The sequence below is a fragment of the Emys orbicularis genome, chromosome 1 (assembly GCF_028017835.1).
Source record: "Emys orbicularis isolate rEmyOrb1 chromosome 1, rEmyOrb1.hap1, whole genome shotgun sequence".
Classification (NCBI taxonomy): domain Eukaryota; kingdom Metazoa; phylum Chordata; order Testudines; family Emydidae; genus Emys; species Emys orbicularis.
This window is the reverse complement of record NC_088683.1, coordinates 349,901,125-349,972,812: the sequence shown is the minus strand read 5'-3', so window position 1 is coordinate 349,972,812 and position 71,688 is coordinate 349,901,125. Positions and strand designations below refer to the sequence as shown.

General features: G+C 43.3%; 2 protein-coding genes across 3 annotated transcripts in view; both read left to right on the top strand.

Annotated features, from left to right (window-relative positions):
* The window catches only part of PCF11 (PCF11 cleavage and polyadenylation factor subunit), a 28,476-nt gene extending 3,899 nt beyond the window's left edge, over window positions 1-24,577 (top strand). Inside the window, exons 2-16 of the mRNA XM_065406677.1 lie at window positions 1,050-1,175; window positions 3,711-3,899; window positions 4,376-4,570; window positions 5,549-6,654; window positions 7,043-7,232; window positions 11,134-11,773; window positions 11,852-13,437; window positions 15,613-15,718; window positions 16,723-16,845; window positions 17,498-17,612; window positions 18,444-18,627; window positions 19,397-19,552; window positions 20,473-20,565; window positions 22,494-22,529; window positions 23,464-24,577. Of these exons, the coding sequence (XP_065262749.1) occupies window positions 1,050-1,175; window positions 3,711-3,899; window positions 4,376-4,570; window positions 5,549-6,654; window positions 7,043-7,232; window positions 11,134-11,773; window positions 11,852-13,437; window positions 15,613-15,718; window positions 16,723-16,845; window positions 17,498-17,612; window positions 18,444-18,627; window positions 19,397-19,552; window positions 20,473-20,565; window positions 22,494-22,529; window positions 23,464-23,679 (5,061 nt within the window). The 3' untranslated portion in view covers window positions 23,680-24,577. The remainder of the gene's footprint in view (window positions 1-1,049; window positions 1,176-3,710; window positions 3,900-4,375; window positions 4,571-5,548; window positions 6,655-7,042; window positions 7,233-11,133; window positions 11,774-11,851; window positions 13,438-15,612; window positions 15,719-16,722; window positions 16,846-17,497; window positions 17,613-18,443; window positions 18,628-19,396; window positions 19,553-20,472; window positions 20,566-22,493; window positions 22,530-23,463) is intronic.
* A 16,004-nt stretch (window positions 24,578-40,581) lies between these two features.
* On the top strand, window positions 40,582-71,297 carry ANKRD42 (ankyrin repeat domain 42). Of its 2 annotated transcripts, none has more exons than XM_065423221.1 (12): window positions 40,582-40,621; window positions 43,997-44,160; window positions 45,936-46,043; window positions 47,047-47,166; window positions 47,876-48,011; window positions 51,478-51,678; window positions 52,720-52,845; window positions 58,797-58,902; window positions 60,229-60,398; window positions 60,837-60,963; window positions 66,906-67,050; window positions 71,202-71,297. In XM_065423221.1, exons 1-12 carry the CDS (start codon window positions 40,582-40,584, stop codon window positions 71,295-71,297), a joined length of 1,539 nt encoding a protein of 512 aa, XP_065279293.1. The 2 variants fall into 2 exon arrangements, with proteins under 2 accessions (XP_065279293.1, XP_065279292.1); XM_065423220.1 differs by having other exon boundaries at window positions 66,906-67,068.
* Window positions 71,298-71,688: the final 391 nt, after the last annotated feature.

Below are 71,688 nucleotides of genomic sequence, written 5' to 3'. Positions count from 1 at the left end.
TGTCAATGGATGTTCCTGTGGAAGAGGAGCACAGTTAACACAACATGTGCCTTTTATGTTGTCCTTTCAACAAGTCTGTGTACCTGCTGATGCTTTCTGGAAGTTTGCTGTGCCTTCTGCTTGTGAAAGCCAATGGTAGACATTAAAATTAATTTTGGGGGGTTAGGCCAACAAGGCTTCATTTGCTTTGGAAGTTGCTGTACCAATCTCAACACCACCACACTAGTCCTACTGCACAAAGTCGGTACCAATCTTGTGTATGAACTTAAAAATAAAATTCCTGCTCCTTTGACAATGGAGAGTCCAGAGTTTGAAGACTACCTTCAGTGAAAATCTTGGTTTCCAGACAAGCTCATCCGTACTCCCATGACCAGCCTCATAGTTGAATTTTGTTTGGGTTTAGAACTTCTTGTTTTAGCTGCATGTTTTGCATACAGCTCGAAAAGCCGACTGAATAACTACAACTGCTATAGAAGGCTGAGACTCCTCATGTTCGTTTGGATTGCAGTGAAGTAACTTTAGTCTATTCCAAATGTAGGTTACAAAAAGACTGTCGTATTCAACATATAATCTACATCTACAGAGTTAAATTTTTGGGGCCTTTCTGCTACAAGTCTGAATTCCGTTAACGTGAAATCTAGATAAAGAGCTTTAAGTTGATACAAGTCATAATTATTAGAAGTTCCAGCACTAGCTAATAGTGGTTTCATGTTAATTTAAAATCTATCAAATGTACCTGAAACAGTTACATTCAAAACACTTAATAGTAGCACTGTCTGGTGTGCTAATTTTTTTTTTTTGCCCAAGTCATTTCATACACAAACTTAAAACAAATAACTAAACTGTTTGGGTTTTTGTTTGGTAGACACACAGCATGGTACTTGTTGATAATAAACTTTCCAAGTTCAGTGTGTACAAAATAATCCTTTTATTTGTAGTGTCAGCCAGAAATAGAGACCTGTATTTTTGGGATTGGTTATCCTTTAATCTTAAAAACGTTCAAATGTGTTTGTTATACTAAACTTCTCAGTTTCTTCTTATTACTTCAGGCTCCTTCTACAGAGAAGCTTCCTGTTATGTACCTTATGGATTCCATTGTCAAGAACGTTGGAAGAGAGTATCTTACTGCATTTACTAAAAACCTAGTTGCAACATTTATTTGTGTATTTGAAAAGGTACATATGCTTTCAGAAAAGTTCTGTAGTCTAATCAAAGTTGTCTCCTGTATAAATAAATATTTGCCTTTCAGTGTTGGGTTTTCTTGCATGGTGAAGTATAACAATGAATGTTTTTAAATTTGTCTTTTACTATACTGTTATGTATCATAAAAGAGAAGCTGTTAGAAGTACCTAAAATAGAGGTTATCAGCTCATGGTGATTATCAAGTGAAGTTTTGCTAAATTAACATACTTCTGTGGTATATCTCACTAGAGAAGTTCATATTAGCATTTTTTCTGTCATGTAATATAACATCTGGTAAGATCTATTGCTGTGGTACAAGCTGATTTGATTTTTTTGCTGTTTTTTGTTTTTTTAAAGATAGTGAATGCCCTTTATGCAAAGAAAGTACTTGGACAACATTATTCTCATTTTTTGTTTTTGTTTTTTTAAAAAGAGGGCGATTATTTTTGCCTTTTGTAGCTGAAGTTGACTTTATTGTTCATTTTAATTTTTTTGCACCTGGAGTGGCAAAAATGAGTGCTTAACTATGAAGAATGCAAGTCAGTGACACATTGACATTTTTTTAGTGGCCTATGGTGAAAGGCTTTCTAAGAAAGTAAAACTACTATGTTACAAATGAGTGTTTTGTTTCAGGCAATGTTGTGACCAAGTTATGGGTCCAATGCTGCAAACTCTTTGTTCATGTTTGTCATCCTTAATCACGAGAAATAATTGGGACTATTCTCCCAAGGAAGAAAGGCAAACCTGAGTAAAGTTTTTGAAGAACTGGGTCTTAATGGATTTAAATCGGACTGGAAATTAGGTGGTTACCTTATGTAATTTTTGGCATATCAAGATAAAATAGCATCCCATAAATTTAGCAGATAAAATTAAACATTTTGGTGGATATTTAGCATTTTCTGTTCAGGTTTTACATCCCATTGAGGATCTCAATGTTTCTTTTAACTCTTCAATTCATATGTATTTTTTTAAGTGTTAATTTTTACTTTGTGTGTGATTAGTTGAATAGATTGCATTGATGAATGTAGACTATTTAAAGGAACATTTCCAAGTTCTGTAAAGTCTTGTGAGTTAAACCATGATGATAGGTCACCAGTAAAAGCGCTGTCTATGCTTTTCCAGTGCAACAGAATCTAGAACTGTGGATTATAATTGACATTTCTGAGCTTCATAGGTTTACCATCCTTTACTTTGAACCACTCCCAACTATATTCTGTTTTAATGCTTATTTAATACCTAAATACTAAATGGATATCACATTTAATAGTTAAATTGGCATTAAAATGGATAGAAGCCAGTTGATACTGTCTTGGATTCCAGTGTTGACATTGTTATAAATCTAGCTTATTAGTAAGATGGTCACTAGCAAGAGAAGTCAGATTTTCAGTTCAGTCCTTGCAGCTATTTTTGCTGTGAATTTCAAACTATTGTATTGAATTAAAAATAGGTAGATCTTTCCTTTAAGGATTACAGAGTACACTATTGATGGGAATTCTTTGGAATGCTTCAATTTAGTTTGAAACTTAAAACAACCTTCCAAATTATGTCTTGTATCAATTTTTCTTGAAAAATTTAGCACTGCAGTAAAAATGGTCTAAAAAGCAAAAATGTATTGGCTTAAATAACATATGGACTATGGGACAGCTGTTGTGGTACATTGAGTTAAGGGTCTTCATATTATAAACATTTATTAATTAAGCAAATAACTTACCAGTTGAATATTTTTAATACAGATTTCTAATTCACCTCATGGTAGGATATTTGAAACTATTGAAAGAGCTTATAAAAAGATAGATACACTAGAGATTTAGCACTCTATAGTTTATGGATCCATGTCCTTATACAATTAAACAAAAACTTTAATTGACTTCTAGGTAATTTTATTTTTGCTACATTTATTCAAATAGTTTTCCAATGATATGTTGTTGAGCAAAAACAGTGTCAAAACATTGTGATGTAGAAGCCCAATGTCTAAATAATGACTTGAAAGCTCAGTAAATCAGAATATTTAGAAGGCTGTTCTCTGATTTGCTAGCAGTTTCCACTTTGTAAATATCTTTAGATTTATATATTGTATAGTTTTTTTTGGCTGTCAGTATTTACATTTTTTTTTACACAAATTGGGCAAAATTAAGAAATTTGAGCCTCTCGATATACAAAATGAAAAGCCTGTTAAGGAGGATGGTAATATGCTATGAAACCCTCAAATGCCTTTCAAGCAGCAAATCCACATACACATTTGTGCTATTTTAAGATTTTCATAGAATAACTGACATATGCTCTTCAGTTAAAACCTACATTGGACAGGTGCTGTACTTGGTCCTGTTGGTATATCTGTATGTTTCTTAGAACAGTTTGCCTAGTTCTAAATATTCAGCTGTGTTCATTAAAGATTTAATGAAAGGATAAAGTTTCCAAGTTAGTGCAGGTATAGAATAAAATATCTGAAATTATAATTTTTTTTATACATGTGCTAAAGTTGTTTTATATTAACTTAACAAGCCATAGAATTGTTCTGTTGTTTTTAGGTGGATGAAAATACTAGGAAAAGTTTATTTAAATTACGCTCCACATGGGATGAAATTTTCCCTTTGAAGAAACTGTATGCCCTTGATGTCAGAGTCAACTCATTAGATCCTGCTTGGCCAATTAAACCTCTACCCCCAAATGTGAATACTTCTAGCATCCATGTGAATCCTAAGTTTTTAAATAAATCGGTAAGTTTTAATATGATTTCTGCATGAGCAGATGGTGATGCACAGTTTTTATTGTTTACGTGTCCCATTTTGCTAACACTTTAAGCCATTATTAAAGAATTTTGAAGAAGTAGATGATCTGTATAGGCAGACAGGTAAGACAAAGTTCTCAATTATTTAAAGATTAATTGGGTTTATCTTTCACATGTCAAAATTGGAGTTTAACTAAAACGCTGAATATTCATTGCCTATTTATAAATGTATTAAATGATATTTTTTAAGCAATCACTGTTTGAAAATTTGAATTGTGCAACATTTTAAAATGTTCTAATGAATTTTTTCATGAAATTTAAGAACTAATTTATAGTCGGTAAATTGTAATACAAATGAAATAAAGTATCCAGCAGTTAAATGAGATTCGGTTACAATTTTGAACCTCTTCCACGTGTTTCTCCCACCAAGAGTTGTAATGTCCTTAAAATTATTTTTCTTTGTAGCCTGAGGAATCTCCTGCACCTGCTTCTACAGTCAGTTCATCTGGTACCTCAACTCCTCCAGCTGTTCCTGAAATACAAAAGAATTTGACCCAAGAGCAACTAATAAGACAACAACTGCTGGCAAAGCAAAAACAGTTGTTAGAACTTCAACAGAAAAAATTAGAGCTGGAGCTAGAACAGACTAAAGCACAGTTGGTGAGTAGGGAGTTATAGTTTTGTCATACATGGAGGATTTTATTTTGAACAAGACAAATGGAAATTTTTTGTTTTTTGAATTATTTATAAAACAGTATCTTGGCTGCACTGTTCGCTATATATGTGGTGGAGTATGGCAGTTTTCTCCCTTTTGGGAAATCCAAGTTGTCTTAGAATAAGGCCCTGCTCCTGCAGTGGTATTTTCCAACGTGGAGCTAATTGTAAAATTAGGGGCTTTAGGATTAAATATGTATTACTTCAAAATAGCTCAGTGTTTTTTTAATTCAAAACTGGAGTGATGAAAGGCTTTTTATTGCAATTTTACTTTTTATTACAATTTACAGCTTTTGTTGTTTTTGCTTTCCCAAAGTGATGTATGTCTAGCAACACAGCGCTAACCCTCCCATCTTTTGTAGTAATCACTATACTGTATACATGTTAAAAGCACAAACCATGCACTTTCAGCAATCTTTATTCCAGTCATTCTTTGAAAACAAAACATTTGTTTCTAACATAGAGAGACTGGAGCAGGAAGCCTATGTAAATATTTTCAAGTCATGTCAGCTTTGTTTCCCAAAACCCAAATGTGTCAGTATCACCATGCCTATCATGTGTTCGTATCCTGAATTTCTACTTTTTCATGATTTCTTGGGATCAGATGGAAAAACCCTGAAATACAATCATGAGAATCTTCGTTTTGAAAGATTATATATATATTTTAAGTAGTCTTTTATGTAGTATTGATATTGCATTGTTTTTCCACTTGATCTTCATTTCTGTTTTCTGTAATGCTACTGCATTTCAGAACAAGTGCTTAGAGGACTGGTCCTAGGCTTGATTATTTTGAATTAAACTAGTTTAATCATTAACTTTCAAAGCATTTTCTTCTGTAGTTGATTTTCAAGATGCAGTGCAGCTGAGTAACACTGGTGTAGAGCTTATGTTTTACATGCTAACTCTTTTCCCCTCCCATTTTAGGCAGTTTCTCTTAGTGTTCAACAAGGGGCAACCACCATGGGTTCAGTTCAAGCACCTTCCAAACAACATGTTTCACAGACTCCTCATATGACAGTCAAAGCTCCTCACCAGGCTTCTGTGCAATCTGAAAAAAACAGACCATCTCCATCTTCTCAGTTTCATGATGTCAAAGTAGTAAACCGAGATCCTCGTCTTAATAGGATGGCTCAACATTCTTCTCATGCTAAAGATCAAAGTCATAGGAAAGAATTTCTATCTTCCACAAGTCAATCTGATATCAGGGCAAACAAAACAGTGCAGGCTGAAAAACAAAATTTGTCAAAGCAAGAAAAGTTAAAATCAAGTGAGAAAACACAGAAGAAAGAACTTGATCAGTTAGATGCAAAATCTAAATCACCGTCCCCTTTGAAAAGCAAGTTATCCCATACTAAAGATGCTAAAAGCCAAGAATGTGAGAGTATGAAAGTATCTGAAATTAGTAAAAGAGATCCAAGATTAAAAAAGCATCTTCAGGAGAAGCCAGATGGTAAAGATGATGACACAAAAGAAAAGAGAAAAAGTATGGAGAGAAAAGAAAAAGAGGAACATAAGACATCTGAACACAGACCTGTTGGCAGCAGAAATAAAGTAATTAATGGCATTGTTCAAAAACAGGACTCTATTACAGAAGAGTCAGAAAAACAGAGTGGAAAACTTGGGAGGTCAAGTAATAGAAAAAGGTCCCGATCACGCTCTCCTAAGTCTCGATCGCCATCTACCCATTCACCAAAGAGAAGAGAGAGGAGATCACCCAAAAGAAGACTGAGGAGTTTGTCTCCTACTTCCTCAACTCCTAAAATTGGAAAGCTCCGCCAGTCAGGGCCTAAGCAATCTCATGTTGAAGAGTTTACACTAACTACAAGGGAAGAAAGAAATTCTAATAAGAGGAACCTTAAACAGGATGCACGAGATCCAAGAAGATTGAAAAAAACTCAGGAAGACAGACCACAGGAAACCGCAAATCAGCATTCTACAAAGTCCACTCCAGAACCAAAGGAGAATGTGGAAAATTGGCAAGGTTCCAAATCAAGCAAAAGATGGAAATCTGGTTGGGAGGAAAGTAAAAAGTAAGTTACTGATTTTGAGCTTGATCCTGCTGATGAAATCAATGGGAGTTTTGCTGTTGACTCTAGTAGGAGCAGGATTGGTGTGCAGTATTCAGATATCAAAGCAACAGGGGATTGTCCTTTAAACATTTTGACTGTCAAACTAGTGTAATGATGCATCCGAAGAAGTGAGGTTTTTATCCACGAAAGCTTATGCCCAAGTAAATCTGTTAGTCTTTAAGGTGCCACCAGACTCCTTGTTTTAGTGTAATCATTGATGCTCAGTTTCCATTATGGCAGCAGGACATCAGATCTAGATGGAATCAATTCTAATGTGAATGTAGTAAATAATGTTTCTTGTACAAAGAAACAATGTATATTTTAACTAACCTGATTTTATTATTTTCAGTCCACAACAGAATGACGAACATCAAGGACCTAGTAAATCTCCTCATCAGAGGCACAGGGAGATCTGGGCGGCCAGTAAAGGAATTTTGTCACCTCGAGCCCCAAAGCAACAGCATCGATTAAGTGTGGATGCCAATTTGCAGATTCCCAAAGAACTGACTTCTGCAAGCAAGCGAGAGCTACTTAAAAAGGTAATGTTATAATTAGTATCATATGTAGGGCTGGAAGGACCGTAACAGGTTAAGTCCAGCCCTCCATGCTGAGACAGAACCAAGTAAACTCATTTGTCCAATCAATTCTTGAAAATCTCCAATGATGGGGATTCCACAACCTCCCCTGGAGGCCTATTCTAGAGCTTAACTAACCTTAGTTAGAATTTTTTTCTGATACACCTCTACCCCAATATAATGCTGTCCTCGGGAGCCAAAAAATCTTACAGCGTTATAGGTGAAACCGCGTTATATCGAACTTGCTTTGATCCGCTGGAGCGCGCAGCCCCGCCCCCCCGGAGCGCTGCTTTACCGCATTATATCCAAATTCGTGTTATATCGGGTTGCATTGTATTGGGGTAGAGGTGTTTCTAATTTTCATTGCCGCAGATTAAGTCTATTACTTCTTGTCCTACCTTCAGTGAACATGGAGAACAATTGATCCTTGTACTCTTTGTAACAGTTATTTGAAGACTGTTTTCAGGTTCCTCCTTGGTCATCTTTTCTCAGGACTAAATTTTCTCTGTTTTTTAACATTTTCCTAATAGGTCAGGTTTTTCTAAACCTTTTATAATTTTTGTTACTCTCCTCTGGACTCTCTCCAGTTTGTTCATATCTTTCTTAAAATGCAGTGCCCCAAACTGGATTTGGTAATCTAACTGAGGCCTCGCCAGTGCCAAATAAAGATGGAACAGTTACTTCCCTTCTCTTTCATATAACACTCCTATTAATACATTCCAGATACTAGCCTTTTTTTGGAACTGCATCACATTGTTACTCCTTTTCAATTAGTGATCCAATATAATCCCCAAATCCTTTCCTGCAGTACTATAAGCTACTCAATTATTCCCCCTTTTGTAGTTTTGCATTTGATTTTTTTCCTTGCTAAGTGTTTTACTTTGCATTTGTCTTTATTGAATTTCATCTTGTTGATTTCAGACCAATTCTCCAATTTGTCAAGGTTGTTTTGAATTCTAATCCTGTCCTCCAAAGTGCTTTCAACCCCCTCCCAGCTTGTTATCATCTGCACGTTTTATAAGTATCCTCTCCACTCCATAATCCAAGTTATTAATGAAAATATTAAATAGTACCGGATCCAGGACTTATCCCTGTGCAACCCCACTTGATATACCCTCCCAGGTTGCCAGCGAGCCATTGATAACTACTCTTGGAGTATTGTCATTCAAGTAGTTGTACACCCACTTTATAGTAATTTCATTTAAGTTACGTGTCCCTAGTTGGTTTATGAGACTGTCATGTGGGACTGTTAAAAAAGCCTTACTAAAATCAAGATATAGCACATCTGCTGCTTCCCCCCCCCATCCACTAGCTAGGCCATTAGACCTGTCAGAGAAGGAAATTAGGCTGGTTTGGAATAATTTATTCTTGACAAAGCAATGCTGGCTTTTCTTTATAACCCTATTATCCTCTAGGTGCTTACAAATTGATTGTTTAATACTTTGTTCCAGTATTTTTCTAGGTATCTAAGTTAGGCTGACTGGTCTATAATTCCCAGGGTCCTGTCTGTTCCCCTTTTTAAAGCTAGATGCTATGTTTGCCTTTCTCTGGTAATTTGGGACCTCAACCATCTTCCATGAATTCTTGTTAATATTAATTGTGTTGAGTATCTGGTCACCATTAGCCTTTTCAGTGAACACTGAAGCAAAATAGGCATTAAACATCTCAGCCTTCTTGATGTCACCAGTTATTAGCTCTCCTTCCCCGCTAAGTAGAGGACCTGCACTTTCCTTCATCTTTCTCTTTCTTCTAATATATTTTAGGAACCTCTTAAAAACGGCCATACTGGGTCAGACCAAAGCTCCATCTAGCCCAGACGGCTCAGGACACCATCCCTGCCCATCCGGGCTAATAGCCATTGCTGGATCTATCCTCCAGGAACTTACCTAGTTTTTTTTTTTAAACCCTGTTATAGTCTTGGCCTTCACAACATCCCCTGGCAAGGAGTTCCACAGGTTGACTGTGTGTTGTGTGAAGAAATACTTCCTTTGGTTTGTTTTAAACCTGCTGCTTATTAATTTCATTGGGTAACCCCTGGTTCTATTATGAACAGGAGTAAATAACACTTCCTTATTTACTTTCTCCACACCAGTCATGATTTTATAGACCTCTATCATATCCCTCCTTAGTCATTATCTTTTCCAAACTGAAAACTCCCAGTCTTACTTATCTCTCCCCATATGGAAGCTGTTCCATACCCCAATAATTTTTGTTGCCCTTTTCTGTACCTTTTCAATTCCAGTATATCTTTTCTGAGATGGGGCAACCACATCTGCGTGCAGTATTCAAGATGTGGGCGTACCATGAATGTATATAGAAGCAATATGATATTTTCTGTCTTATTATCTAATCATTCCCAACTTCCGTAATGATTCCCAACTTTCTGTTAGCTTTTTTGACTGCTGCTGCGCATTGAGTGGATGTTTTCAGAGAACTATCCATAATGACTCCAAGATCTCTTTCTTGAGTGATAACAGCTAATTTAGACCCCATAATTTTATATGTATAGTTGGGATTGTTTTCCACTGTGTATTACTTCGTATTTATCAAAATTGAATTTCATCTGCTGTTTTGTTGCCGTCACCCAGTTTTGGAGGTCCCTTTGTAACTCTTCACAGTCTGCTTTGGACTTAACTATATTGAGTACTTTTGTATCATCTGCAAATTTTGCCATCTCCCTGTTAACCCCTTTTTCCAGATCATTTATGAATTTGTTGATTAGTACTGGTTCCAATACAGACCCCTGGGGGACACCACTATTTACGTCTGTCCATTCTGAAAATACCATTTATTCCTATCATTTGTTTCCTATCTTTTAACCAGTTACTGATCCATGAGGGACCTTCCCTCTTATCCCAGGACTGCTTACTTTGCTTTAGAGCCTTTGGTGAGAGAGCTTGTCAGAGGTCCTCTTCTTATTGTTTATTATGTCCCTTGCTAGATGTGACTCATTTTGTGACTTAGGACTGGTCTACACTACCGCGGTAAATTGATCTAAGTTACGCTATTTCAGTTACGTGAATAACATAACTGAAGTCGACGTAGCTAGAGCCACTTACCGTGGTGTCTACACTGTGCTGTGTTGATGGGAGACGCTCTCCCGCCGACTTCCCTTATGCTTCTCAGGGAGGTGAAGTGCACAAATTGATAGGAGAGCGCTCTCCCACTGATTGAGCATGTCTTCATCATACCCGCTAAATCGACACCACTGCATTGATTGAAGCAGTGCTGATTTAGCCAGTAGTGTATACATGGCCTTAGCCTTTCTGTTTTTGTCCTTACATGCCTGTGCTATTCTTTTGTATTCCTCCTTAGCAATTTGTCCGTGTGTCCACATTTTGTAGGATTCCTTTTGATTTTTAGATAATTAAAGAGCTCCAGATGGAGCCATATTGACTCCTTAATATTCTTCCTATCTTTTCTTCTCATTGGGATAGTTTGCTGTTGCACCTGTATTGTCTCTAAGAAACTTCCAGCTCTCCTGAACAACTTTTTCCCTTAGATTTTCTTCCCTTGGGACCTTATCTACCAGTTCTCTGAGTTTGTTAAAGTTTGATTTTTTTAAGTCCATTGTCCTTTTTCTGCTGCTCTCATGCCTTCTTTTCTCTGGATCTGTTATTTTATGATCACTTTCACACATATTGCCTACCACCTTCATATTCATATTCTGTTGGTCAGTATTAAGTGTAAAATGGCTGTCCCCTTGGTTACTTGCCTTACTTTCTGAAATTAATTCCAAGACATTCCAAACACTTATTGGAAATTTTGTGTTTGTCATATTTCTTTTCCCGCAGATGTCTGGGTATTACCAGGTGTTGAGTGTTGGATATCAATCTAAAATTTGTTTACATTTTTTGTACCATAGGCAAATGAACGTCTGACATCTGGGGAAATAACACAAGATGAGTTTCTTGTTGTGGCTCATCAGATTCGTCAACTGTTCCAATATCAGGAAGGAAAGCACAGATGCAATGTGTGGGATAGTCCTACAGAAGAAAAATGTGGTATGAAGAAGAAACCCCTTCTGTCTGATGCTGAATTAACGTATTATGAACATAAAGCTAAACTGAAAAGAACACAAGTTCAGCATTCATTTCCAAGACTTGATCTGTTAGATCCTGATGATATTTTAGGGTATGATTTGACTGATGCATTGCTTTCTGGAATAGAATGTGAGCAAACAAAAGGTAAACGTGGAGGACAATTTGACAGAAAAGAGCAATTTGGAGAAAGGTCAAGACGGCATTCTCCTATAAGTGGCAGTAGACCTTATGCTGATGATCTTTCACCACTCGAGAGCCGGCGAAGACATGATGAGCAAAATTCTTCCAAAGGAACAAGAAGTTCTAAAAACTTTGATCCTTATGATAGCTGGGGAGAATCAGATGAATTTAGAGATGCACTCAGGCAACAAGGGAAAAGTGCACCAGAGTTTCAAAAAATTGATGGAGATGGATTCTGCAAATTTGATAATCGTGAAGAAAGACAGATGGTTGGACAGAGTGGTACATATTTTATTTTTATATTCTTGAGGTTCGGTATCTTGCAGAATTTCAGTAAGTAACTATTTTTTTTAATTTTAGGTGTTCGAGAGGAACCGAGATCCCCATTCAGTGAACGTTTCAAGAGACCTAGATATGAAGATCCAGAGAAAACATCATTTATAGAGAGTCCAGGATCAAGATTTGGGGGCATTGACGTAAAGCAGAGATTAGGTGCACTCATGGAAGACAGACCGCTATTTGATGGCTCACCTAGACAGCCTGCTGCAAGGGGAGGGGGAGATGGACAAGCTGGTCATTTTGTTGATGGGCCTTCTAATAATTCAAGCCCTAGAATTGAAGGGCCACCTGTACAGGCTTCTATGAGGTTTGAGGGGCCACTAGGTCAGGTGGGAGGAGGAGCTACCTCTCAGTTTGATGGGCCACTAGGACAGGCAGGGGGAGGAGGTGCCCTGAGGTTTGATGGGCCACCAGGGCAGATAGGCACCCTCAGGTTTGAGGGGCCCCTTGGGCAAGTAGGTGCAGGGGGTGCACTAAGGTTTGAAAGCCCGCTGGGGCAAGTAGGGGGTGCTTTAAGGTTTGAGGGGCCTGTGGGTGGTCGCAGGTTAGAAGGGCCTGCAGGCCAGACTATGGGTGGTATCAGATTTGAGGGGCCTCATGGTCAGCCATCGGGTGGTCTCAGGTTTGAGGGACCCCATGGTCAACCTATGGGGCCTCATGGCCAACCGGGGGGTGGACTCAGATTTGAGGGACCCCATGGTCAGCCTATGGGACCTCGTGGTCAACCAGGGAGTGGTCTCAGGTTTGAGGGGCCACATATCCAGCCAATGGGGCCCCATGGTCAACCAGGGAGTGGTCTCCGTTTTGAGGGGCCACATGGTCAGCCTGTGGGGCCACATGGTCAACCGGGAGGAGGTCTGCGTTTTGAGGGGCCCCATGGTCAGTCTGTAGGGCCACATGTCCAGGGAGGGGGTGGTCTCAGGTTTGAAGGTCCACATGTCCAGCCAGGGCTTGGTCCTAGGTTTGAGGGTCCATCGGTCCAGACGGGGGGTGGACTTAGATTTGAAGGGCCTTTGGGTCAGACTGGTCCAAGATTCGATGGCTGTCATTCGTCCAGATTTGATAGTCAACCTGGTCAGCTATCCCTTTTGCAAAGATTTGATGGATTACATGGACAACCTGGCCCAAGATTTGAAAGGGCACCTGGTCAACAGACTCCTCCTCGGTTTGATGGACCACCTGGTCAGCAGCCACGATTTGATACACCAGTACCTCAAAGGTTTGATGGTCCTCAACACCAGCCAGGTACAAGGTTTGCAATGCCCCTTGGTCTTCAAGGTCCAAGGTTTGAAAATGTAGCTAACCCTCCTGCCTCAAGACTGGAAACAGTATCTTACGGGCAAACTGGTCCATACAGTGAACATCCCAATCAGACTTACAATGGACCATCCCATGGTATGCAGTTCCAGAGACCTGAAATGTTTGATACCTCTCAAGGACCAAATTTTAATGGGCCACCTGGCCCTGGAGCACAGAACTTTCCCAATCCACTTAACAGAGCATCTGGACATTATTTTGATGACAAGAATCTTCAGGGTCCTCAATATGGAAATTTCAATACCATGCCTAATTCTATGTCAGTAGGAAATACTCAGCAATCACAGCAGGTAAGATTGTTTAGTATTAAACTTGACTACATCTGTATAGCAAAATTTTATGACTTTATGAGGGCTTAGGACACAGCACCCCTACAGATGGTTTCAAATTTAAAAAGTCTTAATTTGAATATATCAGTAATTGTCTACAATCGTAATTTTAAAGGGACATAGTCTGAGAATTTTGGTTCTAAATTGTAGTTTTTTTTAGAGAAACATCCTAATATATTAAGAAAAATTTTAAGGTTTTTTTTTTTTATAGGTTCAGGTATTTCCAAGAATGTTTTAAAAGTTCCCCTGCAGTGTCTACACCTGAAAGTGTAACCTGATCAAAACAATAATGAAACTCGTCTATTTCCACTACCCACTTGAATGCAAAAATAGCTGTTATTGGAGTTCTAAATCATGTGCAGTATTTTAACTACCCTTTGCACAAAATGAATTCCATGGAAAACGTTAAACTTAGGTACATATAAACACTCCTGATCTTTCTGCAAGAGAAGTAAAGGCCGAATGCTACCTAACAAGTGTAGATAAGTAGGACAAAGCTGGTGTGGATATGTGTAGGGCATGTAGTGCACACAGGGTTATTTCCGCTAGCCCTGTTAGAGCTGTAAAATTTAGTGCCCTCATGAGGGAGGAAGGTTGTTAGGAAATAGGGGATTTTAGCACACTCAAACTATTTGTTGGACAAAAAAGTGCCTGTTTAGCAGACATCTTTCATCCATGGGTGAGGTCAGTTGGCTTCAGTATTGATGATTGTCTTGCAAAAATTCTCTTCAGTAGGTGGAGTTGGTGTCAAACTTCTATAACAAAGCCAGTTGATTAAAAAATTTGAATTCTACAAGCATTCTTCATTCTCAGGGTATAAGTTGAATGTGACATGAAGAATTACTAATTAAATGAATACAAGTAGTTAGGTGTCCTCATACCACTTACAGTGGTAAAATTTTAAAGAACACCACCAAAGCCAACAGGCATAAATCCAGAAATATATGCTGAAAGAACTTACTAATCAGTTCGCAGAAAGCAGTTATAGCAGAAGTAATTATAAAAATTACTTTCCCCTCTGAAATTCACTAGCATTTATTGCTTTTTTGGAGACATCCTGGATTCCATTATTTTTTGGTATAACTGGTACCATTTACATTTTCAGCTAAAAATCTGAGTATATTTACTTCATATTGGAAGTTTATTTGAAAATGAGATGGGTAGGCATACACCTGTATTTTAAAGTCCAATTTGGGTGAAAAGGAACAATTTAAAAGAAGCAATGGTGTGTCCGTATTGGAAAATGAATTTAAAATGTGCAGGCCTGATGGCTAAAAGAAACAAATATCCCTTATTAAATAAGTAAGCATGGAAGGACTTGTGCATTTCATTAGGAGGTCCTCCCCCACCCCCACCTCCAATGCTTGGCAATAAAAATATAGTTTGAAATACTGTGCTGTCAATTTATAAGGAGCCTTAAAAAATGTACGCGACATTCCCCCTTCATGGATATAAATAGGTAAATGCATAATGCAGAGGATCCCAAACTGTGGAGCAGAATGTTCGGGGGGGCGCAGCTGGGGTCTGGGCCAGCCCCCATGGGGTGCGGGGAGGGAGTGCCACTGAACTCCGCTCCTGGCCCTGGCTGCCAGCCCCACGCCCTGGCTACCAGCCCCGGCCCCGCCCCCAGCTGCGGCCTCAGCCTCAGCCCCCTTACCCCTGTCCGTGTCCCCCCCCCTCCTGGAGCCATGGTCTCGCTCCTGTCCCCAGCTCGGGGGGAGGGGGGGGCGGCGGCAAACAGGGGTAAGAGTGGGGCGTGAGGTAGAAAGTTTGGGGACCACTGGCCATAATGGGCTTAAATTGCAGCAAAGGAGATTTAAGTTGAAACATTATGAAAAACTTCCAAATTATCAGGGTAGTTGAACACTGGAACAAGTTATGTGGGGAGGTTGTGGAATCTCTGTCATTGGATGTTTTTAAGAACAGGTTAGACAAACACCTGTCAGGGATGGTCTAGATAATACTTAGTCCTTCCTCAGGGCAGGGAACTGGACTAGATGACCTCTCGAGGTTCTTTCCAGTCCTACATTTCTATGGCTCTATACTGGGGACACTTTAGGAGTTAATAGTAAAATGTAAGAAGATTTTGTAATTCAAATATCTATGAGATAAGTACATAACTTTTTACTTTTACAGGTTCCTGGTCTATCTGTATCTTCTCAACCTGGACCTTACAGTCAAGGACAAACGTATTTACCAGTACTTGCACAAAATCCTGGAAGCTTTGTTCAGAATCCAGCAGGTATATACACAAAGTTTGTGCTGGCTATTTTAAACTAGTGTTCAAACTTTGTTAATCAGAAACCACAGAATTTAGCTACTCAGGTAATCCACAGTACTTTCAACAGCATGTTGCCACTTAGCACTATTCTGTGGCCCTGATTCAGTACTAACCCAAGAAAGATTGCCATTTAATTGTTAATAAATACAATTTCTTTAATACTTGAATTTCTTTTGGAGGTCTCCCATTCAAGTATTAATCAGGCCTGGTCCTGATTAGTTTATGTAACCACATGTTTTTTGGTATGCTATGATGCTGAAAATGGTCTGCTTTTGTGTGGGTATGAGAAGACAAATGGAGACACAGTAGGACTGATTTGCATATGCCAAGTTATGCAATTCATCCCTGCACATCAGAGCCCAAAATTAAAGGCTTCCAGAATGTAATAAGTGAACAAAGTCAAATAATTAAGCGTAAATATTTACTAGATTCAGACTAAGAAAATAACACATTCCAAAAACCTGTAGAGCAAGTATGGCTGGTTATACCTTGGGTGGCAGACAGATCAGCACTTTGAAATCTTAATACTATGAGGGGAGGGAAGGGACTGCAAAGGGAAGCTGACTAACAAAAAAGACCAAGAAGGCACAAAACAAAAGGAGAAGAGACAGGGAAATAATTCGGTAAATGAAAAGCTGAAAAATGGGGGGAGCAGTGAGGGCAGGGAAAAAGATGAGATAAATGGCAAAATAGAGGTGCTTCTGTCTGAGGGCTACTCTTTTCTCTCAGCATGTGGCGTGGGTGATAAATATTCTTGGTGGTGATGTATAGAATGGAATATAGTTGAGTAAGAAATGAACAACCGAGAACTGTATTTAGCAACTTCTATTTTCTTTAAAGCATTGACTTTTCAAAAAAATTATTTTAAAGGAGTATCATTAAAATAAACAGGATGACCTATATTAAGGCTTGATTTTCTTGAATGCATCAGAAATATTGTATCATTGCTGTTTTTCTTCCCTTAGGGTCCCTTCCACTTTCATATCCTGATAATCACCTTGGCCAGCTTGATGTAAATGAGTTGTTCTCTAAACTGCTTTCAACAGGAATCCTCAAAGTGTCAAAAACTACTGATTCTACTTCAGCACGTATGTATAGCATTTATGCTCTTACTGTCCATTTTAACACAAGAGTGCAGTGAAAAACTCCCAGTAAAAATCTTGCTATATAAGTACTCTAATTTTCTATGTAATATGTGTTTTAATGATTTTCTTATGGCATATAAAACCAAGAACTTGCTTTTGTTTTTATATGATGTCCCATAATTTGGGAGTGACCATCTTGGTGCACATGATGAAGTGAGTTATGTTTGGTAACTTCCTTTTAAAACTTCCACTATTGAATAGTTTACTTTGTAGATTTTAGCTGACTAATATAGCCAGACTTGCAAATAAATCAGTCAGTCTATCATTGGTGCCATCCCCAAGTTGTTTGTTTTAATCAAAACAATTTTTTAAAAATGTGTCAGTGTTTGAAATTGCTTTAGCTTGTGTCTTTCATAGATTACTTTCCAAACCAAGGGTTTGGATGAGTTAGAGAAGTCAGTTAAAAACCACTTGCCCAAATTCAAATTGTTGACCTAGTTATTAAAATGTGTACCTTTGTTTTAAGCTGTTACAGCACCAGATTGAATTGGTTAATGCTGTATTTGGCGTTATGTTCATTTTATTGTTTGAATAAGTGGAACTGTTTCAGAATGACATCTTGGGAAACTGACAGTTTTCCATTTATGCTTTCTAGAAGTGAATGAAACTTCTACCCAGCCAGCTCCTGAGGAGGAGGAGGATGACCAAGAGCAGAGTGAGGATCAAGACATCCCAGACCTCACTAACTTTACAGTTGAAGAACTAAAACAGTACGTGTACTAATGTGGGCTCAGTGTGCACTATGGGTAATCATGACACTAATATATTGATAGTTTAATTGTCTTTGTTTCAAGACAACTTGAGAACTTAATTGTAGAAGATTGTGAGACACCACGATAGAGCAGGGGTCAGCAACTTTTCAGGAGTGGTGTGTCGAATCTTCATTTATTCACTCTAATTTAAGGTTTCCCGTGCCAGTAATACATTTTAATGTTTTTAGAAGGTTTCTTTCTATAAGTCTATAATATATAACTAAACTATTATTGAAGGTGAAGTAAATCAGGCTTTTAAAATGTTTAAGAAGCTTCATTTAAAATTGAAATGGAGAGCCCCTGGACTGGTGGCCAGGATCCAGGCAGTGTGAGTGCCACTGAAAATCAGCTCGAGTGCTGCCTTTGGCACGCGTGCCCTAGGTTGCCTACCCCTGCAATAGAGTAAGGAGGGAGAAGGGATACAACTGTCAGTTTCATCATTGTATTCATTAATGTCATATCATTTGCATAAAAACCTTTCCGTGTGAAATACATTTATAAACATTTAATTCTTAGACAAGATGCATATTTTTTTAATTGCACATCGAAGTCAATGGAACTGTCAGTGTGCACAAAGGTTTGCAGATTTGGGCCCAATATGTTTAGCATTCACATCAATTTGCTTTTAGCTCACTGGAGCCAGTAGATCTAAAACGGCTAACATTATGTGCTAGTGTGCTTTTCATGTATTGTTACCTAGAGATCATTGTTTTGCAATTTGAATCCATTTTAGGTCAGTCACAAACTTTCTGGTAAATGTTAAGACTTTACAATTTTTTTCTCTTGTAGGCGTTATGATAGTGTTATAAATCGATTGTACACTGGTATTCAGTGTTACTCCTGTGGAATGAGGTTTACAACTTCACAGACTGATGTATATGCAGATCATTTGGACTGGCATTACCGACAAAATCGCACTGAAAAGGACATTAGCAGAAAAGTTACTCACAGAAGGTGGTACTACAGTTTAACAGTAAGTAATGCAATATCATCTTTCTCTGTATGTGCCTGAATGAATAGAAGGCAAAATTATTCCCTGTGCAATTGCACTGAATTCAGTTCTGCTGCATGGAATGTAAATCAGCACAGAATTCAGCCTTTGGTAATTAATCCTCTCAGATTTCTCCCTCCTCTTTTTTTCTGACAGTGGCTATAAAAACATAAAAGAAAGGTATAGGGGGAACTAATATAGTCTAAGACCATTGACACCTTTTTTGATAGTCTCAGTAAAGAGCAATGATTAAAAATAAAATAAATAAATTAATGGAGATATCCCATCTCCTAGAACTGGAAGAGACCTTGCAAGGTCATCAAGTCCAGCCCCCTGCCTTCACTAGCAGGACCAAGTACTGATTTTGCCCCAGATCCCTAAGTGGCCCCCTCAAGGATTGAACTCACAACCCTGGGTTTAGCAGGCCAATGCTCAAACCACTGAGCTACCCCGCCCCCCTTTAAATTAAAATGGGGACGGATGTTACACTACATTGTCGCTCCGAAGAGTGGTCCCTTTAGAACAGGCTTGAAGCACAATGGAGCAGTGTTGGGAAACTTGCATTGCTACTTGTCATGCTGTATCTGTAATGAGAGAGCTTCAGTTTCCAGTCCAGTCAAACTGACATCTTTTATTAAAAATGCTCACACACCTTCTCAAATATCAAATTTGGGGAACTGTATTTTTAAATGCGTAAAAGTTATGATTTATGAAAAGATGGCTTGAATGTTATTTTTGTTAACTTCCTTAGGACTGGATAGAATTTGAAGAAATAGCTGATCTAGAGGAACGTGCAAAGAGCCAGTTCTTTGAAAAAGTACATGAAGAAGTTGTATTGAAGACACAAGAAGCTGCTAAAGAAAAAGAGTTTCAAAGTGTTCCTGCTGGACCAGCTGGAGTGGATGAGGTAAATTTACACATTTAATTAGCTTTGATTAGCTTACATAGGGGGAATGGTTTAATTTCTGAGCAATCTTACAGCTTTTTTTTTAATCCCTAAGTATTTTATGTAAACTGTAAAGTTTCATCCTTGTATCTAACAAATACAGGTTAGAAATGTACCTGTGTGGAAGCTGAAGCTTGTATTTAGCAGACTTGCTGTAGGAAAGATAATAGATGCAAACAAACTGAAAAAATTCTCAGTCGGCCAAATCACAAGCTCTCTAACTTGTGTTTTCGTTCAGGCCTTAGTCAGAGAAATTCCCATTGAGGCCAATAGAAATAGGCTTTATTAAGGGCTGAGTAAGAACTAAGTACCTAAGTGGTTAACCGAATAGCAACAAAATCATGACAGACATCTCTGAATTCTATTTAGGGAGGGAAATTATGTAATCAAATATGAGCTGTTTTTATTGGCAAAATAGCAAGATGGACAATAGTTTGTTACCTGGATTAGCTAATACTTTTGAATTTCATAACAGTTGGCTACCGGCTACATACAGGATTTGCAGAAAACTGTTGTGATGGCTGTCCCTTCCCTGAATGAAAGCCTCTCTAAACTTGGAGATTTCGTTTTTTAATTTAGAAAACGTAGTAACTGCATGCGATGCTAACAGTTAATCGAGAATGTGGAATCTAGTCCATTACAATTAATCCATAGTTCGCAAATTGCAATTAAATAAGTAATTAGTGTCCATTTATGTTACCCTTTTAACTCTACAGTGCATACATAGGAATGCAGGGTATTCCAGTATATTTACCTTGATTGTCAAAAAGTCCCCCTTTCTTAGTAAACTGTAGTTAGCTGCTTCTCTAGAAACTGGTAAGCACAAAAGTGTTATATAAATGTTTGTAAATTTACATAGCTGTGTCTTTTCCATCTTTCAGAGCTGTGAAATTTGCCAAGAGCAATTTGAACAATATTGGGACGAGGAAGAGGAAGAGTGGCATCTAAAGAATGCTATTAGAGTAGAGGAAAAGGTATTCTGAGCATATTACTTTTGTATGTGTGACATTTGGGGTTACTAAATGCCAGGGTAGATGAGGAAATAGCATGAATGTGCAAAGGGGCATGTGGTGGAGGGCAGCCCAGTCTGTCTTCACTCTTGAAGAGTTTACTCTGCTGCTTTTTAGGTTCCATGGTGCACCAAAACGTCAGCACCATAGGGGGTACCCTTAAAGGGCGGATATGTTAGCACAGATATACTTGACTTCAGCACACCATGCAGCAGCACCATAAATAAAATACATGTAGATATAAGTTCAGTAACTTATACATACAATTTTTAACCAGTTTACAATAACCACTAACATAGTTCAGCTCTTCATATAATTTTTCCTTAACATGAAAAAAATCCATAGTCAACATTTATATTTTGACACCATACCTCACTTACACCAGGATATAAATCCATGTCCAGAACTGTTCAACGTATTCATAAATGATCTGGAAAAAGGGGGTAAACAGTGAGGTGGCAAAATTTGCAGATGATACAAAACTATTCAAGATAGTTAAGTCCAAAGCAGACTGCGAAGAGTTACAAAGGGATCTCACAAAACTGGGTGACTGGGCAACAAAATGGCAGATTTATCAAATCCAATGTTGATAAATACAAAGTAATGCACATTGGAAAACATAATCCCAACTATACATATAAAATGATAGCACTCAAGAAAGATCTTGGGGTCATTGTGGATAGTTCTCTGAAAACATCCACTCAGTGTGGAGCGGCAGTCAAAAAAGCTAACAAAATGTTGGGAATCATTAGGAAAGAGATAGATAATAAGACAGAAAATCATATTGCCTCTATATAAATCCAATGTATGCCCACATCTGTAATACAAGGTGCAGATCTGCTCGCCCCATCTCAAAAAAGATATATTGGAATTGGAAAAGGAACAGAAAAGGGCAATAAAAATGATTGGGGGTATGGAACAGCTTCCATATGAGGAGAGATTAGTAAGACTGGGAGTTTTCAGCTTGGAATAGAGACGACTAAGAGAGTATAAAATCCTGACTGGTGTGGAGAAAGTAAATAATGAAGTGTTATTTACTCATAACACAAGAAATATAGGGGTCTCCAAATGAAATTAATAGGCAGCAGGTTTAAAACAAACAAAAGGAAGTATTTCTTCACACATTGCACAGTCAGCCTGTGGAACTCTTTGTCAAAGGATGTTGTGAAGGCCAAGACTATAACGGTTCAAAAAAGAACTAGATAAGTTCCTGGAGGATAGGTCCATCAATGGCTATTAGCCCGGATGGGCAGGGATGGTGTCCTGAGCCTGTTTGCCAGAAGCTGGGAATGGATGACAGGGAATCACTTGATGATTACCTGTTCGGTTCATTTCCTCTGAAGCACCTGGCATTGGCCACTGTTGGAAGACAGGATTCTGGGCTAGATGGACCTTTAGCATGACCCAGTATGGCCGTTCTTAAATTATATTTATATGTAGTTAGAACATATGAAAGTCACACCAACCCTATATTAATCATTGTAACTATCTGATGGGGGAAGGGAGATAATTGAGGTGGAGAAGTGGTGCTAATAAGTGAAGTTGGGGTCTTGAGAATTAACTGCTTAAACTGCATTCCTTGCCCTTTATGCCTTACGTTGGTGGAACATGCAGTCTAATAACTTTACCATTAAGTTTTGGTTGAAAAATTAGATTTATGGTCAGTATTAAGGACAAAATATATTTTGCTCAGATTACCTTTGGGCATTAGAAGCTAAGCATGGAAGACTTTAGTTCAAAAGTGAATGTTTAGGGAAGCTAGGGGATGAGACAATGAAGTGCATAATCAAAACTGTTCTGCAAACCTAATTTCATAACCTGTGCAACTGCTATAAAATATGCATTTGTGTATTCAAATATGTAGAGAAGTCACATGGTTTTTCTTTTTTTAGATTTACCATCCATCATGTTATGAAGATTACCAAAAGGCAAGTGCATCTCTGTTTTTATTTCTGCTCAAATATTTTATTGTGAGGTTGATTTTTGTGTTGAGAGATTTATAGTTTTGTACTAGAGGATGTATTCAGAGCATGCTACCCATTTCTGTCTCATGTGACTAGACAAGGAACTGCAAGCATTATGGTAATAGCAAATTTATAATTCAGAACTAACTGGGAAGCTTATTGCTTATCTCTGATGTTGTGACATAACATATCATCTTACATGTCAAACAGCAGTAAATAGAAGCCATAAGTAGAATATATAGGTCAAGTATATGGGGTTAAAGCTTTTAAATCTGAAGAATTTGCTGGAGTAAATTAATACTGATGTGTTTTTAGTTTCTAACTTCCATTAGCTGTTTACTGTGAATGAATATAGGAAATCAAATTGTTGTGTTGGGGTTAGTGAGGAGTATACTGTGCTTTATGGCAATATACTACATCAGTGGCTTTCAACCTTTTTTCGTTTGGAGTCCTGAAAAAAATTTCAAATGGATGTGCGAACCCCTTTGGAAATCTTAGACATAGTCTATGAACCCCAGAGATCTGCTTATTACAGGTTGAAAACCACTGTTATATGGTAATGACAATCTTTTTTAGACTCCTTAGACATAGTCTGCGGATCCCTGGTTGAAAACCACTGTACTACATATTTGTCCCTTATTTGTTTGACGTAATAATTTTAATTTAGGGAGCATTAGGTTTGTTTTTAAACTATATTTGCTAAGGTAAGAATGTTACAGAACAAACCAGCTCTCTAAGAATCTTGGTGAGGGGGGAAACTTGCATTTTCAATAACCAAATTAACACATCCTGTAAAGCAACATTTATAACTTTTCTCCCTCCCCTTTAGTCACAAAGGAAATAACTGTCTTAGTGATATGTTAAAACTGTATATTTATTGTTAATTTTCATTTGGCAGACATCATCATTTGATTGTACACCATCTCCCAGCAAGACCCCTGTGGAAAACCCACTAAATATTATGTTGAACATTGTCAAACAAGAAATACAGGAGCCCTGTAACAGTCCTAAAGTCAAAGAAGAACCTGTCGACACCCCTGCTACTTGTATGGAAGAGAGCACACCTGCGTCTACAGATATTAAAACAGAAACTGATAAGGGTGAACCAGTTTAACTAAACTGAGAGGTATGATTTTTTTACAGAACAGAAGAGCTGCTGTGTTGACTCTAGAAGGCAAATACTTTTTATATAAATAAAATGTTCTCATGGGGCAGGGCCCCAGCTATTATTTGGTTAATAAATACATTTTTGTATTTGAATTTCTTATTGCCTGCACAGTTTCAGGTGTCGATTGTGTGAAAGTTCTGTAGATGCGTGCAAATTTAACGGAATGGAATTGTATATGTAAAAAAAATGTACAATTTTCACTTGTGGAAATGTAAATTATAAATAAAAGATATTTTTGCTATATATGGAGTGTAATGTTTATGCACACCATCGAATGAAGAGTTTCTGTACCTTTTTCAGCTTAAGTGGAATTAAACAGAGACCTCAATTTAGACCTCTAGCTAAGTAGGATTCTGAAATATAACTGAAGGAAGTTATTTGGATTCATAGGAGGGTTATAAGGAAAACAAGGCAGGAACTTTCTCAAACAGCAAACCCTAAATTTCTTTTTTTATTAAACTTAGATGAACAAACTTGCATACATATCCAGATATAAAAATAAAAGTAACCAAAAAGACAGTTTTGGATAGAAGGGAAAATTAGTAAAACAACCCGTGGGCTTGATTGTGGTTACAACTGCCAACATACATTTGATTAACAAACCAGTATAATTGCTTGTTAAAGCAGATTTTTAATGCCTTTTTTCAAATAGTCAAACATAAGAATTTAGTACAGCTGAACAATTTTTTCTTTAAGTTACAGGGGAGAAAATGAATGTAAGAGTGCTCATTTTGAAACATGGTTAACATTTTTCTTTTGTTGGTTATGACTGGATTTAGATGATAAACCGGATACCATGAGATGTTAATATTTCTAACATGTAATAAATAGAAAGAATGAAGCATATTTGAGTTTGAATCTCTTTATTTCATGAGGGGCTTTGGGGTAGTCATAGAATCATAGGACTGGAAGGGACCTTGAGAGGTCATCTAGTCCAGTCCCCTGCACTTGTGGCAGGACTTAAGTATTATCTAGACCATCCCTGGCTGTGTTTGTCTAACCTGCTCTTAAAAATCTCCAATGACGAAGATTCCACAACCTTCCTGGGCAATTTATTCCAGTGCTTAACCACCCTGACAGGAAGTTTTTCCTAATGCCCAACCTAAACCTCCCTTGCTGCAATTTAAGCCCACTGCTTCTTGTCCTATCCTCAGAGGTTAAGAAAAAAATTTTTCTTCATTTTCCTTGTAACAACCTTTCACATATTTGAGAACTGTTATCATGTCCACTCTGTCTTCTCTTTTCCAGACTAAATAAACCCAATTTCTTCTTTGAGTGCTTGCTCATGTCCGTTCAACTTGGGTGTGCTCATCACATGCACCGGTGCTGGAAGTTTTTCCCACAGCAGTGTTCATAGGGGACCGGCTCCAGCGCCCCCTGGAGTGGTGCGCACATCCCACGGTATATAGGGCACCGCCAGCTCCCCCCACCCTCAGTTCCTTCTTGCGGCCAGTGACAGTGCTGGAACCGTTGCTGCTTCAGCTAGTGCTGTTGCTTGTTCGTACGAACTAGTTAATTCTTGTATTATAGTGTATATAGTTTTCTGTTAGTATTTGTAAATCCCTTAGCTATAGTTAGAGGCTTTATAGGTCCCGAACGGGGCATGCCCCGATCCTCAGGCTTTAAGCCCTGTGATTGCTGCAAGAGGCCCATGCCCATTAGTGATCCACACAGCAGTTGTCTGTGTTGCTTGGGCGAAGGGCACATTAGTGAAAAGTGCAAAATTTGCAAGTCCTTCAAACCAAGGACTAAGGAGCGCGATACTCGGAGCGCTACTTACGGAGTCAGCTCTCACCCTGGCACTGGAGCAGTGCTCCAACTTGGTGCCAAGCACCGTGACCTCGGTACGCAGTACCCCACCAGGACCATCCACTGGCCGGCACCAGTCCCCATCCGTGGCTCTGACCAAGAAGCCCCAAAAGATGGTGCTAGGTCAGTCTCCAACCTCCCACAAAGGAAAGGATAGGACTGGGTGCGAGGGAGGTCTGGGCAACTCTTCACCCCCGTCGGGATTGTGGAAGTAGAGCAAGGCCTGACAGGGATTGGAAGGGGATTTCAATGCAAACAGTCTCTTCTGTTAGCAAGAGTCAGGCTAACTGTAACCCTAATAACGCGAGATTTGTAGAAGCGAGGATTGTGAGGCGAATGGGAAAGAACTGTGTGAGAAGTTGTTGCGACCTTGTGTAGATAATATGGAATGTAGACTAGAGTCTAAATAAGTGAGAAAAATAAGATATCAGGATGACCTATGTATAAACAAAATGCAGCTGTTGCTCATTATTGTCTGGAACAAAGGTATAAATGCTTGCTGTAATTGTTTACCTGTAATTGTTGAGAGACCTGTTCAGCTCTCTCCTTCCATGCAATTGCTAGAGATAATAAAGTATCTGATTTGCTGCACCCAACCAAAAGAGTGAGAACTCTGTTTTTCTCCGACAGGATCTTGCACCCATCTTATAATAACCCCATCTGGGTTGCATTTCCCTAGTTTGTTTATGAAAAAGTCACACGAGACCGTATCAAAAGCTTTACTAAAGTCAAGATATACCACGTCTACCTAATTTGACTGAGTGGAAATTGAAATATTTTACATCTTAAGGAATTATTTATTAAGGAACTTATACTGCATGCTTTTAAAACTGTTAAGCTAGGCTTAAACACTAATGGCCAAATTCAGGTTCACTTTGCAAAATCCTAGTGAATTTGCCTTGCAAAAAGGATATTTCTGAGACTTGGGGGAGTACTAGTGCATTCCACTGGAGAAATGAAGCTTCTGCTATTCCAGAACCCAGTGTTGAAGCTTTTAGTCACAATTTCAGCGTCATTTGAAACATTTTTTGCGGGGGGAGAAGGGAATGTTTTGTTTTTAAGAGGGGGGGGGGTAACCTCTTTCACAACTTGAGGTCATGATCCTAGCCACAGTTGATTGGCACCACTTCCCCCTTAATCCATTTGAGTTTGAGGAGATGTTTTTCATTATTTAAAAGGAACCCTGGACATGGGGCTTTCCTAGCTACATAAGGATGTAAGTGACGTCAAAATTGTAGAAGTGCTTGGAATTTTTAAGTCTACAAATCACTGTTTGGCTTGTGAACATTTAAAAAAAAAAATTTCCCATGGTGACCAGTCTATTCATGGTCACTAGGGCCAAAATACACTACCAGCACATTACTATATCATAATATGAATTGATACAATTTCCCAAGGAAGTTGCAAATTACTAATGAAGGGCATCAATTCCAGATCTAGACAACCTTTCTGGACAAAAAACCTCTCTCAAAAACCTCTTGAACATCTGACATGCCTCTGTTACATAGTGGGTAATTGACCATGGATGTATTTAGGGTCTTGGGTAATTGTCCACCTGAATTCTAGCCCGAAATCCACACAATTGGATTATTTTGGCCAGAAGTGCCAGTTGGGGCCATACCAGTGCCCTTGCCCATCCCAATACCCCACCTGAAGGTATAAATGGAGTGGGCCCCACCATTGCTCAGTTCCTTTACCAATGCAGAATCCAGGTATTACAAGATTGCAGGAGCGGGGAAGGAGGTTGGATTGTGAAATACACGTGGCCAACACGTCTCGAAGAACCACAGTTATTGTTGGGTGGGTAACTAGTGCCTGTCCACATGTATTCCACTTCTGGTGACTAGCAAACAGTGACCTCATAATCAGGAGGTTGGGCCTGTTCAGTGATTGCTCTGCCAAAGCAGCTGTTAGATATGGAGGCTTTGTAGAGGGAATAGTGTTGGGTGAAAGTGTGGACTGATCCCTATATAGCTGTTCTGCAGATTTCTGCAATGGGTATGCCTCTTGCTACAGAGGCTGCCTGAGCCCTGGTGGAGTCGGCTCTAACCAGCTTGCGTGAATGCAATCTAGCATGATTTAATGCAACTAGAAACCCATTTAGATAGTCTTTGGGTAAATACTGCCTGGCCTTTTACTGTATCTTCAAATGCTACTAACAACATAGGGCAGTTTCCGAAGGACAATATGCTGTCAAGGTAACACAAAAGAGCTGTAACTACCTCAAGGATGTGCAGTTTCTCTCCTCTTCTCCGCCCCCCGCCCCCGCCCCCAGTTTGGAATGGGGCTAGGGAAAGACAACATGCAGGTGAATCATCTATTTAAATGAAAATTCAAAACAATCTTAGGTAAAAACTTAGGGTGAGACCTATGAGATCAACTTGTCCTTATGGAACACGATGTAAGATGAATCAGCCAGAAGTGCCTGTATTTCTTGTACCTTTTAGGTTGAAGTTCTAGCTACTAAAAAGGCTGTCTTCGTTGACAGATGTAGCAATGAGCACATTGGAAGGGGCTCAAGAAGAGGGCCCATTAACCTGGCTAAAAACTATATTAATATTCCAAGGAAGAGGGGACTCTTGAACTGGGGGAAACACATGAATGAGGCCCTTGAGAAAACTAGAAACTGTAGGGAGGGATCAGATGGTGTAATCCTGATGATGTACTGGTATTGCCGATAAAGTTACCCTTATAGAGCTGACTGATCACCCTGAATTCTTGAGGGATAGCAGATAGTCCAAAATAACAGGAATTTGGAGTCTCTAAGGGAGACAAGTGGTGATGTTTTGTCCAAACAGAGGACTTCTTCCATTTAGTTATATAGGACAGCCTAGTAGAGTCCTACCTATTGTGCACTAATATATAGTGGACTTCAGCTGAGCAGCTCCTATCAATAGTAGATAACTAGCCACTATCCATGTTGTTTGCAGTGTTGTAGTAGCCATGTTGCTATCCATGTTGTCAAATGCAACAATGCTGAGTCCAGATGAAGCATCTGATCTTCATTCTGGGAGATCACATTGGCTAAGGCAGGTAATGTGATATTGGGGGCTAAGTTGACAAGTAAATCAGGTCTGAGTACAAGAACTGCAGGACAAGCTGGTGCTAGCATGATCATTATTGATGAGTCCTGAGTCTCCTCAAGACCCTCAGTATAAACAGGGTTGGTAGACAAGCATGAGTTATCCCTGGAATCTACAAGATGAGGAAAACATCTGCCAGAGAATTTTGGCTCAGACACCACCCCTCTTCCCCCATTGAATGGAACATTTGGTGCTTCTTGTTCCAGTCTATAGTGAATTGGTTTACCGTGGGAAACCCATGTGCAGAATTGTAGCCTTGATGGTCCGTTCATGGTTACTTGTGAATTGCCTGCTGAGCTGGTCCATGTGGATTTGTGTGATTTGGTGATGACTGCACCAGTTCCAGAGACTAACAGCTTCTTGGCAAAAGGGGGGTGAACGTGCGCCTGTCTGTTGATATAAAACCTTGCTGTTGTGTTGTCTGACATGACCTGGACTGTTAGTCTGTGTAACATGGAAAGAATTGCTGTGCAGGAGAGGGGTCTTTCACCAATTTAATGATGAGAGGACTTCTCTGGGATTTGCACCCTCATGTTTATGTGATGACTGTTAGGTACATGTACAGATTTCAACCTCCCATGGCTGGTGCATAAGTGAAGTCTGTCAATCAGTGTGATGTAAGTGCATATGACGAGAGCATTTTAGTGCCCAGAGCAAGAAAGCATATTTGTGCCCCCCAGAGGCAACGCATGGGAGGCATGTTGGGGGCATGTACCCCACCAGATTTCTGCTTTCCATTTAGCACAGTTTTCAAACTGTGGGGTGTGCCTCCAATGGGGGGGGGGGACACCCCACAGTTTGAAAACCATCACCTCCTGCCAGGTGCCAGGGTGTAATATCAAAACCCACTACTGACAGAGTTTGCTACCAGGAGCAGCTACTGACACCTATGGATGATCTCTCTTGCTGCCCTGTCACAATTTGCTACCTCTCACCTTTCCCATTCTCTGGTCGAGTTAGCAAAATGTGACACAATTTGCTACCGCTCACAATTTATGCACTGTGACAGAGTCAGGCCAGATGGCTACAGGCAGGGCCGGCTTTAGGCTGATTCCCCCGATTCCCCCTAATCGGGCCCCGTGCCTAAGAGGGCCCCACGCCCTAAAGAAGAGCGCCTAACTTTCTAATTTTTACTCACCCGGTGGCGGTCCGGGTCTTCAGCGGCACTTCGGCGGCGGGTCCTTCACTTGCTCCGGGTCTTCGGTGGCATGTCCTTCAGTGCTGCGGAAGACCCGGAGCAAGTGAAGGACCCGCCACCGCCGGGTATTTGAATCGGGCCCCGCACTTCTTAAAGCCGCCCTGGCTACAGGAGAGTGATAGAAAATAGATATATTAGCTCCAGATTAAGCAGGTCCCTTTTCCCTGAGTAAGATATTGGGCTGAACAATCAGGAAGTTGCTGGAACCAATTAAGCAGGCTAATTAGGACACCTGGAGCCAATTAAGAAGCTACTAGAATCAATTAGGAGAGGCAGACTAATCAGGGCACCTGGTTTTAAAAAGGACCTCACTTCAGTTAGTGAGATGCGTGCGAGGAGCTGGGAGCAAGAGGCGCACAAGAAGCTGAGGGTGAGAAAGTGTACTGCTGGAGGACTGAGGAGTACAAGCATTATTAGATATCAGGAGGAAGGTCTGGTGGTGAGGACAAAGAAGGTGTTGGGAGGAGGCCATGGGGAAGTAGCCCAGGGAGTTGCAGCTGTTACAGGAGACACTGAAGACAGCTGCAATCCACAGGGCCCTGGGCTGGATCCTGGAGTAGAGGGCGGGCCTGGGTTCCCCCAACCCCCTATTTGATACAAGAGGTGTTGACCTGGACTGTGAGTCCCACCAGAAGGGAAGGTCTCTGGCCTGTCCCCTGACCCATTAGGTGGGTCAGCAGAGACTGCGGGAATTATTCTCCGCCTTTTCCCCATGCTGGCTGTGATGAGGTTAGCTGAGTGAATGGCAGGTTTGTGCCACTAACAAAAGGAGCCAAACTGAGGACTGCCGTGAACCTCTGAGGTGAGCAAATCTGCCAGAAAGTGCAGAACCCACCAAGGCAGAGGAGGAACTTTGTCACAGCACTATATGGTTCTATAACCACAGCTAAACTCAAGGAAGATTTAAAAATTGTGGCTTTGTTTGAAAAACGAGAACTAGTTCCCTGCTTGTAATTAGTAGGTGAAAAGCCAGCAGAAGAATTTCAGTGATACATGCCTCTTTGAAAAGGGATCTTACATGTGTACTTGGTAGGCTGAAAGTGAACCGAGAAGTCTCCAGAGAAAATGAATGAATAGTGGTTGTAGCTGAAAAATGATCATAATATCTCTAGGGAATGATTCATTCCCAAATACAATTTCAGAGTAGGATGACCAATAGGCTAAAGCAACCAGGATTACAGCTTTTTAAAACTTGGGCTGACTGACCTTTTAATTTAAACCACAAAAAAGAAGAGGAAGAGTGCCCTTCAACTCCAGAAAGCAACATAAACTAACTATAGTGAATACAATTCAGTAGGTTATTCTAAGTCCTTTGAAGTGAATACATCATTGTGCTTATAAATGATGTATCTAAATGCTAGTATTACAGCCAAAGCTAATCCATCCATGATATGTTCATTTAATTATCAGATCTTCTGATGACTTGACTTACTGGTGAAAACCTTCAGCTTCCAGCCCCTTGGAGTCTCAATGCTGATTGGCTGAGCTCGGGGTTAAAGCTGGCCCCTTTCTACTCCATTTTATCTGACAGCTTAGAGAGGTTAATGGACTGTAGCGCTCCTTCTCCTGCAGTAACAGAGAGCTCCTGTCCCCAAGGGCATCTCCTTGCAACTGAGTCCTGATGGCCTTTGATCAGAGTCAGGTGTTTAATAGACAATCAACTGTCTACATGGGCTCTTTCCTTTTAAATTAGCTTCCCACACGTAGCCTGGGCCTTGGCTCCTCTTAAAGGAACCAGCAACCCTCTGCACTGACATTCATTAGTCTACATGGAACACGGGAGCTATTTATCTAGGTTTTCAGTGGATCCCCATCACCATAGTATCTAAGTGTCATTTTTCCTGTGGGGAGCCAATCTCTCTTCTTAACAAGAGCCTGACTTTTTTGTTTTAATTCAACATAAAGGTGCATGAGTGTTGCTGAGCAGGGACTTGTTTCCAATAGAAAGCTGTACTGCTTGAATTCTACTAGTATAGTTAAAGTAGAATCCATATCAGTGTAAAGGTGCTTTATACCAGTATAGCTATTTCAGTGCAGCTAGAATAAGCTATATCAGTGTAAGGAACTTTTATGAAGGTATTACTGTGTCCACACTAGAAGTTGTGCTGGGACAACTATTTACGTAAAAATAAATTAATGCAGCCCTACCCAAAATAGTTATATAAGTACAAAAAACTGTGTGTAGACCAGGCCTCTAAACATTAGGAAACACCAGAATTAAGGCAGCTTGTACAACCTTAGTGCAGTTCCATTGTGCATATTATTATGATACAGACTCACAAGTGTGGCCATGGGGTCAATTCCCTTCCCCTCACTGTATCAATTTCCTCCAACCTACGAAAGGAAGTAATGGTTTCTCCATCTCCTGATGTCTTCCAATGAAGACTAGATGCCTTTCTGGAGTGTGCTTTGGTCAAAAACTAGCTCCTGTGCTATACAGGAGGCCTGAGATATGCAGAGAGTCAGATCAGATCAGCTAACGGTCTCCTTTGGCCTTAAAGTCTACAAAGCTCTGAAAAACTGAGTGTCACATTGAGCAGCCTCTGATGTTTTCATGGGTAGCCTGCTTGATCCCCAGAAGTAACAATGAATGAGTGGAGTGATACAGGGGGAGCAGCTCAAACATACAAAGGGGCTGGACAGGGGCAGGACATTAGCCCTGCAGGGTGGGGTGGGTGTGGCAGTGACATCACAAGGGCCTTTTGTAGGATCTCAGCTTATTGGTCAAAGGAGGTTGGGAGGTGGTGACCTCACAGAGAGAGCCTGACAACGGCTAGGCAGGACAGGCTACAGTGTAGGGGCAATCTCAGAGACCCTCATGGCTTTGCTGCAGTGCATCTCCTTCTTGAGGCCTCTCCTTGAGGACTGAGAGAATTCAGGTTCACGTACATGGGTGCAAGGAAGAGCATCTTTGGAGTTTTCTCCTTTCCCAGTGCATATTTTGCTAGAAAACAGATGTCCCTGTTGAGAAGGTAAGAGCCTCAGAGAAGTTTGGTATCTATTCAGCCTGATCCATCTGGTGCCCCCCAAATTCTAGACATAGAAAACACTAAGTTAAAGTGGGAGAATTTTTTCCCCACCTAGACCTTTGTCCCTTAGAATCAGTTGGGACACTGGGGTTTGTCTTTTTTGGTTTCCCTTTTCTCTGCTTCCCTCCCTCCACTGGCGAAGAGGGGGTTCCTCTCCAGCCCTCATTGTGGGAGGCTCTTACAAAGAGCTGGGACTGGAAGAGTGCTCTGACCATGATCCCCACTGGTGACCTTGGCCATCCTTTGGGCCAGCTGGTGAGAACCCTCTGCTTCCTGCCCCTCAGAGTCTCAATGCTGATTGGCTGAGCTGGGGGCTAAAGCTGTGCCCTTTCTATGCATCATTTTACCTGAGAGCTTAGAGAGTTTAACAGGCTGTAGGTCTCCTTCTCCTGCAGCTACAGAGAGCTCATGTCCCCAAGAGCACCTCCTTGCAACTGAGTCCTGATGGCCTCTGGTCAGGGCCAGGTACTTGATAGACAATCAACTGCCTACATGGGCTCTTTTTCCTTTTAAATTAGCTTCCCACACGTAGCCTGGGCCTTGACTCCCCTTAAAGAGACCAGCAATCCCATGACCTCTCTGCACTGACATTCATTATTCTACACGGAATATGGGAGCGGTTTATCTAGGTTTTTCAGTTGGTCCCCATCACCATAGTGTCTGAGGGCGAAGTATCTGATTGTCATTTTTCCTGTGGGAGGCAATGTCTCCTCTCTCTTAAGAGCTTGACCTTTTTTGTTTTAATTCAACATAAAGGTGCATGAGTGTTGGTGAGCAGGGGCTTGTTCCCATTAGAAAGTTGTGCTGCTTGAGCTCTACTAGTTTAGTTAAAGTGGTACGATCCCCCTAGTATGGACACAGTCATGTCAGCGTAAAGGTGCTTTATACCAGTATAGCTATTTTAGTACAGGGAGAGGAATAAGCTATATATTGGTGTATGGCATTTTTATAAAGATGTATCTGTGTCCACACTAGAGGTTGTTCTGGGACAACTATTTAGGTTAAAAATTAATTAATGCATCCCTACCCAAAATAGCTATATACGTACAAAGAACGCTGTGTAGACCAGGCCTCTAAATGTTAGGAAACACCAGTATTAAGATTGCTTGTACAACCTTAGTGCAGTTCTATTGTGCATATATGTATTAAGACTCAAGTGTGGCCTTGAGGTCAATTCTCTTCCCCTCAATGCATCAGTTTCTTAAAAATTACCAAGGGAAGTGGTGGTTTTACATCTCTTGATGTCTTCCAGAGAAGACTAAATGCCTTTCTAGAGTGTGCTTTGGTCAAAAACTAGCTCCTGTGCTATAACGGAGGCCTGTGATATGCAGGGGGTCAGATTAGATGATCTGACGGTCTCTTCTGGTCTTAAAGTGTACAAGTATCTGAAAAAACGGAGTGTGGTATATTGAGCAGCTTCTGATGTTTTCTTGTGTAGCCTGCTTGATCCCCAGAACTAACAGTGAGTGAGTGGGTTGATGCAGGGGGAGCAGCTCAAACATCCAAAGGGGCTGGCTAGGGGCAAGATGTGAGCCCTCCAGGGCAGGGTGGGTGTGGGCAGTGACATCACAAGTGCTTTTTGTAGGACCTCAGCTTATTGGTCAAAATAGTACGGGAGGTGGTGACCTCACAGAGAGACCCTGACAATGGTCAGGCAGGACAGGCTGCAGGGAAGGGGCAATCTCAGATCGTCCCGTGGCTTTGCTGCAGCATGTCTCCTTCTCAAGGTCTCTCCTTGAGGACTGAGAGAGAATTCAGGTGCACGTACGTGAGCACGAGGAGGAGCCCCTTCGGAGTTTTCCCTTTCCCACTACTAATTTTGCTAGAAAACAGACGTCCCTGTTGAGAAGGTAAGAGCCTCAGAGAAGTCTGGTAGCTATTCAGCCTGATCCATCTGGTGCTGGCTAGCATGGAAAACACCAGGTGAAGGTGGGAGAATTTTTCCCCCCACATAGGCCATTGTCCTTTAGAAGCACTGGGAACACTGGGGTTTGTCTTTTTTGGTTTCCCTTTTCCTTTCTTCCTTCCCGCCACTGGCAAGAAGGGGGTTGCTCTCCAGCCCTCATTATGGGAGGCCCTCAGAAAGAGCCAGGGCTGGAAGAGTGCTCTGACAGTGATCCCCACTGGTGGCCGGGGCCATCGTTTGGGCCAGCTGGTGAGAACCCTCAGCCTCCTGCCCCTCAGAATCTCAACAGTGATTGGCTGAACTAGGGGTCTAGTGACAGGAGGAGACTCAGGACTTTGTTGTTCTCTTTTAAGATCAAGCAAATAAGTCATAATCAATCAGATGCTTGATGAATTTTGCTGCTTCTCTCATTGTCTCTGAGCAGTTCATGATTCTCTTTAATATTCTAGTTCCTCTAAAATACTTGCTGAATAATAAATGTGAACAGTTGTTGATCTGAATCTCATTTGAGATCACTTTATTCTGGTCATTCAGTATATGAAATTCAAGATTGATGGTTAGTTTCAAAGTCAGGACTATTTCCAACTCTGCCACTGGCAGTGTGACATAAGATAAGTCCCTTCACTTTTCTCAGCCTTAGTTTCTCCCTTTGTCAATTAAGAATAACAATCCTCTTATACCTACCTCATGGTGAGTGGAGGTTGGGAAGCTGTGAAGATCCATTTGAGAGTGTCACTAGTAGCAGTGTATAATATGAGATGTCTTATCATATTGAGTCATGGCAGATTATGACGTAATGCAGTAGAACCCCGTTTATCCAACCCTCCATTATCTGGCTTTCCATGTTAACTGAATAACCAGAGCACTCAGGTCCAGGTGATTTCTCATGTGGCCACAAGATGGAGCTGAAGTCTCACACCTTCCTATTCTCCAGATTAGCTGAATTTTTGATTATCTGATCTGGCCCCAGTTCCAATTAGATTCAATAAACGGGGTTCTGCTGTATAATAGCTGAAATCCTATTTTATTTGTATTTTATTATTTTTAAATCATTAAGAGGAGCAACTACTTAGCCCAGACTGAATCATCTCATCTAGTTTTTTCTAGATCCAAGTGTCTCCTCTTTGTGTGCGATGAGACAATGTAACAGTATGTGACAAATAGGAGATGCTTTTGTTTTGCAAAAAAATATTTTTGCAAAGAATTTTCATCCAAATTGATTTATGATTTCAAAAAACATATTTATTTAATCTTAATGGGATTTTCCAACAGAAAACTGTTTCAATGAAAATTCTCCCACCATCTCAATTCCTCGGCTCTATCCCTGCCTCTGGAAGGTTTGTCGTCTGTTGGTTAGAGCAAGAGTGAGAACTGTTGGCTTTTCTGCTGGCTCTGCCATCGCCTTGCTGTGTGACCTGGGGTAGGTCATCTCCCTTCTCTGTACCTCAGGGGCCCAATCTGTCCGATGGGAAGAGGGACACTTCTCTAACTCCTGGCCGTAGTGAGTCTGGGCGAGATAATGGGCATAAAGCACTTTGTGGAGGAGAAAGGGTTGTTTCACGGTGTTGAGCACCAAGGCATTCTAAAATTTGCTAAAATGTCTTGTCTAGAGAAACAAGAAATGGTCAGGGACAAATTTTAACCATTGGTTCCTGGCTCAGCATTTGTTGCCTTAACAAACCAGGTGCTATACAGCAGTTTTCTTCTGAGATCCTAGAAGAAGAATATCTTCACATCCATTAACAAGATAGTATCTATGTTTAAAAAGGGGAACAAAGAGGACCCGGGGACATACAGACTAGTCGGCCTCACTTTGATACCTGGAAAGATACTGGAACAAATTATTAAACAATCAGTTTGTAAGCACCTAGGGTTATAAGGACTAGAAAGCATGGATTTGTCAAGACGAAATCATTCCAAACCAACCCCATTTCCTTCTTTGTCAGGGTAACTGGCCTAGTGGATTCGGGGAAGCAATAGACATGATATATCTTGGTGTTAATAAGGCTTTTGACACAGTCCTATGTGACAGTCTCATAAGCAAACTGGGGAAATGTGGCCTAGATGAAATGACTATAATATGGGTGCTTTTGAAAGACCATACTCCGAGAGTAGTTACCGATGTTTGGCTGTCAAAATGAAAGAGCGTATCTAGTGGGATTCTGCAGGGGTCAATCTGGGTCCAGCACTATTTGATATTTTCATAAATGAAGTGGAGAGTATGCTTATAAAATTTGTAGATGACACCAAGCACTTTGGAGCACAGGATCTAGAAATATGCTAATTTCTGAAAGCTGACTGGCTGATCCTGAGAGAGCAACCAGTATATAAGGCCAACAGCCAGCAGGCTGAACTTGTAGGGTTTTGGGGTTTTGTAGAGAACAGAAGCCGCAAGATACCTGCAAGAAGAAGCAGCTACCTGGAAAAGCAGTAGCAGCGGCAGAATTCTAAGTTTGCCATAGCAATAAGCAACTGCCTGCCAGCAAGCTACCTTAGCAGCAGCAATGAACAAGCAGCTAACCACCTCAGATCTGGCAGATAACGGCTGCAGAAGCCACAACCCCCTGAGACAACATTGACACCAGCTTTCCTGTGACAGAGCAGAAGTATCCCTTTCTATAGAGGAATCGGGGATTGTGAAGAGAGTGTAAGTCTAATTTTCCATCTCTTATTATGAAATGCTTGGGTGTGTCTGTCAATAAAGCTGGATGCCTTTGTCTTGAGTGAAATCTCTCCTACCCGTCTTGGGACTGGCCAATCATTCACAGGATGCTAAATGTTAAATATTAGTGTTAAGTAAATGTTTTATTTGGTGAACACGGTGATGATTTCTTATGTGTCTATGGAGGCCACATATTGTACATGGCCAAACTGGACAGCCTCTATGTAAAAGAATAAATGGACACAAATGAGACATCAGGAATGATAACCTACAAAAGCCATTAGGAGAACACTTCAATCTCCCCAGCTATTCTATAACATTTAAAAGTAGCCATCCTTCAACAAAAAAACTTCAAAAACAGACTTCAAAGAGAAATTGCAGAACTAAAATTCATTTGCAAATTTAACACCATTAATTTGGGCTTGAATAGGGACTGGATGTGGCTGGCTTAATAATAATAATAATTAGGATATCTTCATTATCTCCTAGAACTGGAAGGGACCTTGAAAGTTCATCGAGTCCAGCCCCTTGCCTTCACTAGCAGGCCCAAGTAACTGATTTTGCCCCAGATCCTTAAGTGGCCCTCTCAAGGATTGAACTCATAACCCTGGGTTTAGCAGGCCAATGCTCAAACCACTGAGCTACAGTGAAATAAACTCTGATCTCATTTACACACCCCTCTCTGAGGAACTCTCCACAGGAACCAACCTGACACTGTTGTGCTCCTGTACCAGACATGGGAGGGTCACAGAGCTTCTTTCTGAGCAAAATACTCACCAGGGCTGAGTTCAGCTGAAATACGGTTTGTTGTACACAGCACCACCTAGTGGTTCACCAGTATAATATAGTTTAGCATTCTATTACACAACCCACTCTACTCACAATGGGACACACACGCACACTATCTCTCCATCTAGGGACTTCCCCACAGAGATCCCATCCACTTTACAGAGATCCATCAGACAGCCAGGTCACCTTTAAAGAAACCTCCAACTATCTTCTTCCTCACAGACACACCTAATATGTCTCTTTAGAGCAGGGAGGGGCAAACTTTTTGGCCTGAGGGCTGCATTGGCTTTTGTAAACTGTATGGAGGGCTGGTTAGGGGAAGGGGTCATGGCCCAGCCCCCACTTCCTATCTGCCCCTCCAGGACTCCTGCCCCCATTCAACTCCCTGTTCCCCCCCCCAACCACCATCCACGCCCCCCCACCCCCTGACCACCACCCCGAACTCCCCTGCCCTCTATCCAACCCTCCCTGCTCCATGCCCCCTTACTGCGCTGTCTGGAGCACCGGTGACTGGCAGCGCTACAGCTGCGCTGCCTGGCTGGAGCCGGGCCACGCTGCTGTCTCCACCACGCAGCACAGAGACCGGATCAGGCCGGGCTCTGCAGCTGTGCTGCCCCAGGAGCTCACAGCCTCTCCGCCCAGAGCATTGCGCTGGCGACGAAGAGAGTGAGCTGACGCTGCAAGGGATGGGGGACAGCGGGGGAGGGGCCAGGGGCGAGCAGGACGGTCCCACGGGCCATAGTTTGCCCACCCCTGCTTTAGAGAGACCCACATCCATCCCCAGTTACCTCCCTACCCCACTCAAAGACACCATGTTACACACACAACACACTGCCCTCCTCCCCCACTGCCAGACCTCTAAGACCTACACCCTTCACAGACACCCTGACACTGCCCTACTTCTCCCACAGACCCAATATCTAGACACCCTGACACTGCCCTCTGTTCCCACTCACAGAGACCCCTGATACTTACACCCCTCATAGACACACTGACAATGCTCTTCTCCCTACTTACAGTCCCCTAACACCTTGAACCCCCCCCCGACACCATGAAACTGTGTGTTCCTCCCCCACTAACAGACCTGAGATCTAGACTCCCCGGACACCCTGACACTGCCCTCCTCCCCTCACTCACAGATCCCCCCTGAGATCTAGACACACACCCCCTCGACACCCAGACACTGCTTTCCTCCCCCACTCACGGACCCCCCCCCAGATCTAGACTCCCCGGACACCCTGACACTGCCCTCCTCCCCTCACTCACAGATCCCCCCTGAGATCTAGACACCCCCCCCCGGACACCCAGACACTGCTTTCCTCCCCCACTCACGGACCCCCCCCCCCAGATCTAGACTCCCCGGACACCCTGACACTGCCCTCCTCCCCTCACTCACAGATCCCCCCTGAGATCTAGACATCCCCCCCCGGACACCCAGACACTGCTTTCCTCCCCCACTCACGGACCCCCCCCCCCCCCGAGATCTAGACTCCCCGGACACCCTGACACTGCCCTCCTCCCCTCACTCACAGATCCCCCCTGAGATCTAGACACCACCCCCCCCCGGACACCCAGACACTGCTTTCCTCCCCCACTCACGGACCCCCCCCCCCGAGATCTAGACTCCCCGGACACCCTGACACTGCCCTCCTCCCCTCACTCACAGATCCCCCCTGAGATCTAGACACCACCCCCCCGGACACCCAGACACTGCTTTCCTCCCCCACTCACGGACCCACCCCCCCGAGATCTAGACTCCCCGGACACCCTGACACTGCCCTCCTCCCCTCACTCACAGATCCCCCCTGAGATCTAGACACCCCCCCCCGGACACCCAGACACTGCTTTCCTCCCCCACTCACGGACCCACCCCCCCGAGACCTAGACTCCCCGGACACCCTGACACTGCCCTCCTCCCCTCACTCACAGATCCCCCCTGAGATCTAGACACACACCCCCCCGGACACCCAGACACTGCTTTCCTCCCCCACTCACAGACCCCTTGTACCTACACCCCTCACAGTCACCCTGACACTGCCCTACTCTCTCCCTCACAGACTCCTAATACCCCCTCAGAAGACAGTCTTCCTCCCCCACTGACAGACCCGAGACCTGCACCCCACCACTACCCCCGCCATGCACAGCCCAGCCCGACATTTCCCTTTCCCGGGTGACATTGGCCCTAGACCCCCCCTCCCCAGGCACGCTGCACGGACACCCAGCCCCCGTGGTCCCGAGGGGAGGAAGTGATCAGCACAGGAAGTGTACACTGTTTCTATAGTAACCCTTCTGCTGCAGCCACCAAGGCAGGCACAGAGAGGAGGAGGAGGGGGATGAGTGAGGAAAGGTTCCCTCCTGGCTGAGTAACCAACATGCCTACCAACGCTGCTGCTGCTTCTGCCACTCCAGCTGGTGAGCCTGGCTCAGCTCCTGCCCCTTCCCAGCACATAGGATGCAGCTTCATCAAGGGCTGGAGCCAAAGGGTTAATGACTTTGGGGGAGGGGGGAGGCACGGGGGGGTGGAGAGGGAGGTTATTTTGAATGATCCTTCCTCCCCATCCTGATCTGTGTAGACTGGAAGCCGTACTCCAGCATCGGGTAATGTCATGTCACAGCACTGGGATGTCACTGCATCGGGTTTATCCTGCAAGGCAAACTGTTAAAAATATGGTTCTGGCCTGGCCCAGGGGTGTCAGGACACCTGGGTTCTAGTCCTGGCTGTGCCATTGATGAGTCACTGATAAATGGGGCTCACTGAGGTTCCTGATTAAAGTCTGCAAGGGGCTCAGACAAAGAGGTTATGATTGCTGTTATCATAAGAGTTTTCCTTCTGTGCACTCTGAAACACCCCCTTAGAGGTTCAGTGTGTGGCTGATTTTAATTTTTTTTTTAACTAATTAACAAAAAAATTGAAGTATCAGCATTGTTTCTCCTTCACAGGGTTCAGAATGAAACTATTGTTCATTTTTTGTTTTTTTTTTGTTTTTTTTGTTTTACCTCAAGAATGGTATTGAAAATTTCACCAAATTAGTTATAGATTTTTTTGTTTGCTGAAAACTTGGTTTTCCGTTAATGAATAATTTCTATAACCACTTTGATAATGGTTTCAATAAAAGATTCAATGAAATGTGACAAATTGGGAGGGTAGCTGGGAAGTAGAACAGAGGTATAAGGCATCTGGAATACCTTTACCCTTTCAGGTTGCAAATCTCAGTATATCTGCAGTTTTAGAGGCAGGGCCGGCTCTAGGCACCAGCGCTCCAAGCATGTGCTTGGGGCGGCACTTTCCAAGGGGCGGCACTCCGGCTTTTTTTTTTTGCTTGGGGCGCAAAAAGCCGGGAGCCAGCCCTGAGCGGAGGTGAACTGCGGCGGTGGGGGGGGCGCGGGGAGGAACCGCTCCCCACCGCCGCAGCTCACCTCCGCATTACCTGCTCCCTGAGCGCGCCGCCGCCGCTCCGCTTCTCCCCCCTCCCTCCCAGGCTTGCCGTGTGAATCAGCTGTTTTGCGGCAAGTCTGGGAGGAAGGGGGGAGAAGCGGAGCGGCGGCGGCATGCTCAGGGGAGCAGGCAGAGCGGAGGTGAGCTGCGGCAGTGGGGGGCGTGGGGAGGGCCGCAGGAAGTAACCCTGGGGGGGGGCAGAGGAACCCCTCCCCTCCCCTCAGCTCACCTCCGCCTCCTCTCCCAAGCGCGCTGCCGCTCCCCCTCCCTCCCAGGCTTGCCTGGGAGGGAGGGGTGGGAGGGGAAATGTGGTGTGCCCGGGGGAGGAGGCGGGGCCGGGGATTTGGGGAAGGGGTTGGAATGGGACGGGGAAGGGGTGGAGTTGGGGCGGGGATGGGGGGGGGGCGCGGGAAAATTTTTTTGCTTGGGGCGGCAAAAAACTTGGAGCCGGCCCTGTTTAGAGAGTCACTGTTCATTCCATAGAAAATGGGGAGTGCAAACCTCTTCCTCTTCACCAATTAGGTGTTTCCAAGGAAATGCCACAAGTCAAAATTCACTATGTTTGCCAGCCCTTCTGTGTGTTTTTGTTATGGAAAAGATTATTTAACCCAAACTCATTGCATTAACATTGTCAAAGTGCGCCTACATGTTCTTCTAATTGAATACAGTAGGTCAGATTCTCATCTGATGTAAATCAATATAGTTCCATTGAGGTCTGTTGGGTTACTGTCCTAATGATACTGCTGACACTGTTTCTGAAAATAAACAAACAAAAACAAATAACCCCTCTCCAAAACAAAACAAAAAATCCCCTAAAACCACCAGCCAAAAATAACCCCCCCAAGATGTTTGAGGCCTGGACCATCTTTTTGTTCTGTGCTCGTACAGCACCTAACACAGTGGAGCTCTGGGTCCACAATTGAGACTTCTCAGTGCCACTGCAATACAAATAACTAAATAGCAATAATATGGGGAGCTCGCGAGAGGAGAACACTTGTTAGGGACATTCATGCACTTTTTACATAAATTGCTCGGTGCTTTTCGTAATAATACTTAGCATGTATACTCTTTAACATCTCAAATTGCTTTACAGCATTGAGTAAGCATTATTATTCCTACTTTGCACAGGGAGAAATTGAGGTACAAATAGGTTAAGGCCCATATTCTGAAACTTGTGTGATCAGTAGTATTGGACCCTGTATCTGTGAGGATCCTCATCACCTTGGCAAACCTAATGAAATAACACAATAGTGCACTCCGATACCACTGCTGTGGAAGATGGTTCTTTGTTGACATCTTATTAGCCATTTTGGGTTACTTTTAAACTTAGCTGTCTGAAGTTAACTATCTAAAACCATACATGGTCTCAAACCAGGCCATTATTTAGGTTTGCAAATTTTGCCCCTAAGTGACTTGCCCAAGGTCACACAACTAGTTTGTGGAAAAGCCCAGAAGAGAACTGATGTCACCTGATTCCCACTCCAGTGCCAGATTCTCTGGATGATGCTGTCTGTAAATTTACAGCCTGATCCTGCATCACCAAAGTCATTGAGACTGATTGCCAGAAACTGGGAATGGGTGACAGAGGATGGATCACTTGATGATTACCTGTTTGGTTCATTTCCTCTGAAGCATCTGGCATTGGCCACTGTCAGAAGACAGGATACTGGGCTAGTGGGACCTTTGGTCTGATCCAGTATGGCCATTCTTATGTTCTTAGAGTGTTGTCACAGATGTCAATGGGAGCAGGATGTCAGGTCATAATAACAAGCTGATGGCTACCTAAGAAATGCCATAGCTATTAGTAATAGCGAGCCACACAGGATGATTAATAGAGTAAGTGTAGCCTAATGGATTCTGCACTGGACTGGGTTCTATTCCTGGCTCCCCTGCTGGGTGACCTCGGGCTTGTCTCTGTGTCTCAGCTTCTCCATCTGTAAAATGGGGATAATGATGCTTACCTCCTTTGCAAAGTGCTTGGAGAGCTGCTAACGACAAACACTATGTAAGAGCTAAGCATTATTACTGGACAAAGAATCACTCTCTACAGTAGTTGTCATTCTGGTATCAAAATGTAGTAAAGGATAACTTGATGTTTCAGTAGGTTTGACGGTGTGATAAAGATTCTCACAGACATAGCGTCCAGTCCTACAGCCCTTATTCTGAAAAAGTTCATATTGGCTACTAGGGATGGGGAGTTTCGTCAGAGTAAAGATCAGGTTCATCATATTGCTGTTAAGCATCTTCAAAACTAATATACCTTTCCATATCAGCATCTTCTGATTCATTCTATGTTTCATGTCCCCACAATGTATCCGAGTGGTTAATGACCCTTTGTTATTCTTCAACAGCTGTCAAGAAGAAGCCAAATTATGCTAACATACATGAGGCAGTGAAAGCCGGTGATGTAGAACAACTTGCATCAATGGTAAAAAGCGGAGCCAGTATTAATGAGGTGGATTTAGTCCATAAATTTACACCTTTGCACTGTGCAGCACACTCTGGAAGCCTGGAGGTAAAACTTTTTTTAGATCTAGGACACAACAAGGTTCCTATGAATCAATGCTTTCCTTCTCAGGGGACTGAACACAAGCTTGCAAACTCATGCTGATCTGGCTGAATCAATAATCTCTTTGTCTATTTATTCAGCACTAGTAAAGCAGGAACTTGTCATGATGAATATACAATTTAAATATGATGCAGAAATTAATATCTTATTTTTCAGTTTTCTAGACTTATTGTGCCTTTTCCATGCCTTAGGCATGTTACGTGTATTCAGCGTCGCAGGATTTCATAGTACATTACAGAACAACCCAGAGGAGACTTTCCCAGTCCTAACATAGGCTCCATTTATAGTCTTCCTTACAGACTCATGCCTTCCTCCATCCCTCAAGCAACCCTGTTCAGTCTGCCTCCCTGTCACTTCAGGGAAAGCCCAGGGAAATATGTAACATTTACAGCAGGTCCTAAAGGTAATCAAATCTGAGCGCTGGCCAACTAGATGAAAAGTGAATTTAAGAGCCATTGATTCCATCTGAGAACTGTGCCACCAGCCCAGTTCCCTCTGATACCAATGGAATCTTAGTCTGAGTACATCAGGTGACTGAAGAAGGACTTGACAGGACTGTAACCATTTAGGGGTTTACAGGTCAAAATCAACACCATAACTATTTACCCATAAATTAGTTGACAACCCCTGCACCAGTGTTATGAGCTTCCAGAGATTAAAAACTGGGCTGCCACATTCTGAACAAGCTGCTGTATCATCTTGTAACCTCATGTGGAATGCACTGTAGCAATCTAACCTTGAAGCGACAAACGCATGGGTAACTATGGTAAGAGCCATATGCCAAAGGAAACTTCTTGCTAAATGCAAGTAATAAGAAATACATCGCTGCTTTCCACGTGTCCAGAAACCAGCAGGGAGCTAACAAGACCCCCAGGTTTTGGTCTTTAGAAACAAACTGTGCTCATATCTCATCAGTCTGGGCTGTTCCTATAACTTCTGCCATTTTTCCAATGATCCCCCCACCCTGTAAGTCAGGTTGTGGTCTTGTTTGGGTTGAGTCTCATCTAGCCAGCCTTCACCAATGCCCCAGTTATAGAGACAACAGAGGAACCAGTGATGGAGCCTGGCTTAAACTGCTGCTGGAGAAAATGTTGTACATCTAACAAAGAAAGTTTTATCTGATGCTCTGGAGAGCACCTAGAGCTGCTGGAAGTGACCACTAGAGCACAAAATACCTCTGAAAGTGAGGATGGGAGGAGAGAAAGGGTACCACAAGTCCAGGGAGTCTAAACAGAAACATGTAGGAAGACAGAGTTGATTTTTTTTCTTTGTTTGCAATAAACATAATTAGAATTGTACAGAAGGATGTTTGTGCCCATTTCTCCAATTTTTAAATTTGTCCTTCCACTTTCATAGTGGAAAGATACATTACACAAATAGCCCTATAGGTTACATCTTAAATCTTTTAAAATTGAAATGTAAAATTACATAAGCCATACTGTAGGATCAGTAAGGTATGCTTGGGTCCGCTTTAGTAGGCTATTGGTACATTTCTTGGATGGATGAAGGAATGAAGCTGTAGCTTTCTAATGCAGCTACAACTTACTAATGCATTCCCTGTTGTGGCTTATTGTAATAATGAAGAATTCCGATAATGCTTTGAAACGCAATATCAACTGATATTTGCAGTGAATTCCCTATTAGAACTGTATACTGGATCCATGATAATTACCTATATTTAAAACAAATGTGACTGTCTTTGTCTTTGATTTGATTGGTAGTGTCTTCACTGGTTGCTTTGGCATGGGGCTGATATAACAGCTTTAGCTATAAGAGACTGGACAGCAGCTCACCTTGCTGCTATCAGAGGTCATGATGCTTGTATGCAGGTAAGTGTAAATATTTACATCAAAAGTAAATAGGGCAGATCTCACCCATTGTGGAACTGTGACAGTTCACACCAGCTGAGGATTTACTCCAGTGTCCTGAAAAGAAGTGGTAACAAGATTCATACTGTACACTATGGTGGGGTTTTCAAAGCTGTATAGGATATTTAGATACCAACTGGACATCTGTATCCCTTAGATCAGTGGTTCTCAACCAGGGGTCCAGGGCCCCCTGGGGGACTGCGAGCAGGTTTCAGGGGGTCCGCCAAGCAGGGCCAGCATTAGACTCGCCGGGGCTCAGCTCAGAAAGCCGAAGCCCCGCCGCATGGGGCTGAAGCCTGAGGTCTTGAGCCCCACCACCCAGGGCTGAAGCCAAAGCATGAGCAGCTTAGCTTCACAGGGGCCACTGTGGCATGGGGCCCCAGGCAATTGCCCTGCTTGCTACCCCCTAATGCCGGCCCTGGCTTTTATATGCAGAAAACCAGTTGTTGTGCCACAGTTGGGCCATGGAGTTTTTATCACATGTTGGGGGGGGGGGGGGGGGCTCAGAAAGGAAAAGGTTGAGAACCCCTGCCTTAGATGTCTTTGGAAACCTCAGCTAGATATTTTCAGAATTAGAAACATGTCTGATTGTAAATTATACACAAGATAGATCTACTATACATTATTATTATGTTCTTTATTGTTTGTATAGTGACAGTGCCTAGAACCCCAGTCAGGGACCAAGACCCCATTATACTAGCTGCAGTACAAACCTAGAATGCAAAGATGGTCTCTACCTCAGAGAGTTTATGATCTAAATGTAAGGCAAGACACAACAGGCAGATATAAGACAGAGAGCTGGGGCACACAATATACTGCACTCATCACTATGAGAGACGACAACATCCATGAACTCCTTCCTACTTCACTCAGAAGTTACCCTGGTCACAGTATAAAGTAATCCTCCCAGGCGACATTTGCTCTTTAATTTTGTAAACTGAATTTCTGCTTTGTATTTATTTAGGCCCTTGTAATGAATGGAGTAAACTTAACAGCTCAAGATGACCGAGGATGCAATCCGTCACATCTAGCTGCAGCCCATGGACAATCATACACTTTACAAACCATACTCCGGAGTGGAATGGTGAGGAAATTTTATCTTCTGAGGGGATTTTTCTTTTTTGGGGGGACACGGTACACTTGCATTATATCATTACAACTCCTACAGTAGGGCCAAATCATGGTATACTTTTGCAAACAAAAACTTCCATTGATTTGATGGGACTTAGGACTGTAGGATTTGACATGTAGTTTAGTTATTATCTGTGTGCTATTGGTGAGAGCATATTTAGTTTAAATGAATGTTATTTATTATGAGGCACATAAGGAAAATGATCCAAGAATTTAGAAAGAATGACTATTTTGGAAAAGTAGAACATTTCATTAGCTGATAGTGACAGTTAAATAGAGATCAGAAGCTTTTATCATCATGATCTTTTTCAATCTTGATATTTTTTAGCTTAAAAAAATACAAATTTATATCTAACATATTGTGAGCAGCAACATGGCCAGAGTATGTCAAAAATGTTATATATATAATGTGTGTGTTTTAATTTTTTAAATAAAACAAAAAAACATAGGGGAAGTATGTATCTATATGCCTATAAATGGGAATCATTTGTTCATAGCATCTTTATTTAAAGTAACTTAAAAGTTATATAGGTTTTCATAACTGTTTTGGTCACCTACTATAAATACCTGATTTCTATTTACATATGTGATCTCTGATGTACATGTTGTTTCCACTGAAACATAAAGGAACTAAATAAATGAACCTGCTTCTTTCATTCTAGGATGCAAATGTTTCAGATAGGAATGACTGGAAGCCAGTTCATTATGCTGCTTTTCATGGCCGCTTGGGTTGTTTGCAGCTTCTTATTAGATGGGGAGCTACTATAAATGACGTGGATAACAATGGAAATCTTCCAGGTACCTTGGGGGGGAAAAAAAAAGTCTACAGCTCTAACTTTTGGCTTTTAGTTGCTCTGTTATGTGAATGGTATCAGAGGGGTAGCCGTGTTAGTCTGAATCTGTAAAAAGCAACAGAGGGTCCTGTGGCACCTTTAAGACTAACAGAAGTATTGGGAGCATAAGCTTTCGTGGGTAAGAACCTCACTTCTTCAGATGCCGCATCTGAAGAAGTGAGGTTCTTACCCACGAAAGCTTATGCTCCCAATACTTCTGTTAGTCTTAAAGGTGCCACAGGACCCTCTGTTGTTATGTGAATATTTAGCATATGAGAAATCATCTACATTAGCAATATTTGCTAACCGATTTCACACAGTTGCCACAGTTATCTTCTAAGAATTGGGGGAATTTATGTTATCTGTAACACTGATGCCTGGTAATTGTTAGCTAATGCTGACTTTTTGTAATGGCAACCAGTGATGAGTTTCATCAAACATATTCTATGGCACTTTTCCATTCCTATAGCCCAAGTTGCAACTATTGGGCCATTTTCTGAACTCGGTGACACTGGAATAAGTCTGGAGTACCCCAGTGACTTCAATGGAGTTATTTCCGATTTACATTTGACTGAGATCAGATTCCGGCCCATCTACTTTTGTCCCAATTCTGTCTCTTCATCCAAGTCCCATTCTCATCAAGTACGAAGTTTCAGTCTCCATTTCTCAGGTGTCTCATCCTAGTCCCAGTCTCCTTGCCCAGCAGGTCCGAGGACTTGTCCAGATGAACATTTAATGCAGTATGCTGGGGTGTAAATCTGCGTCACACTAGCATGTTGCATACTCACTGCCCATATGGACTCTGCTGCTGCGCACTAAAAATTCCCTAGTGCACTATGATTTGCTCTGCTTTGAAACAGAAATAGATCAAAGTGCATTAGGAACTTTTTAGTGCGTGGCGGTAGGGCTCACATGGACAGTTAGTGCATGGCAGGCAAGTGCGAAGTAGATTTATGCTCCATCTTGTCCAGGGCCGGCTCTGGCTTTTTTGCCGCCCTAGGCAAAAAAGCCACCGGCCGCCTCCCCCCCACCCCTCCCATTGCGGCAGGGGAGGGCGCCGAGCCCGCTGTGGCTCCGCTCTCCCCGGCGGCCGGAGCGCCGGGGGAAGGGTGGCGAGCCCGGCCGGGGCCCTGCTCTCCCTGACCGGCCGGAGCGCCGGGGGAGGGCGGCGAGCCCGCTGCGGCTCCGCTCTCCCCGGCGGCCGGAGCGCCGGGGGAAGGGTGGCGAGCCCGGCCGGGGCCCTGCTCTCCCTGACCGGCCGGAGCGCCAGGGGAGGGCGGCGAGCCCGCTGCGGCTCCGCTCTCCCCGGCGGCCGGAGCACCGCGGGGAGGGCGGCGAGCCCAGTCGCGGCCCCGCTCTCTGGCTGGAGCGCCCCGCCGCGCCGCCCCCCTCCAGGCGCCGCCCCAAGCACATGCTTGGTGGGCTGGTGCCTGGAGCCGGCCCTGATCTTGTCACACACTGTTTGTCTAAAATAGCTCCAAGTCTCACCCCTTCCAAATACCTGTCCCAGTTTCCCCAAAATGTCCAGTCCCCTTGTCCAGCTAGTCCCAGTCTTCCATCACCTGGTCTTCCTCTGATCTGTCTCTCTCCCCACCCAAACCTCCACTCACCCACCCCACACACATTCCCACTGGCTCCCTGCTCTTAGCCCCAGTCTCCCTCCCCAGGCGCCTCATCAAATATCAGTGTCATCCCCTGCCAGCTCCTTTTCCTAGTCTCTTGGCCCATATTAGTCATATTATACAGAATATTTTCATGCAGTGACATTAGGTAACTGATAAGTGTTTATTTGACATTCAGTTCCTCCTTCCCCTTTCCCACTGATGGGAATGGAAAATACTACAGTTTATAATGCAATGAGCATAGGTTTTGCACTTCCATAGCTCATTACATTATGGCTGTCAACGCTCTTTACAAATATTATATAATTAAGCCTTACAGTACTTTGTAATATCAGTAAGGTGACATGTAACCCACCAATACAAAGGAGCCACCTTTGGGGTAGAACATAGCAGCTGCTGTACACAGCAATACTATACAACAATTCAGGACAGAAAAGGAATAGGAATTCTGTATAGAAATGAAATTATAGGGGAAATTTATAGAAACAAAGTGTAATTACTTGCTTCTTTATAGGACTTTTCATCAACAGACCTCAAAGTACTTTACAAAGGAACATAAGTATTATTATTCCCAGCTTATATATGGGAAAACTGAGGAACGGGGCAGTGAAGTGACTTGCTCAAGGTGTCCCATCCGTTGGAAGCTTGCTGCCTCCACCTGAACTAGAATTTGGCTAGGACAGGGGTGGCCCATACAAGGAGCTGCATATTAACTTCTGAAGAGCCGCATGTGGCTCCGGAGCCACAGGTTGGCCACCCCTGAGCTAGGACAACAAGGTTAAACTTCTACTCTTACAAAAAGTGCTAGGGGATCTTGAACAGCCATAGGTGCTCGGGATTCAGGCTGGTGTTCATCCAAAAGATGGCATCCCTGATAACACATTGTCCCAGTGGCTGAAGTAACCTGTCTGATCGCTCACATGCCCCAGCCCTGTGGAGAGGGAAGGATGGCTGGATCATCTCAGCAGTGGATCTTCCATTTCTCTCTGTCCCTAGCCAGCCCCCTTCTGCCTCCTTTGCACTGCGGTGCTGAGCTCTGCACTGGGCAAGGTGTGAGCATCTCTAGTCCAGCCTCTTGGAGTCCTGCCCCCACTTCTCATGCAGTGGTACATGCCTGGAGAGCCTCCCCAGCTGTTTGTGTAGTGGGAAGAGGGCTGGATTTGGGTCTCGGTGGTATTAGCAAATATATCTGAACCAGAATAATTATGAACTGTGTTCCTAGGATGCTGTGTAACTCATGCTAAGCTTTATTGTGGAAATCTACTACTAGTACTGTAGTTAAACTGTTCCAAACCTTTGTTCCTTTACATGTGGGAACTGTCAGAAACAAGATGTATGTTCTGTTAAGGAATGTTACATGTGAATTGCTGCTAGGTACATTAGGACAAACTGTTTGTGGCACTATGGTCTGACACTATTTGTACTCTTTGATTGAATAACAGTGTTATTTTTTATGGTTGGTCTTCGATGTTTTTAGAAAAATAGATATGAAATTAGATTAATCTTCTGCTTGTTGTAAATAACTACACTATGTATGTAAAATATAAATAAGGTGAATTAAGCTCACACTTTGGAGCAGGTTTGAAGCTGCTCTCTGGACTGGTGAGATATTAATCCTCACATTTATGTACTGTGCTGTTTTGTCTTTGACTAATAAAACCTGAATAACCCTCAGTTAGCTGACATCTAATCAAATCCGACTCTAACAGTAGGCTTTGAACAGTAACCACAACTTAGCCAAGTAGCTCTTCGTTTGGCAGGTGGCTGTGCTTCGGTTTAATATTGCCATGTTCTTCCTTTGTGCAATAGCTCATCTGGCAGCAATGGAGGGCCACCTGCATTGTTTTAAGTTCTTGGTTAGTAAAATGACCAGTGTGTCTCACACCTTGAAAGCCAGGAATGACCATGGGGAGACCCCAAAGGACTTGGCACAGAGGTTCTATAAGGATAATATTGTGCAGTACGTCGACAGCGTGGAACATGAGAGAGATCATCCAGAAGAACAGGAAAGTGAGTAGGAGCCTGAAAAGCTTCTGAGATACTAGCTTGTAAAACAGAAAATGCCACAACGCAACAATAACTCTGTAGAAATGATTAATACAAATGACCTGAACAGCAGGTGATTCTAACTTTCACGTGGAACAGTGTGTATAATCCGTGTGAGAAACAGCTGAAGCTTCCAATAGTTGTTACCTTTATTGATATTTAAAGGCCTAGATTTCCGATTGTGATGCTACATATGTGTCATGTCTCCGATTTTCTCATAATGAAAACAAAACAGCAACACCATGCTATGCAGTCCTTTTGCTTTAGTTATACAAAGCTGTTCATGTTCCTCTTAGAATCTGACACATATTCCAGTGTCCACAAATTTCCAGGCAGTTACATATTTAGGACCAGATTTTGATTCCCTTATTCATGTTGAGTTATACCTTACTCTGGCAATAGTCCCACTGAAATCAATAGGACTACTTGATAAGTAAGGTATTATTCAAGAGAAAGGATAGCAAAAGCTGGCCCATTATGATTATTCTGAAGGGAAGACTTGCTTGATTTTTCAAGCACTCATTCCATATCTATTAGTCTTTTCTTTGATTTTTCTTGTTAGTTGATATGATTAATACTAAGTGCCTCAATGGATAATTTTTCCACCAAGAAAAATTAAAACATTGTATATCCTACCTAGGACCGTTGACTTGAAAATAAGGAGACAGCTTCAGTTTCCAGCATTATTAGTCCATTAAATTTCAACCAAAGGTCTATTTATTACTACAGAAATGTGAAGTGAATCTCCTCTCTGTAGAACTATAAGATGCCTGCAGCCAGTAGCCAAGACATGCTTAGCGAAGCCTGTGATGATAATGCTATGTTCTGCAGCCGTGTTTCAACCAATTAAGGGTGCATTAACCTCACTAACAAGTATGACATTTCCATGTTTAAATTATTATTTGGAGAGAGAAACTATGAAAAGTGAGGTGAAAAAATAGCTTGTTTGCCTGCTTATTGGAATTATCGGCATTTGCTTGGAATCATGTCTGTTCCATTTTTCAGATTTAGCATTTCCAGCCCATGTGGCTGCCTTCAAAGGGGACTTGGTGACGCTTAGAAGATTAGTGGAAAGTGGAATCATCAATATTAATGAACGGGATGAAAAGGGATCCACTCCCATGCACAAAGGTCAGTAATTAGGAACTGTGTTGCAGCTCATTACTGTTTGTTATTGACTTGTTCACTTACTTCTTTAAGTGGCTGCTCATCAGGTAAGCTTCATGAACTACAGCATCTCATTTTCCCAAGGGCTCCAAAGGACAGCCAGCAGAGATTCTGCAGCCAAAAAATGAATATTTGGTGGTCGTCAACTTCTGTATACATCACAAGTTAATGTCTAGGTTGTTACTGCTGCATCACCGAGGATAGCAAGATGGTGCAGTGCACCCCCCAATCTCCTAATCATGCATTTCCCCACCATGTTTGATCGTCTTCATCGTTGCCCTGCAGTCAGTTGTGAAGATTGAAGTAAGCCAAATTTCTGCATTGTGGCAGCCACTCTGGCCATTCCATCAGCAGCCTATTATGTCTAGTCCAGGATCTGCATCCCAGGTTGCAAACAGCTGGATGCAAGTGTGATATATCTGGGTACAATCTAGACTATATGAGCAACTGTGCCACCCTTGCCCTGCAACCTGGGGTGCCTTAAAATGCCTTGATGAAGGAGTTCCCACATTGGCTGCTCACAAAGCCTTCCAGCATGCAAGCCACACCTGAGTGTTTGCATGTAACTGCAGCCTGCCAGCCACATTTGGCTCTCACCAGCCTTGGTTATACTGCAGGGTGACCCCAACACACTCCCAGTCTTAGATTTTCACCCAGGAAATTTCAACCCTCTCCTGGGCAATACAAGTTTATATAAAGTTTGTTATTTTTTTAATAGAAATAATATGTATACATCTTACCACCCGAAACAGAGTTTCCCAAACACTTCAATTTAAACATACTGGATTAGATAAAACAACAGAACAAATTTATTAACTACAAAGAGAGAAATTTTAAGTGAGTACAAGTAATGAGGCATAAAAGTCAGAAATGGTTACAAGAAACAAAGATGAAATGCCGAGGTCTAACTTAACCAACTATGTTAAATTCAAAGCACAGTTTTCTCACCACATGCTTTCAGCAGTCCAAACTTCTTAGGTCAGGACCCCTTCTCCCTGTATCCAATGAATGTTTCCTTTGTCGCTTCAGGTGCCGTCAATGAGACATGCGGAGGGGGGGGGTCCTTGAGATATTTGTCCCTCCTTTTTATAGTTTCTGTCCCCCTCTTGAAAAACCTTTCCAGCTGGGTACCAAAGACAAAAAGCCTATGGGGAAGGATGTTCCCGGATGCTTTTTCCTCATCTGTTTGAGCTTCCTTTGTTTCCCTTCCTGCTTCGGGACTCTGTTTACTGCTTAAATGCAAATTAAACAGAGCACACATTCCTTTGTTTGAGACAGACCTATGTGCCAACCTCAGTATGGAACATGGGTTAACACCATATTGTGGAATCTTATAACTTCACATACAATGTGGCCATACACATTTTATCAGGACAATAATGACCAGCAAATTATGAGTTTCAAATGATACCTCATAAGGTATACTTTGTACAAAGATTATTACAATAATAGTGTGTAGGGTGTGAATACAGGGGTACATTCTCCCACAGTAAGTTACATCCATTTTGGTGGTGCATGCAGGCATAGGTGGGAATTGCTTAAAAATGAGAATAATCAAATTGAAGTCCCCCCCAAAAATAAATAAATAAAAAACCCAACAACTCTAATCCGTTTAGATGCAACCCGTAGAAATATTGTGTATATAGCTATGGAACTGTACAGTACTGTGAACTGCATTGTTACTCTCTAAGCCGGGGTAGGCAACCTATGGCACGCGTGCCGAAGGCGGCACGCGAGCTGATTTTCAGTGGCACTCACACTGCCCGGGTCCTGGCCACCGGTCCAGGGGGCTCTGCATTTTAATTTAATTTTAAATGAAGCTTCTTAAACACTTTAAAACCTTATTTACTTTACATACAACAATAGTTTAGTTATATATTATAGACTTCTAGAAAGAGACCTTCTAAAAACGTTAAAATGTATTACCGGCACGCGAAACCTTAAATTAGAGTGAATAAATGAAGACTCGGCACACCACTTCTGAAAGGTTGCCGACCCCTGCTCTAAGCACTTGGACACTATGGTGATGTGCATTATACAAAACCACATGATAGACATACGGTAGTACACTGTAGAGGACTATGATGCTGTATATTCAGGACTATCTAACACATTGCTTTGCAGCAGAGTGATGCAGGAGGTGTGAGCTATTTTTTACAGTTTGCCGTTGGAGCTCATCAAAATTTTTCTAATTTTGAAATTTGAAGACAAAGAGGGATTTTTTTTGTAAGACTTCCATAATTTCCCTCCCTTTTTTGACCTTTATAAGGCTGGTAGAAAAGTAATTAAAGTTTTTTAAAAAATTGGGGAAAAATATAAAACAAGTTGTCAACATTCCCCCTCCAGTTTTTGAATACTGGCAGACTGCATCATTCCTCACCAAGCATTACATCTGATACTGAAGTTATGGGAAATATTTTGGCCCACCATGTTGCATTTGTCATAAGAACATAAGAATGGCCCTACTGGGTCAGACCAAAGGTCCATCTAGCCCAGTATCCTGTCTACCGACAGTGGCCAGTGCCAGGTGCCCCAGTGGGAATGAACAGAACAGGTAATCATCAAGTGATCCATCCCCTGTCGCTCATTCCCAGCTTCTGGCAAACCGAGGCTAGGGACACCATTCCTGCCCATCCTGGCTAATAGCCATTGATGGACCTATCCTCCATGAATTTATCTAGTTCTTTTTTGAACCCTGTTATGGCCTTGGCCTTCACAACATCCTCTGGCAAGGAGTTCCACAGGTTGACTGTGTGTTGTGTGAAGAAATACTTCCTTTTATTTGTTTTAAACCTGCTGCCTATTAATTTCATTTGGTGATCCCTAGTTCTTGTGTTATAGCTAACACACTTAGGGTACGTCTACACTTACCTCCGGGTCCGACGGCAGGCAATCGATGTTCTGGGATCGATCCCGGAAGTGCTCGCCGTCGACGCCGGTACTCCAGCTCGGCGAGAGGAGTACGCGGCATCGACGGGGGAGCCTGCCTGCAGCGTCTGGACCCGTGGTAAGTTCGGACTAAGGTACTTCGAATTCAGCTACGTTATTAACGTTGCTGAATTTGCGTACCTTAGTCCGAAGTGGGGGGGTAGTGTGGACCAGACCTTAGGGATGCGACAAATCCACACCCGAGTGCTCCAACTGCACAGACATAATCTCCAGTGTAGATGCAGCTAGGTTGACAGAAGTATTCTCTTGACCCTAGCTACCTTTGCTTAGGGAGGTGGAGTTCCTACAGCAATGGATAATCCCCTTCTGTCGCTGTAGTCTGCTTCTACACCATGGGCGCTAGAGCAGCATAACTACAGCACTGCAGCTATGCTCCTGCAGCACCCACAGTGTAGACATGGCCTTTGTTTGCATCGGCGCAGACTGCATTCACCTCTTCCTCAACTGCCAAACTGAACACAGAAAATAGGCACTCAAGATGGAGATGTGTCATGCTCTCCCTTGCTACATTCCCATCCTTCCCCAATCAATTGTTCAGTTGAGGGGGAGGGAGGAGTGGTGCGTGTGGGGTGGGGGGAATTTATGGTCACACAGATATAGGGGCTAGCTGACCAAAAGGACCAAAGGGAGTGACTGCAAATGAGGGTGAAGAGGGAGACAGGAATGACTCTGCCCGCAGCGGTGCTTATGAGCTGGCAGAGACGCAAGCGGTGTTAAACCCTCTGATGTCACTGAAGATGCATAAGGCGCATCAGTTGTTGTGTCAGCAGGCAAGCAGGTATACCATAGAACCAGGTGTAGCTAATGATAACTAGGTTTATTCAGTGTTAGGGACACCCAGCTTAGGTAGGGTGACCATATTTCCCAAAGGGAAAATGGGACACCACATGGGGCTCGCCTGAGCACCCTCCCTCCCCCATGTGGGGTGGGCCCAAGCTGTTTGCTGGAGCCCTGCCCTCCACGCCCACGCGGGGCTGGCTTCGCTGTTCACCTGAGCCCTACCTGCCCCCCACTCGAGCCCCTGCCTCCCCCAGTGTGTGGGGCTGGCATCACCACTGTTCTCCCCTCCCCCCCGAGATGTTCCTCCACACACCACTTTTTTGACAAAAGTGGGCATTTATCCCATTTGCTGCAAGTTGGCAGGCGCAAACGGGACAAATTCCCACTTTTGCCAAAAAAGTCAGGGTGGCTGGGACAGGGCTTAAGAAAGGGACTGTCCCGGCCAAAACGGGACGTATGGTCACCCTAAGCTTAGGTCACAGCTGTCCAGGAGGAGCTGCCTATATACTCATGGAGCTAGAGGGAGGCACAGAGTGGGTTCAGGCTCTAAAACAGACAGACACCCCAGCCAGTATAGTGTACGCAAACAAACTTCCATTACACATTTTCCCTTGCAGATCCTGATTCAACAAAGCACTTGGTCTGTTGACTTCCAATGAGACTATTCATGTGTTTAAGGATAAACAAGTGTTTAAGTGGTTTGCTGAATTAGGGCCCCACTCCGCTTGTGTTTTCCTTTCTGTGTCCTCTAGGATTGGAACAATAGTAGATTATATTATTATAAATTGTTCTATATCAATCATAAAATCTGTCACTTTCTTTTAAAAATATGTTTAATCTTTTCCAGCAATTATTCTCGTGTCGTACAATGTTTAAGTTTGTAACTCCTCAGATTGATGCTATCACTAAAGCAAATGCTTTTCTTCTATTATACACTAAAAAATTACCACTTGCTTGATTCAGATCCATCCCTTTTGCAGCACTGTTCATTATGAGTCAGATGCCCTACTTCTGACATCATATGCTATGTGGGAAGCCAAAAGAGATGGATTTTTCCCTTTGATAACTGTCAATGCTGTATATGCATCCGAAGAAGTGGGCTGTAGCCCACGAAAGCTTATGCTCTAATAAATTTGTTAGTCTCTAAGGTGCCACAAGTACTCCTGTTCTTTTTGTCAATGCTGTAATTCTCAAAGGGAACCAACAAAGCTCTCCTCCCCCAACCCTGATGCCAACATGTTACTTCATAAACAGGAGCAAGAGAAAGTTGTAAATGGTGTTAACATTTCAGGTCAAGTGTTTGTACCAGCTCTAGATGGGTGAAGGAAAGCCAATATAAGGAGCAAACAGATGGTATCCCATGACATTGATGGCTAGAAAACCTGTGAAAAGAGAGAAATATTGTAGGGATACAAAGCTATGGTTGGGGAGGACCAAAAAGAACGGAACTGCTTGGCACTTCACACTCTCTCTCCAAAAGCCTGCTACCCAGATAAAATAAACATGCACGTGGCAGCTGTTGTTTGGTGCTTTCTCAGGGGTTGTATTGGCATTTGTGAAAAGCATTTGCCCAGATCCCGAAAACAATTTAGGTGCCTAACTTATTGAAATTAATGGGAGTTAGGCACCTCAATGCCTTTGAGGATCTGGGCCTAATCATAACCAGGAGGCATAGCAGATAAATAAGGCAATCAAAGCTCTTGTCCATTCAGCACTCATCCTTAGGATACTGTATGGAACCTTCAATGGATGCCCAGTGTTACAGAAGCCATAATACTTCACGCAGCTGAGAACATACCTGGGGACACCAGATAATAAGGACCAAACAGACCAGCCTGTAGTGGATGAGCCTAGGTAGTGTACCTTCAGGAGGCACCATGAGATCAGACTCCAGGCTGATAGCTACAGGGCCAGAACTTTCTCCTGACTTCAGTACAGCTGCACCACTTACAGAACTGAGGCTCGGCCCATAACATTTATTTTACATAAAAGAGGAAATGAAAATAAAAACAGGCTTATACTCTGGGGCAGAATTTGGCCCAGTATAAACTGGAATTTCCATCATAGGTTCCTAGTGACATGTATAAACTATTCATACTTTAAGGAGTGTCATGTCATGTTAGGGAAAAGGCATTTTTAAATAAAAGTGTGTATAATTGACTTTAGTACATATTCTTTTTCCTTAGCTGCTGGACAAGGACACATAAGCTGCTTGCAATGGTTGATTGAAATGGGAGCTGATTGTGACATTACAAATGAAGCTGGAGAGACTCCAAAGGATGTAGCCAAGAGGTAGCAGTTCAGATCTCTGAGCTGTAATTTATTTGTATAGGGACTGATTCTGCACTCACTGCTTTTATACCACTGTAACTCTGTTGACTTCAGGTAGTGTTACTCCTGATTTACATTGGTGTAGATGAGAGCAGAATCAAGCCCATGAATTTCAACTTTGGGTTATAACAGCCTTTTGGCTCTACTGCTGTTGCAAAGGGTTTTACTGAGGGTATTTATATACCTATTGTAACTAGAGATGGGTCAAATTCAGTATAAGGCAATGTGGCGGGGCGACAACTCACCGGCGCGGCACCTCCTGCTGGTCGTCCTGGGAATTAGCTCTTCCAGCCCAGAGTGCCCTCTGCCAGCATCTCCCCTGCCGCTGGCCCCTGTGTCCCTCCCGGACCCTGGTGCCCTTTGCTCAGGGGTTCTGCCCACCACAGTACCCCCTTGCTCTGGGTCTCCCCACCCAGGGGAACCCCCAACCCTCTATCCCCACCTTGCCTCAGTGGCTACTGCCAGTCACCATCTAGCCCCTGCTCACTGGGGCAGACTGTAGTCTATAAACCACTCATCATTGGCAGGGCGGGTTGGACCAGCTGCCTCTGCCTATCTCAGAGCTGCCCCAGTTCCTTTTGTAGGCCTTTAGCAAGGCCTGCAGCCTGGGGTTTTATTAGGCTGGAGCTCCCCAGCTCCCTCTGCCCTTCCCCAGCACTGCTCCACCCTAGGTACCCTGCTCAGCTCCCAGGCAGCCAGGTCCTTCTCTTTCAGGAGCTAGAGAGAGAGTGACTCCTTCTGGCCCACAGCCCTCTTATAAGGGCCGGCTAGGCCCTGATTAAGCTGGCCACAGCTGGGGCTGCTTTCAGAGCCACAGCCCTCTCCAGGGCTGCTTTTAACCCCTCTTTACTGGAGTGGGGCAGCCACTCCATTGCAGGCAAGATGAGACCTGTTTAGTTTAGAAAAGAGAAGATTGAGAGGAGACATGATAGAGGTATACAAAAAAATTACACTGCAGGCGGCCAGCTGGGCACTCCTGTTTACCCTTAAATATAACAGAGGTGCTTATTTGATTAAATTAAAAGGCAAAATAAATTTAAAATAACAAAAAGGAAATACAATTTTGCACAACGTATTAAACTGTGCGACTAACTGCCACAGGATATCACTGAGGCAAAAGTGTAGCCTCATCAAAATGGTGCAAAAACCATTTTAGAACATGTGGAGGCTGCTGCTATTTGACATATATTCAAGTGTGTGTGTTCTAATCAGCAGTGGAACTCGGGCTGCTTTTTCAGAAGTGCGTGTGTATTTCACTGGATATGAACTATTGACTGTGTTGTGCAGATTCGCCCAGCTGGCAGCTGTGGAGCTTTTGAGACGGGCAATGGGAGACGATTCTGATGAAGAATTAGATGACAGCGATGTAAGGTTTTTCGACAGACATGGCGTGGAAGGGAGCACAGACACCACGGAAGATTTAATTCTGGATGAAGCAAAAAAAAGAGACGCCCGCAGTAAGTTCTGTCTCTCTTTACTGTTTCTTCTCTTGGACAGGTCGGAAGGAATGAGAATCCTAGGACAAAATATTTGTAGTTGCAGAGTTTCTCCCTACTGCTGCAGAATCTTTTGTCAGTACCAATGAGCTTTAAAATATATTGTGGCAATCAAGAAAAATATTTTAATCATGGAAGTTAGAACAGAAGATAATTTAGGCAAATCTAGTCCATCTCTGGAAAGCCAGCACAGGATTGTTCCTTACAGTATTTTTTTGAGTGATGTGTCAGATGTAGTTTTAAATGTATTCAGTAATGGCGATTCTGCTACCTTCTGTGAGAGGCTGTTCCACAGGCTAATAGATCCCACTGCCAAAAAACATCTCCCAACATTCAGAAAACCCAGCATCTTCACGCACATCCTCATGTTAGTTACCCAGAGAACTGTCTGTCTTGCAGTAAGAGCCTACCAAAAGATTGAAGAACTTCGGCAACTTCTAGAAATTGCCTACAGCAACTACAAACAGCTGGGAGGAATAACTGTAGAGGAGAGGAAGAAGAAGAAAGAAGAAAGGGAGGCTGAAAAGTAAGATTTAATTAACTCTGTAACGTTTGTAAAATCTGTGGAGATCCATGGATGGAAGGAGCTAGACGAGTGCAACGTATTAGTGTTACTTATTATTGTATTTATTTATTATGTTTTAAATGCAGAACCTATGGTTAAGAACTTATCAGATGGCTACTAGGTCTAAGAAAACCTCAGCAAAGGCATATGTGGGCTTATAGCCACTTCCATAATGTTTACCTAATTCCCCAGTGTCTCATTACTGTACAGAAATATTCTTTTAAATGTCCTGAGTTTAAAGGAAGTGTCTTGCTATGATTTTGGAATATTAAATGGCTGTGTCACTTTTTGTAGGTTATTTCAACTTCCTCCTGGACACCTGGTTACTTACCCAGAGTTTTAAAGGTAGTTACGCATTGCTCCAATTAGTGTCATTGTCAAAAGTGACTTAGGCTCTTAGGATCCTATGTCCCAGGTGCGATGCAGTGCCTAATTATCTTTAAAATCTGGGCCTGAGTCCCTGCGGAGCCACTGTCTCTCTCTCTGTCTCTCTTTCTGTTACAGTCTGTTGGCATCCCTGAGCCAATGTCTCTTGTTAGTCGCTGATAAAAGGTGCGTGTTTGGGAAAGAACTAACTAACAGCAGGATAGCAGATGGACAGCAGGGCTGGCAGAGACTCTGTTGCTTTGTGGGGAGCAAAAGATGTCACCAGTGGGATTAGAAGTATTAACTTAAAACTTTAAAGGATATGACTCAAGAGACTGCTAACAGGGTCCCTTTTCAGCTCTAAGTCAGTGTTCAAATCCATCCACCCAAGGTTGGTAGTGACCAAAAAGTCATGACTATCTTGTTTGGCTTGTGAAAAATGGATTTGTGGTTTCAGTCCAGTTGCATCCACATCACAAAAGCCCCCATTACAACTGCACTGATTGGCTCGTTTGCTGACAATATCTGCAGAGTAACCAAGGACTGAGTGGGCACAGGGAGACTATGCTGTCTCCATACAAAGGATTCCTCCATGGATGTTCCAAGACACACTGGCCGAGCAGCGTGGGGAAAGCTTGTCCTTGCTATTGCCCCCATGGCCAGTGACCTTTATTCTCCAGGGCTGTTGATCCCTGGCTTTTCATGAGCACTGAATTCACTCCAATGGCTTTTCCATGCCCACTCGCACATTTTAAAATGTTTTGTTTTATAAACAGTTGGGGTGAAATAGGCAAGCAAAGGAGCCACTCAGGCCATAGTTCATCCTAAAGCTCATTGTTTTCCCTTGTCAGCATATAGACTTGGCAACAATCTGGCTCCTTCTGTTCAACACTTGTCAGCAAGGCACTTGGCATCAGGATACCTGCCTCAAATATCACAGTAGCAGAGCAAGTCACTTATGGCCTGATTTTCAGACGTGCTGAGTATCTGCACTTCTCTTGATTTCAGTGGGAGCTCTGGATGCTCCGCATACCTGACAGGCAGGCAAACTCTCAGTACTTCCTTCTGTAAAATGGGGATAATACTTACTATATTTCTTCCGTTTAAATTTACAGAGCCTGTGTGTTTCTAACTTACCCCAGTGTGAGTGTGTTGATTATGGTAGCGTGAGGGAGAACAGACTCAGACACGGATGTTTCAGTTTGACATTAGACAGCTGGTCACAATAAGAACAATAGGATATGAAATGTGAATGTCTAAACTGAAAAAGGGATTGCTTAGTAGCTCTTGCTGCAGCTTCACCAATAGTAAACCACATACACATTGTGGTTCATCTTCGAATCTCTTCCTTATTTGGGGTTTAGCTTTAGGCTTGGAAACAGTTTAAGGGAACCATCTACTGCTATGCAAGATCTGCCACCTGAGCGCCCACCAGTTTGGAAGAACCTTCACCATTTTGTACTAACCCTTGGGGTCTGCAGTTATTTTTCTTGTCCTGTTAGTTGTGGCCAGGAGCGGAGCATGCAGCCTGGCACGTACTTGTAAGGCTCCTAAACTTTTTACTAAGACAACCCATCAATGGCATTTTGTCTCTTTTGGGGATCCATTGTTAACCCTGTTTCCTACTCCAGCCTAGCCTCCAAGGCCTCTGCTCGGCTTCCCCCAGCCCCACCCGTTCCTGTGGTCCCCCTCCCCCTGCAGCTGGGTTGTGATTGCTACCAGGCTGCTGACTATCCACTCGCTGGCTCCGGCTGCTTCCTCCCTGCTGTTGCTGCCCAGGGGAAGTGAGAGCAGCGGGATGCGGGCAGCAGCTGCGCAGAGGAAGGGGCCAGAGCCAGTGATAGGACAGTCAGCAGCCTATCTCTGCCCTGTGCATGCCTTGGAGGCACTTCCTCTGCACTCCTGCTGCCCAGTCCCACTCCCAACGTGAAGTGAGAGCACACAGGGAGAGCAACACCTAGACCAGGGGTGGCCAAACTGTGGCTTGTGAGCCACAGGCGGCTCGTTTACTGTTAAAGTGTGGCTCGCAGAATGCCCCCCCCACTTCTCCAGCTACCAGATGGGGGGGGGGGCGCCTCAGGACCTCTGCCTTGCAGTGGGGTGGTGGGGTAGGGGCTTCTCCTGAGCCGAGAGGGGGGGCTCAGGGCTTCTGCCCCATGGGGTGCATGTGCCGGGGCTTGGTACTTCAGCAGGTGAGGGGTTGAAGCCCCAAATCCCGGCAGGCTCTTGAACTTCTGAAGATTGTTGTATGCAGCTCAGAGGGTCAGTAAGTTTGGCCACTCCTGACCTAGACCCTTCCTGCAATCTACTGTTTGGGTAACACTGCCCTACAGGCTGTCGGGTCTGCTCCAGTGTATGGGATGATGTTGTCCTCTAGTGGTTGGTCTATGTTGAGTATAAACTTTAGTACTAGTCTGCTGCCAGCTAAGGGTTATTGTCCTTCAGCTCGGGCCTGTGATGACAGCCATAGGTTCTGAGTGACTTATCACCCATGAACGTGGTTTAGTCTTTACCTATGTAACTCTTCTGCCAGGTGGCATTGGTAGCAACAAGGGCCAGGTTCAATGTCTAGGCATTTCTCCTAACCACAGAAAATAGAACCGGCTTGAGCCCCCACCCAGCAATCTGGAAAACCAACCACAACCTCCAACTGCCTTTAAGCGTCAGTACTTCCCCTCTCATAGGCACTGAGGCTGTGTATAGCAAAGAAAACTTTTAATAAAAAGGGAAAAGGAACCCAGCATTAATTTGAGAAAACCCCACAATCACAATTCAAAACCCCATGACCATGGGCAAACACCCACCCCAGACTACATTGGGCGGTGTCCTTTGCCTCAGTCTCTCACCTTGTGGTGTGAAAGTCTGACATCCAAATGTTCCTCTAACATGCCACACCTGTCTCACTGCACCCCACCCACAATTGCTGTCCTTGGTCAGCAAAGACCCAGAGTTCAGCCGTGTGTTCATGTGAGTTCACCTCCCATCCTTGGGTGGGGTGAGGGGAAGGTATGGAGCAATGCCTGACACCGCCACGGTTCACTCTGCTGTCACTGCCTGCTGCTGTTAGCTAGTCTCTGTCACGACTGTCAGTCTCTGCCTCTGCTGGCCGACCTCCTGCTGCCACCACTCTCCGCTGCCTTGTCATGTTCTGAGGTTCCACCACTTAACCCAGCTCTCCGTGATGTCAGCAGGTAGTGGGGAATCTCACTGCTAGAGCAGGCTGTCCAGTCTTTCACCCCACCCATTGTCCCACAGCTGGTCTAAGGCTATGTCTATACTATCACTTATGTTGGCAAAACTTATGTCGCTCAAGGGTGTGGGGAAAAAACATCCCCGAGCAACATAAGTTTCGCCGGCATAAGTGGTACTATGCACAGCGCTGTGTTGGTGGGAGAGCTTCTCCTGCCGACGTAGCTACAGCCACTCGTTGGGGGTGGTTTTATTATATCGACAGGAGAGCTCTTTCCCGTCGACATAGAGCGGTTACACGAGAGATCTGACAGCAGTGCACCTGCATCGGTACAGCTGTGACGCTGTAAGGTCTCTAGTTTAGACATAGCCTACGTGATTTCAGCTCCAGTGATCACAGAACAAAACAAAGATTCTCAACTGAGTCTAATCAGTTCTGTCTTTAAACAGTGCAGAGATGAGAGGAGGGTCAACTGGTGTCTAAAACTCCTGAGGGAGAGCCAACATTACCAGGTAGAAACACCTGTCCCAACTCTCTCTCCACTTCACTGGGTTTATCATCCCTATCCCCTGCTTAGCGAGTGAGGTTCAATTTAGGGTAACCCCCTCAATCAAGGGCAGGTTAAGTACAGTTCTGCTACCCTTTACTCATACAATAAGAATAACAACATTTCATTACTCCTGCTTTCAATACTTCAGTGCTTTCACTATAAATATATGCTTTCTATATAAATCCGTGGTACGCTCACATCTTGAATACTGTGTGCAGATCTGGTCACCCCATCTCAAAAAAGATATATTGGAATTGGAACAGGTTCAGGAAAGGGCAACAAAATTGATTAGGTGTACAGAACGGCTGCTATATGAGGAGAGATTAATAAGACTGGGACTTCTTAGCTCGCAAAAGAGACGACTAAGGGGAGATATGATAGAGGTCTATAAAATCATGACTGGTGTGGAGAAAGTAAATAAGGAAGTGTATTTACCTCTTCACATACAGGGCCGGCTCCAGGCATCAGCGTACCAAGCAAGTGCTTGGGGCGGCCACTCCGGAGAGGGGCGGCACGTCCAGCTGTTCGGCGGCAATTCGGCCGACGGTCCCTCACTCCTGCTCGGAGCGAAGGACCTTCCGCCGAATTGCTGCCGCAGATCGCGATTGCGATCGCAGCTTTTTTTGTTTTGTTTTGTTTTTTGTTTGGCTGCTTGGGGCGGCCAAAACCCTGGAGCCGGCCCTGTTCACATAACACAAGACCCAGGGGTCATCAAATGAAATGAAGAGGCAGCAGGTTTAAAACAAACAAAAGGAAGTATTTTTTCACACAATGCACATTCAATCTGTGGAACTCTTTGTCGGAGGATGTTGTGAAGGCCAGGACTATAACACGGTTTAAAAAAACAACAACCCCAACCTAGATAAGTTCCTGGAGGATACGTCCATCAATGGCTATTAGCCAGGATGGGCAGAGATGCAAAACCATGATCTGAAGTGTCCCTAGCCTCTGTTTGCCAGAAGCTGGGAATGGGCAACAGGGGATGGATCATTTGATGATTACCTGTTCTGTTCATTCCCTCTGGGGCAGCTGGCATTGGCCATTATCAGAAGACAGGATGCTGGGCTAGATGGACCTTTGGTCTGACCCAGTATGGCCGTTCTTATGTAAAGTGATTTGTAACTCCCCACTAGTTAAAACTGATCACTTTGCAAAGCAGCTCCATCAGCTGCATATCTAGCTGGAGTAGGTGTGTCTATGCAAATACAGTCTGTTCCTGAAGTCTTCGCCCCCAGCTCATCACTAGATGTCAGGGGAGAGTTCATTCAGACCCAGCTTACATCTATGTAGACCTGGCTTCTTACAGCAGCAAAGAGCTTCTCTCTCTTCTCCCCACCTAGTGCGGTAGCTGAGTAGGATTCCAATTTAGAGTTCCGCATGGTGCGAGGTCAGGCACTGGCTAATGTGTGTAGTGTTTTTCCATAGTCCCAAAGAGATTTCACACTCATCAGAGCAGGGAGCATGTCTCCCTTGAACTCTTTTACAACACAGAGCACGCTATTGGTGCTTAAATAATCATCTTAGCTGATAAAAGGCCACCAAGGTTTGGAATGTGGCCTTCCTGTATTTATGCTGGTGTTGGCAGCAGGTGCTGGGGACCCAGTACTCCTTCCTGGAGCAGCAGGAAGGGCAGTTCCAGGTGTATCACCCCCTGGCCCCCATAAGCTATCTTGCCCTGTAGCAGCAGGACAGTGCCTGCACCCTCCTTTTGGGCCACCACAGAGTAACAGAGGCAGGAGCTGACATAGTTAACAGCATTTCATCAGACTTGGCTTGCCTGATTTTTGCGTTTGGCAGGATGATTAGAGAGCTGGAGGCCCAGCTGGAATACGAGCGAGTCCGTCGAGAGAAGCTGGAGCGTCAGCTGGATGAATACCGAGCAGAGACAAGCCACCTCAAAGAGTGTCTGGAGAAACTGCAGCTCACACCCACCATCTCTGGGGTGAGTGTCTGCCCTCAGGTGACTGCTTTGGGGAATGTGTGAAAAACAACATGAAAAGGAACAAGGTTCATTAGCAACATATAGCTCAGTTGCCGCAAAGACACCAACAGCATCTGTTGTGTCCACCTGGGTCAGCACCTCCGAAGAGCAAAGAGGATGCTCAGAAAGGATTGCTCTTCTTTACAGCCACCATTTGTAGCCGGACAGGTACACAGCTATCTTCCTTGACGTTAGTATTGGCCATAGGCCTGGACCCAACCCCCTAGATATGAACAACATGGAACTCTGGTACATGATAATTGCCCCACAGGCTGCTTCAGAAAGTGTGGGGAAAAAGCCAACTCCCCTCCTCCCCAACAACAACAGACAATTATGTGGGAGCCCTGGCATATACCACAGAATCCACCCCTTGCTACAGAACTCTGGTCCACAATCCCTGCTTTCTTCCCCATAGTTTCTAGCCCTGCAGGTAAAGAAAACCTTTCCCACAAAAACAGAGTATAAGTCAGGGGTGGGCAAACTTTGTGGCCCGAGGGCCACATCAGGGTTTTGAAACTGTATGGAGGGCTGGGTAGGGAAGGCTGCGCCTCCCTAAACAGCATGGCCCCCACCCCCCATCCACCCCCCTCTCACTTCCCACCCCCTGACTGCCCCCCTCAGAAACCCCGACCTATCCAACCCCCCCATGTTCCTTGTCCCCTGACCGCCCCATCCTGGGACCCCCTGCCCCTAATCGCTCAATGGTTTGAGCATTGGCCTGTTAAACCCAGGGTTGTGAGTTCAATCCTTGAGGGGGCCATTTAGGGATCTTGGGGGGAAAAAAGAAAAAAAAAAAAAACTTGTCAGGGACAGTACTTGGTCCTGCTAGTGAAGGCAGGGGACTGGACTTGATGACCTTTCAAGCCCCCCTATCCAGCCCCCCCTGCTCCCTGTCCACTGACTGCCCTGACCCCTATCCACACCCCTACCCCGACAGGCCCCCCGGGACTCCCACACCTATCCAACTCCCCCATTCCCCATCCCCTGACTGCCCCCGGGAACCTCCTGCCCCTTATCCAACCGCCCCGCTCTCCACCAGAGTGCTGGCGGCACAGTGAGCTGAGGCTGCGGGGGAGGGGCTGGGAGCTCCGGGGCCAGGCAGGGTGGTCCTGCGGGCTGTAGTTTGCCCACCTCTGGTATAAATCAATGCAGTGTTGTATTCTGGAGCATGTAGACAGCCTGCTACACTAGCTAAGTCAGGTGTGAACTGCTCCCATGTCTTAACTCTGAAGCCAATGATGGCAATTTAAATTTCACATTAACTATTTCACTAGTGTAGCAGAAAAACCAAGATAATGTGTTTACTGCACAATCCCAAATCTGCCTTCTCAGGTAGCCAAAGCCCCAGCATTCCCCATTCAGGCAGCTTAAATCTCCAGCTGCCTCCCACCAACTATAGAGGAGTTATGCATTTTCAATACAACATTCGGCAAAGCAATGAGAACTGAAGGGTCAGGAATAGAGTAAACTAAATAGACCACAGGCACATTCCCAGCTCCCACCTCTCCTGTTTGGCTAAGGCGGAATAAAGTACTCTCATCCCCAGGGACTGAAGGGCTAAGTATTTCTAGCTTCACTATTGTTTTGTGTGCACACAGCCTTGCCTGAAACTTGCCAGCAGAGTTCCACATATATCAATGAACCCCTGGTTTAATTCTTCCACTGCCATCTTCTGGCCAGAGGCTAATATCACATCACAATTGCAGTTAGAAATGTTCAGTTATTGTCTGTGTCACATTTAATTCATTATGGCTTCTATAATATTATTTGTATATTGTAGCACCTAGGCTTGTGAGGCATGGATCAGGACCCAGTGGTGCTAGGCACTGCACAGACACAGAACAAAGACAGTCCCTGCCCGAAAGAGCTTATAATCGATCTATAAGAGAGCGACAATAAGTGGATCTAGACAGATGGGGAATCACAAGGAAACAATGAGAAGTTTTTGTCCGCATGGTAGCTAGTGGTCTCAACTCACCAGCACCCTAATCTTATGCATCAATATGCAATTTCATGCTGGTGCCTGATTAACAGCATCAGAGACCAAGTTCTTCATTTACCCGCACGGCAGATATTGCACAGACTGCAGCAGCAGAAGCTTTCCCACACTGCTCTGTCCCAGGCCTCAGCCCTAACTTGGAGCTGCCCACTGTTTCTCAGGGTGAGACGTTAGCTGAGTCTCCGTGGGCCTCTGTTGAGACTGGCAGCAAGACTAGGCAATTAAGAAGGAGTGGGTTTTATGTGGATACCCTCTCACCTGGAAATCCTACTCATGTCATAGCCACCGATGGCTATAAAATTGCTCCATGTCTGTGCCCAACCCTAATCTGTGTCCCCTTCAATCTCACTATGCCACAGGCTCCATTGATAACTGCATTCACCCCATTGCATAACCTACATTCATAACTGTCCCATTTCTCACTAATCCCCATGCTTTCTAGCTCATAGTGAATCTCCAACTAGCTTCTCTCAACCCTACTCTTTTCATGACTGCTTCTACTCCTCTCATGCCCTCCCCCTGCCTTCTCCTTCATGGCTGCTTCCCCACTTCTCTCCCTCACCCACAGCTGCCCCCACACACTGCCCCGACCTTTGCATCCCATCTAAACTCCTCTCCTTGCCTGCTGCCCCCTCCCCACAGTGCTGCTGAAAAGCCACCACTTTCTGCTTCCATGACATAACCCCAGAGCATGGGCTAGGACACCAGCTTACCAGGGAGTTTTGGAAAACCTGGGGCTATTCTAGCAGCTGTATTAGTCCATTTAACTCAACACAGCTACATGAGGGGTGTATTTTACTCCCTTATATCAGTTCTCTGAAAGGGCACAATTGAGCTGCAGTTTAACAGGGGTAGCCACTTCAATAGCTTCTCAGACAGGGGAGCGGGAACTTCTTCCACTGAGGCAGATTCATTTTCAAATCCACCTCTGTACCAGACTGAGGGGTCCTTTCTGGTTTCACACTGCTATGCTCCACTAGAGGACTCTGCCGCCTCTAACCCACGTCAGAGGTGAGCGTTTGAGCTTTCATCTTTGGAATTTCCCATCTCCTCCTGCTTGGCTCCAGAATTAAACCAATGTAGATAGAAACCGAGACAATCCCAAGTACAGCAGTAAACCACGGCAGCATTGCTAGCATCTTGTCTGACCCTGTAAATGTTGGCATGCTGTACCTTGACTAAAGTACCACATTTGTATTCTTTGTCTTATCCATAGCCTCATGAATCAAAATGTCAAAATGCTACCAGTGAAATTGCTAATATTTCATTTTGATATAAACCTGACTCAACTTTCAGGCGTATTTCAGGCTCCACTAACATTGAGGAGCTAGGTGAATGCGCTGGTTTAATAAAGACTGCTTAAGGCCCCAGTTCTATTTCAGTCTCTGGGATACGCAGAGATAATGCAATCTCTGAGTGCCACACAAATGTCCCTGTTGCCCCCCCCTCAGCAATGGACCTTCTCGCTTAAAGATGAAAAAACAAAAACAAAAACAAAAAACAGGTAATTTTTGAGAAAATTCCCAAATGCCTATAGTATTTTAAGTGCCTCTAATGAAAAGAACAAGCTTGGGTTTGAAACTGAGACTTGGTTGTTAAGGACCAACACCAAAGTATTAATGACTGCTCAGAATGAAGTGTTATATCTGTGGCACTTACAGTATACTCTGCAGCCTTCTTGGTGCCCTGCGGACAGCACTGAACCATACCATAGCTGAAATAAAAGTTCTGTTCAGTTTGCATCACTACACTTTTTCAAGTCTTCAGCCCTCTCTTAAAACAAATGACTCACCTTGGGCAAATAGCAGGGGGCAGGCAGATCAGATCAGCTAGTTAGCGGTGAAGACATTGCTGGCAGGGTGGCTGGAGGGAAAGGAGGAAAGAAAAGTGAGATATAAGAAACGGGTCATTCCAGTGGCTTGTTTTCCAAACGACAGGCTCAATAACTGGGTGTTAGAATAAGCCATGATCCTCTATTTCTATATCTCTTATCCTGTAAGACAGCATTTTGTGACTGTTCAAAGGAGTTTGTGGTTTAAAATCCTCCCTTGCTAGGGAAGCAGGTGTAGGTGAGTGACTGCAATTTAATGGCTTTTATATTTTTTTTTTTTAGGAAGGGGAGGCTGCCTCTGATTTAGGCAAAGAGAAAAAGAAAATGAAGAAAAAGCCACCAGGCAGCCCCGGCGGAGTGTTTGTGAGACGATACTGAGGCGCGAATGGAGCGTTGCTGTTTTGCATCCATCTGGTCAGACTGACAGAATTAGAGAAGGGCGTTCACACAGGAAATGCAATGCTCTCTAATAGTGACAGGACAGGGCCATATCAGACAATACTGCCATGAGCTAAACTCATGCCAAACAAGGGTTACCTTTTATTCCTGTCTGAAAGTTCTCTATATAAGTCACATTCTGATATTTCACTAGAGGGAGTGGAAATGTTATGTAACGGCACTGGTAGAAGGCAAGCCTCAAGATACTACAGAAGTGTGCATATAGTACATTTGCAGCTTAATGCTGTACACCACGTATGGTTTCTGATCCTCGTAGTTTTAACTAGCTATGTACCTGTTTCGTTGCTTAAAGATAAATCTTAGTGTGGAG

Bases quoted from the DNA above. Each gene is read 5' to 3' on its own strand.
- ANKRD42 (XM_065423220.1), top strand. From the start codon at position 40,582: ATGCCTACCAACGCTGCTGCTGCTTCTGCCACTCCAGCTG. The intron at 46,044-47,046 runs GTAAGTGTAAAT...GTATTTATTTAG, and splicing joins GTCATGATGCTTGTATGCAG to GCCCTTGTAATGAATGGAGT. The intron at 48,012-51,477 runs GTACCTTGGGGG...TTTGTGCAATAG, and splicing joins TAACAATGGAAATCTTCCAG to CTCATCTGGCAGCAATGGAG.